The sequence below is a fragment of the Lissotriton helveticus genome, chromosome 2_2 (genome assembly GCF_964261635.1).
Source record: "Lissotriton helveticus chromosome 2_2, aLisHel1.1, whole genome shotgun sequence".
Taxonomy (NCBI): domain Eukaryota; kingdom Metazoa; phylum Chordata; class Amphibia; order Caudata; family Salamandridae; genus Lissotriton; species Lissotriton helveticus.
The window spans coordinates 39,143,967-39,216,055 of record NC_136060.1 but is presented as its reverse complement, the minus strand read 5'-3'; positions in this window follow the sequence as shown (position 1 = coordinate 39,216,055).

Sequence of the window (72,089 nt, the reverse complement as noted above, 5' to 3'; positions counted from 1 at the left end):
TACCTCTTCCACATTTTTATTGAAGTGATGTAGGGGTTGTCACTCGTGAGGACATGCTCTTGCTCAAAGTGGTGTACGTAGAGATTTGCCAAGCTGGGGGCAAAAATGCTCCCCATGCTCGTGCCCGACGTTTGCAGATAAACCGTGTCTTCAAACTTGAAGAAGTTTTTCTTCATGGCTAAGGTGGCGCAAGCCATGATAAAGCTGACTGGTGTGATGCTGTCCAGATCACGAGCCATCAAGAGGGAAGAGATAACTTCTAAGGTTTCGTCTTGAGGAATCGACGTATAGAGTGTTCTACGTCAAAAGAGACAAGATGATCTTTCTCTGTGTCAAATTCCATGTCGGGAAGAAGACGTAAGACATCTGTTGTATCTTTAAGGTATGTAGGCATTTCTTGTACCATTGGGCGCAGGAAATGATCGACGAAGGTGGACAGTGGTTCCAAAATAGAACCAATGCCCGAAATTATCGGGCGGCCTGGTGGTGGCCTTTGGGCTTTGTGCACCTTCGGAAGACAGTAAAAGTAAGGCATTACTGGATGTTCTGTACATAGGAAAGCAGCTTCTTGACGTGTGACTAGGCTGTGGGGTTTTAGGTTTAAACCTATAATAACTGATAAAACCCCACTGAAAGAAAAATTGCCCTCACCGGTGAAAACATATAAACACTGAAAAAACACCTGCACAACCACAAACTAAATGCCATTGAAAGAAAGGAAAAAGAAAGTGAAAGAGTCATTTTGTTCTTACTGAAGGGGTCAATAAAATGTAACTTTGTTATACAAGCTAGAAGTAAGAAAGATTGGCTAACATTATTCTGCTTGAGTTTTGTTCTTTAGGGATGCCACTAAAATATTGTTTCTTCTTCCTTTTACTTTTTACAGTTTATGGCCTTTGGTCTAAAGATGCAGGGTTTAGTTTCACGTTTTAGGTTTAGTTTAATTATTTTATAAACTGTAGAGAATCAGGACATATCAAACTCACATTTGATATTTTGGCTGCATTTGATTCTTTCACTGATTGGTAAAATGGCTAGTTTCTTTAAAAAAATTCCTAATATGTGTCATCACATTTACCCACAGAGAATGGGTAAAAACCCTTAATACATCAGACCATAGTTTCTAGTGGGTCAGTATTGATAGTAGGTAAATTGCCAACACCTCAGGCTTTAAACATTAAATGCAAGGTATAGTGACAAGTATATATATCACCAAGCATCTGGGATAGTGGTGAAAACGTGACACCAGACTTTTGGAAAACATGGAACACAGTGTCACTTGTTATGCTCTGCAAAAAAGGTTCTTTCCAAGTTCAACAAAGATTGGAGTGATATTGTTTGTATTTGTAGTGATTCAGATACGTATATAAAAAATTTGTGTGGTAACCTGTCAAAATTGATACCCGAGCTGAAGTGTTTCCCTGTAGGAGATCCTTGCCACTTGTTAGATGGTATGCTGAAAGCATCTTTACAACCTTCAGAGTTAATGAGGGATGTTATTGACTTTTTAGTCCATTCTGGTGCACTGTTTTCTTATGCCCAGGAACTAAAACGCAAATATTTATCATTTTGTGCTTTATGTGGCATCAAAGAAGGAGTCATCCCAACTGTGTCCCTACTGTGGAAAATGACAATGTATATGTACATAAGCGGCGTTCATTTGTGTTCACCCTCGCCACTGTTGAAGGTAAAGCGAAACAGTGGCCCCGCCATCTTGTCCCCTTTTAGGCCCCATCACGAACATAGATAGTAGCCATTTTTGTGTCATGACCTCTCTGCCCACTGCCAATAGCCTGCGTCTCTCTCTCGCTCTCCCACTCCCCAGCCTCGCGAGTATTCCCCCGCGCCCTGACAGCCCCCGGTTTCTCCTGCGCGGGCCATAAACGCACCTCTAAACACGACCCTGCCTCCGTGCTGAACCCCTGCCCCCTCGCTCTTTCATCCCACCCATAGAACAGATCCTTTCGGTAACCTCTTCCTCCCTGCCCGATTGCCCGGCCTGATCCCAGGCCATCACCTAGCCCAACAGATGCAGTTTATTGCTTCCTACAGTAGGACCTCGCCTCACATCAGAGGAGCGGTGATTAATGAAGGCCTTCACACCCCTAGATCTGACCGACACCCCTGCATTCCTCCCAGGAACACCCTTCCTCTCTTCTGATGACCCCCCCCCCCGGCTACATCTGTCCTCTCGACCCAGTCCCAAGTCATAAAACTAGGTCTCGTGGATATACCCCCCCCGGCCCCGCATAGCAAAACGTGATCTTATCGCCTGCCCAACCTTAGATCAGACTACCCCCTCCTGCCCTCGTGTCCTGTTGGAATGTCCGGCTGCAGATTGCAATCACATGTTACATTTGGGAGGGGAAAACAACATCAGAGCGGCCGGTATGGGAATGGGCCTGGAGCTGGGATCCCAAACATGCCCTTTTTGTACTTCAAAGTGTCTCTATTGCAATAAGGAATGTTTGTGCATCATAAACCTGTGTATAAAAGACGGAGCCGTAGAGAAACTTGTTAGAGCACCTCGAGAAGATACCCTGTTGTCTGATTTGACGTGTTCTGATCCGTCGGAAATAAACTCCTGTTTCCTGCCTTCCAGTCTCCAGCGCCTGCCTCTTTATTTGGTAATCATGAGTTGGGTGAGAAGCGGCTAACGCCGGGAAAATATGGAAAAAGGGGTAATCGACCTGACCTGCCTGAACCCTTTGTTTAACAATTGGCGCCCAATGTGGGGCCCATCAGCGACACGTGGATCCAGTGGGAGAGGTCCCAACGACAGAGTGAACGACTGCAACGATCGGGAAGAGCTCCTGCCTGATAGACCTTTGTCTGGCAGCCGATCATCCGAACTTCACTGGTTCCGAGCAGACCTCTCTCGAGTGATCTACGGTCCTGACTGGGAACCATCAGGAGTGCCACAGCAATTACGGAGAATAGAGGACGATCGGGTGCTGGAAACGGAAGACGAGAAACTGTCCATGCGGTCCGGGTAAGGTCGTGTAACACGACAAATTGCGAATTGATTGTTTGATTGTCATTGGAAAATACTAGTATTACGCATTTGATTGTTGTGTTCTGAGAGATTCCCTGTCTGCAAACGGGGAAGGATAGGAGTATTCTCCCTTTGCAGATAGTGAAGGGTGGGTAGCGCAGGCTTTTGCCCCCGTTGTAACCCGTCGGTTCTACTTCCCTCTCCATTCGATTGATTGTTACCCAAGCATTTATTGTTTTGGAATTGGTTCTCTTTAGATCATTCTCTATTTGCAAACAAGCACGGAGTCGCCATACTCTGTTTAGTCTTTGCAGATAGTGAAGGGTAGGTAACGCAGGCTTTTGCCCCCGTTGTAATCCGTCGTGCCTATTTTTATCCCCCACTGATTGATTGTTTGACCGGACATTAATCGTTCGGAATTGGTTCTCTGAAAGGATCTTCTCTGCCTACAAACAGGGAGGAACAGGAAGACCTCTCTCTTTGCAGATAGTGAAGGGTAGGTAGCGCAGGCTTTTGCCCCCGTTGTAACCCGTCGCGCCTATTTTTATTCCTCATTTGATTGATTGATTGTTTGTCCGAACACTGATTGTTTGGAATTGGTTCTCTCTTTGGGTATTCCCTATTTGCGAATACTGTTGAATAGAAATATTCTATCTAGTCTCCGCAAAGTAGTGAAGGATAGGTAGTGCAGTCTTTTGTCCCCGTTGTAACCCGTCATGCCTATCTTCTCCCCATTGTTCAGTAGTTGGTTCAGCCCGGACCATTTATTAGAGGTAGACCATCTGGCTCCACCGGAGGACACCCCTAATAAAAAGGACATATTTAAAGAAAAATGCGGATTAGCCGCTGTATCATGCTAGCAAATTAAAGAACATAAAAATCGTTAGGAAAAGCAAAAGGAATCGAGAAACATCAGTAGGCCACTGATGAGATCTCTTTTCGACCTCGCTGAAATGGAAACATTAGGAACAACCCCTCAGGAAATATGAAACTAGTGAGAAGAGCCGAACTCGACGCTATGACTGCAAGACAGCTCGGCTCCACCGCCCACCCCGCCCAAATAACGACAAACCCTAGGCAAATATTAGAAATATACAACACTCCAGCAAGGGAACATGTTAAAACGTTTTATTTTACAACTATATATTAAACAACTATTTACATGGCAAACGGCTGCAACACCAAACCCACAATGCAATTCGCCGCCTGCTTGACGCCGTTCCTGTCCCTCCTTGCTACTTTGGGCTACTTTTTAGTAGGTTTTTGGGCGTTAGAAAGTCTACAAAGCCATCAGCTGGCGAGGTAGCGGCCTGGGGTGGAGGACCATTGCGCAAATAGCCCGGAGGCAACACCACGCGCCGAGGCCTGCCCCTAGGATGTATCAGCATTCCGCTCCACGAGCCCCGCGGTTGGCTGACCGGGGGACCCGCTCCTGTGGCCGTGGTAAAGAGCGGCTGGCCGCCATCGGCCGGAGAAGTCGTGGGGTGAATGGCCCGGCCCGGAATGTACTGGTCCTCCCATTCCCTTCTTCTCCCGGCGCCTTGCAGGCCACGGGGGGGGGATGTCTTGCATATGCCTCCGACCCCCCCCTCTTTCATCGCCTGGTCCAGCCATAACGAATGTCAGCGAGACGGCGTGGGGTGCACTGGGAGGGAGAGGCAGCGCAGACGAGCCTCTCCCACCTCCCCAGGTGGAGGCTCCTCAGCTGCACCCCCAACGCTCCACGCACCCGGCAAAGGGTTTGTCCACTCTTGCGGTGCAGCGACGCTCCACTCACCCAGCAGGGTCTCGTCCACTGCGGCGGTGCAACGACGCCTCGCCCGGCAGGCTGGAATCCGTCTGCTCTTTCGACCCAGTGACTGCCGGTAGCTGCAGAACTCCTAAAAATGGCGGTCGACTCTGCAGGAATGAGCCTGGCGTGCAAGGATGGCCTGGTCACTGGCCAGCTAGAAAACGAGTCCCCCGTCCAGAAGCGTTCTCCTCAGCTTTGAAGATTCTACGAGAACTGCAGGGGCCCCAGGCCCCCGATGGGGAACGACTGCCATGATTGCCCGCAGAACGACCAAGACGTAGCCACGAGACGTTGGCGCCCTCATGCTGGCGCCAGCCTCAGTTTTGAATGACCAAAAATACTGCAGACTACCGATTTGATCAGTTCCGGTGGAACATCAGTATGACCCGGTAGGAAAGATTGTTGCCCCCTCCCTTTTCTTTGATTGATGGTTCATGTCACCAGTCCCTTCTGTTGCCCCTTAACGAAACTTCTGGACTGCCGAAAGAGGTTCTGGTCCGACCACGAGTTGGTGGAGACATTTTGACTATACTTGGACCCACCTGACCCCACCCAAAATGGCGCCAGTATAAACGAAACCCGCAACTCCCTGTTGTGTTCCGGATGCTCAGATTTGATATCATGAGATATGTATGCAGTTTTTTTGAAGCACATGGCGGGAGGGGATGAGTATTGATCGAACATTCGGACAATGATTTGATATTAAGTTCTGACGTGTCATTGATTACAGTATTATTGAAAGTTCGAATTTTCAACACTTATGGTACTTGCCCACAATGAATTTTCGATATAATTTTATTGCACTTATCGTACCTTGATGAAATAAAACGACCACCGACTCAGTTACGTTTTCCTCAAATAAATATGCCCTCAGGTACAGTTCCAGTCTGCTCCGTGGCCGGCCCATGTGGTTGTAGGCCTGCATTTGTACGTCAGCATTTTTTTAAATAAAAGTTTTGTGAAAAGCAAAAATAGTCGTAGCTCTTGGATTGGTAAGTTCGAATACATGACCATTGTTTCCGATATACGTAAAATACCGGCAAAATAAGGCAATTCGATCACTTAAAGGTTAAAAAGCAAAGTACCCAGAAATATTGCAAATATGAATGGTCCAAGTTCGTTGCGTGTGTTGTTTTTTTTATTTTATTTTACTTTTGTGCAACATAAAGCAATCGACAAAGGTCCCGATGTTTTGTTTTTCTTTATATGCCACATATCTCAGGGAAATTGTTTCAGATGCCCATAAGCCAGACCCGGTACCACTGTAGACCACCCCTCTGAGGTTCCGTGACAATTTTAAGTGATGTTTTCGACTCGCACGAATATGGTCGAGTCTGGTATCTAAGAACCGCAAATGACGAGTTTAGTAAGTGTGCGCAGTTTCGCTGTGCTAACTTAAACCGTTCGTTTGATATGTGGGTTTTTCATCTGTACCCACGGGTTCCATCTTAGATACGGCATCCATTTTGTCTCTTGCCCTCAAGTAGCCAGCGAACGGACACTGTCCGCTTCGTCACCCTGGGACTCTCAGGATATTTGTGGAAGACACATGTACTTTGTAAATATCTTTTACGATGAGGGGGATGATACTGTAAGGCAGATGGCCCCGCTCGAGGCTCATCTTGCCGTCCGGTTTATTGTCTCAGCCGTGCATCTCATTAGGCACGTCCCTTTGATGCCTGTATCTCGTGTTTCCCGATACCTCCCCTTTTACACCCTTTTCGATTTCCCCACTGTCTCCATCTCCCTCTGCACCTGTCTTTGTCCCTATTTCGATCTGTTTTACTGCCGATTGGAATTCACTAATGTTGGGAAGATGGGTTTTTACAGTTGGGAACCGCCAAATGTTTCCGCACTTATGTTCCGGACCTTATGTGTACCAAAGTGACCAAAGCGACCCCTCTGAGGGATAATTATGGGAACCAGGTTGTAAACTTTTGTGTACCATGTTGTCCTATGAGTTAATTTTGTATAAAAGGAGCGATCCACAGAACCAATTTGAAGCAGTCTCCCCAAGTTGCACGTGTTGTACTTGTTGTGACTTCTGTGTTCCCTGCAGTAAATAAACCTTGAATCTTTGACGCCGAAGGAAGTGTCCCGTGTCTCTGTAGTTTGTGCGCCGAAACAGGTATCCCATGAAGGTTATAGGTGTTGTTCCCTGGCACCGCTGGTACTGTTAAAAAGTCCAGTCCTTCAGTTGGCGCCCAACGTGGGGCGACTTCAGCGGTACCGGTCCGGTCCAAAGCCTGATGATCGTGAGGAACTTCGTGTGAAATCTCCGAGGGAAGGTGCACCCCGCTTCATCGATCCTGTTGTCGAAATAAGTGGCCCGAAGTTTTTCCCTGCGAAGATTCCCGCCTCCTGACGGCTGCAACGGACCGATGCCCTGACTGTCGACCTGTCTTCGACGCCCGGCGTAGACCTTATGTACAAGCGAGACGATAGACGGGCCTTCCTGGTGACGCCATTGAAGTTCTGAGTTAAGTATTTGTGGGTCGCTCCCAGTCCTTAGTGGTTGTTCTAGCTTTTGAAAGCTTTGTGGTTAGCCTTTAAGGCTTTGTGGTAATAGCTCACTGAGCTTTGTAATAGCCTCCTCAGGCTTTGTGGTTAGCTCTCCGAGCTTTGTGATAGCCTTAAGGCTTTGTTGTGTTGCATGGTTCCATTGCATTTGTGGTTCTTAGTATTGGTCCTTAGTATTATTTGACAGTTGCAATTGCCAAAAACCGAGGGTTTTGACTTACACGAGGTTTTATTGCTTCGGTAATCCTTGAAGTTTGATACTAGGTTAGTGTGCACGATGCCTAGCCATAGTGATTTGTTTCGTATTTTCAAATGTTGCGCAATGGATTCCCGGTTGGAGGACTCATGTCCGATACCTCCAGTTTAAACTCCGATACATGATCTTTATAGTCGACATGGGGTGGGTCCTATAATATATAATGATTACTGGATCCGCTATACAAAGAAAGACGGTGACCTTAGATGGCCACCACACGGAACTTTTGAACTTTCGATTTTAGATAATCTTGAGGCTAAATTATTTTTAAAGAAAGCTAGGCCAGCTATGTTTGATTCCTTTCGGATATGGCGTAAAGAGGCCAAACAGAAAGAAATCAAACAACTTAAAAAAGATAAAAAGCAAGAGTTCGTTCCTGTAATGCAAGCTATAAAAGAATGTAGACAAGACAAAGAAGAAAAAGATATGGAAATCGCTACTAGATTGCATCACATGAAAATAGATAAATGTTACCCAGTTTTACCGAATAATCTAGAAAAGAAAGAAGAAGATTTGAAGGAGGATTCCTTGTTATCATACTTGATGAAATCACCACCTCCTTATGTACAGGGTGCTACTGCTCCTGTAGTTCCTCCTATAGCTCCTCCTGTTGTTCCTCTTGTTGCTCCAGCGGCTGCGGGCCAGCCCGCTGTTAACCCTACGTTTGTTCCACCACCTGTCCTCGTTCCTACTGCTCCCGTACCTGTACCTTTGCAGACTGTTGTTTCTGCTACTCCAACTACCTTGTCCGTTCCTACTATGCCTTCCTTCACCTCTAGTGTTGTTGCCCCTGTTTTTCTTTCTCCTTCTGTTCGTAAGCGTGTTCCTAACTCTGTTGCTACCCTTTATTCACCTCTTTCTGGTCCGTTATTTTCGTCTGATTCATCTGACACTCCTCAGAGACGGAGTCAGATCCCTAGTGGTAGGGAGAAAGAGACGTTAGTAACAATGGCACATAGGTGGATGAGACATCCTGCTAATTACACTCCGCGGGTAGTCTTTGATACATTTTCTCAGTTTAATGAGCCTACACAGAGATTCGTATTTGAGGAAATGTGTAACTTTTTGAGGGAAGAATGGTACAATAATGATGTAGATGATGTACCGTCCGACATAATTGAACTTCAAAGTCACTTATCGAACGGTATGATTATAGGAGACGATGTACGACGTGCAGTGGAACGCTTATTAGCATTCAGATCCACAGCACATTCTCGGGTGACATTAGATGATACCACTGAGAACTGGAAAGCGGTTCCTGGTCAGTATCCCATGAGAGAAGTCCCGCCACTGTGGGTGCCTGGAGATCCGCAAGCTAACCCTGCGGTTTTACCACATTTTCGAAGGGTGTGGATACATCTTCCATGGAAACGATCGGAAGTTTTGCAAGTGAAGCAATCCTTACCCGATCCGCGTAAAAATCCGGCTGGTTATTATAAGGAGTTATCACAACTGATAGAAGCTTCTATTATGAATATTGCCGACATCGACATGTTGTTTGGCAATGTTGTACCGCAACCAGTTTGGGCTAAAATTCGTCAAGCCGATCACGCAGTTGAATTAGGGGGTGATTGGGCTGCACTGCTAGCAGCTGATGCATTACAAGTTGGTGGGGCCAAACCTGAACAGTTGATCTTGGATTTACCTCAGAAAATCATTACGCTCATGAAAACTCTCATGCCAGCGATGAAGGTGAACTGGGATAAGTTATCAGCTTGTAAGCAAAAGAAAGACGAGAGTGTCTCGGATTTCTTTACAAGGTTTGAGGAAGCATTTGTCGACCACAGCGGCCAGGACATGGGCGCTGAGGGAGGTCAGCGGTTATTCGTTGACAAATTTGTGTCAAATTTGCTGCCTGAGCTATGCAACAAATTAAAGAATTCAGAAAGTGCGTGGGCAGTTTCAACCCCTGCGCAAATACTAGCAACGGCTCAGTATTATGAGAATAGGGAAAAGGAAGAAAGTGATCGTGTAGAAAAGAAAACGAAAGAACTAAAAACGAAGGTTTTGTTGCAGCAAGCATACCCTCCACGATCAAACCAAAATGATTCACAACAGCAGTATCGACCGCGAGCACAGCCCGATAGGACACAGCCGCGCTCTGACAACTTTGATTCCAGATCTTCACTTGGGTATAATCAGTGCGCATATTGTAGGAAAGAGGGACACCTAAAATATGATTGTCTTGCCTTACGGGACTGCCTGAATGGTGTGTCGACACGTGGAAACCGTGGTGGTGGTCCTCAACAGGCACCACGTGGTAGAGGTCGTGGTTCATCCCACAATCAGAGTGATCGTTATCAAAATCAATCAGATGCAAATAATTACTTTGACCAGCGAAATGCGGGGTCAGTTCGATCTGCACAGTATAATGTGGATGATTATTACGTAGAGCACGAGACTGTTGTAAATGACCATTACTAGGACAGCCAACGACAAAGAGAGGGAGTAGTGTCAGTTCCGGTCGATCAGAGTGGGCCTTACGTTGCAGTGGCTACATCGGGTGTAGTTGAGCCTTTTCTGTTAGACACTGGTGCGACGAAAAGTTCCATCATGCATTCAAAACTCCCTGGCGCACCTTTGTCTGGCTTAACGAATGTTTCCGTTGGATTCTCTGGCGCCCCTGTTAGTAACCCAGTCTCTAATCCTTTGCCTCTTATGATTGGACCTTGTGAGCTAACCGCTCCACTGATTCTATCTACAGGTTGTGGTGAAAATCTTTTGGGTCTGGATTTGTTGAAACGATTATATGCAACATTGTATTGTTCCCCCGAAGGAGTGGAACTTACATTGGGACGGAGAGTGATCTCTCCCATGTATTTATCGGTTGATAAATTCCCATCGGAATTGAGTTCCCTCCCTGCGTCTCTATGGGCCACAGGTCCCAATGACGTGGGCCTGTTAGACATTCCACCCTATGTGATTCAATTGAAACAAAATGCGCGATTACCGCGTTTACCTCAATATCGTATTTCTCTTGAGGGCGAACGAGCGCTGTTAGCAATCGTTCATGATCTCATTGGAAAAGGTGTTGTTGAAGAAACGCGTGGAAACGTGTGCAATAGCCCTGTATTACCAATTCTGAAACGAACTGACCCAACTAAACCTCCTGTGTATCGTTTTGTAATAGATTTGAGAGAGGTAAACAAAATAGTGGTTCCGCAATTTCCTGTGGTCCCTGACATTACAGCCTTATTAACAATGATTCCGGCATCTGCCTCCTGGTTCACAGTGATCGATCTAAAGAATGCTTTCTTTAGCATCCCGATTGCAGAGGAAAGCAGAGACCTGTTCGGATTCTCATTAGGAGGTCGCAGTTTTAGGCTAAAACGCGCTCCACAGGGCTACTGTGAGAGTCCGTCAATCTACAGCCAAGCACTTAAAGGTCAGCTTGATGCCTTTGTATTGCCTAAAGGTGCAGCTTTGATTCAATACGTTGACGATCTTTTAGTGGCAGCTGATACGGAGGCCATTTGCAAAACGGCTACAGTATCATTATTGCACTATCTACATGACTTGCACCACAAAGTATCGCCTTCAAAGCTACAGTATTGTTGTCAAGAAGTTACCTATCTAGGTCACTTATTGTCAAAAGAAGGGAGAAGGTTGACCCCAGAGAGAATTGCAGCGATTTCCCGAATGACTGTGCCAAAAACCCAGAGAGATGTTCGTGCCTTTTTAGGTATTACGTCCTACTGCAGACAATGGATTCCAAATTTTTCATTGTTGGCAAAACCATTGATAGCCCTTACGTGCAAGGACGTTTCATCCCCAGTACCTTGGTCTGAAGAATGTCAGAAAAGTTTTTCTGAATTGCGTGATGCGCTGTGTTCGGCTCCTGTGTTGGGTACCCCTGACTACAGTAAGCCGTTTACACTATACGTTCACGAGAGGGATGGTTGCGCGTTGAGTGTTTTGACACAGTCTTTTGGTGGTAAGCAACGCCCATGTGCCTACTTTTCTTCGACTTTAGACCCAGTAGCAAGAGCTTTGCCAAGTTGCTTAAGAGCAACAGCGGCAGCTGCGGCGTCCATTCGACAGTCCGCAGGTCTAGTCATGGATAATATGCTCACGGTAATGGTTCCGCATGCAGTCGACACTCTATTGAACCGAACGAAAACTCAACATCTGACAAGTGCAAGATTGTCTGGATATGAGTTGACGTTGCTGGCCAGTCATATACGGATAAAACGATGTAATGTGTTGAATCCAGCAACATTGCTGCCGATCGACGCAGAATCAAGTGGTGAAGCAGTACATGACTGCTATCTCAAAACTGAAGAGGAAACTAAGGGTCGCATTGACCTAAAAGATACTCCATTGACAGATCCCGATGGTACTTTGTATGTGGATGGTTCTTGTTTCAAGTTGCCGAACGGTGATGTGACGACTGCGTATGCTGTAGTTACATTGAGAACGATTGTGGAAAGTGCAAGATTAAATCAAAATTCGGCTCAGGCTGCTGAGTTAATTGCTTTGACGAGAGCGTGTGTGTTGTCTAAGGATAAACGGGTGAATGTGTTTACAGATAGCCAGTATGCGTTTGGTGTGGCACATAGTTTTGGACGACTGTGGAGAGAGAGAGGATTCCTTACGTCACATGGTACGAAGATTCAACATGGACAGCTTGTAAATTATCTTTTGGATGCACTTACGTTGCCTAAGCAAGTGGCAATTGTTAAATGTAGTGCGCATCGTAAGGTGACGGATGATGTTGGTCGTGGTAATGCGTTTGCGGATGAGACTGCTAAGGAGACTGCCCGGAACCTTAGCACTCGAATGTATGTGACGAGTTCGGTTAGGTGGCCTGCAGAATCAAGTATGTGTGAGAACACTATCGAGAGTGTGAAAGCAATTCAGAATGAGGCCACCGAGAATGAAAAGGCGAAGTGGAAAGAAAGTACGGGAAAGTTGGATGCGAATGGTTGTTGGACTGACTTATCGGAACAGAAAAGATGGATGTTGCCTGATGCATATGTGCTGGCTGTTGTGACTATGACACATGGGTTAGCACATATTAGCGCGAAAGGTATCTGTAAATTGCTGTTTCCTGTGTGGAAGAATGATGGTATTACGAAATGTGCTGAACGCTTGGTTAAGAATTGTATGGTGTGTTTGATGCACAATCCTGGTAAGGGCACTCCCACTCCACCTGGCCATTTTGCCCCTCCTGCGTACCCTTTCGAAGTTATCCAGTTGGACTTTATCCACATGGAGAGATGTAATAATTTGAAGTATGTGCTGGTTGTGGTGTGTGCATTTTCTAGGTGGATTGAGGCCTACCCCCTTAAGGATAATACGGCTTTATCCACGGCAAAAATTTTACTCAAAGAGTATTTTTCCCGCTACGGAATGCCTCGGGTTGTGTGGTCAGACAACGGAAGTGAGTTTGTTGGGAGCGTGATAAAGAGTGTGTGTCGCGGGTTAGGGATTGTACAGAAATTTCATAGTGCCAATCATCCTCAGTCAGCCGGTTTGGTTGAAGGGTACAATGGCACCCTTAAACTAAAACTAGCAAAGATTCAGGCTACGACAGGTCTTTCGTGGCCTGACGCTTTACCCTTAGCATTACTGTCAACAAGGGCAACTGTACACTCCCGAGTAGGGCTCAGTCCCTATGAAATAGTGTTCGGTCGTCCTGCCAATGTTTGGGGGGTCCCTAGACCGGGTGCCTTTTGTGATCTTGAGTATCCAATGTTGATCGATTATCTTCATGACTTGACTGCTAAACTGAGGTTAATTCACCAACAGGTTCACGAAGCATTGCCGACACAGACGGAGGGTCCAGGCCACCAGCTCCAGCCCGGAGATTGGGTGGTAACGCGGAATTTTTCACGCAAGAACAATTTGGATCCCAGGTTCACTGGACCCTATCAGGTCCTCCTTGCCACGAGAACTGCAGTTCGTCTTGAGGGGCGGAAAAATTGGGTGCATGCCACCCATACCAAGAAAGTCCCCATTCCGTTGCCAGCAGACTCGTGGGTAAGGAAAGGCATTGCATCAACTGAAACCGAAGGATTGCCGGCGTTTGTACCTTTCAGCGACGCACAACCTGTCGGAGAATCCTCAGTGCAGCAAAAAGGCATTATTGAACACTTGTCATCAGAAGACTCAAGACCAGAACATTCAGCTGATCAACAGGGCGTTGTCCCTTCAACGGATCTTTTGTTTAACGAACAGACACGTCCTGGGAAAACCCGATATTTTTTGAGATCCAGCACTAAAGACTAATAAAAAACCCCGTTCTGTCCCTTGACAAATGCATTATCCCGTTTTCCATGATCAGTTTGAACACTCATTCTATTGTAATTATTTCGTACATATTCATTAAGCTTTGTTCCTTACATTTTTGTTTCCACAGCTGAGAGACATTGTTTTCATATATATATATATGTGAAATAAAGGCCGTAGGGCCGCGCGTGTACTTCCTCCTGGTTAGTAGGTCTTGACGCTAGGTTAAAGACCGTCGGTTCCTGGGAACTCCTAGGAATTGACTATTGCTACACAGAACGAAGTGCGTCAAGAAACGTTGCGGACGGTCATAGGAAATGGCATTTTCAAAGCTGATGGACTTGGAAAGAGCTCAAGCACAAAGATTCAAGCTGCAGCAACTCAGTCGTACCAAATGTTGTGTGTTCCAAATATTCGTACTGTTTGTGACTGTTTCTGCGTTATTGGCTGGTGGAGTGTATTACACAATGTCTTACTTCTTGCCCTCTATCATACCTACTCCTACCCCTGACTTTAAACTCACCTCCACTGTTTCTCCTCATTCTTTTCACATCTTACCTGAACACGAGCAGGCTAGACGTGCAGAATTCCGCAACAATTCCTTTATTCAGCTCCTTCATCAGCATCAGTTAGTGGTTAACACTACTAATTGTTGGGTGTGTGGGTTGATGCCACATACTACGGATAAGGGAATTCCATATCTGGTGTTACCGTATAGCTCCCAAGGGTCTGCTCGAGCATTTCAAACAATGTTTCGAAGCGCACTGGGTTTCCACCCCATTCGAGAACCACGTTCCCCCTACTCTGGTCCTACCTCGTACCAAAAATCTTTGTCTATAGCAATAGAGGATTTAGATAGCGATATCTATGATCCTTCGCTTATCCCTGAAGAAGAGGTACAAGCCTATAGGGTCCTAAGTAGAGGCGAATATAGTGTGTTCACTGGTGAAAAACAGCTTAAAAGCTCGCCTCCGATATGGGTCGTACCCCACACTGGCAATTTTTGTTTAATAGGTCGCGGCCGTAGATCGAAAGCCCGACTTGGAGAGAGTGCTTGCACTGAAAATTATATTTTGCCAATGGTCTCGTCCCCTGTGTTTTTGGCTGCCAAGGGTACATACTTTATTTGTCATGATCGTGCGTATGCATGGTTGCCCTCTGACTTCATGGGCTCATGTTTTATCGCAAACTTGTTGCCTCCGACATTTACTGTAGATGCAGATTATCACAAAACTAGAGTTGTGAGAGGCGTAATTAGCGAAGAGGATACTGCCGGTCAAGAGGCAGGAGACTTTTTCAAGGGTTTCCTCCCATTTTGGGGACCTATGGTTAATAGTAGGAACCTGAGACAGTTGACTCGAGTGGTAGAATCGACAGCTAATATTACTGCCAGTGCCCTTGGTAATATCACCACAGAACTTCAGGCGGATAGACTTATGACGTTACAAAACCGTATGGTTTTAGATGTGATCTTAGCAGATCGAGGTGGGGTATGTAAGGTGATCCATTCGAGCTGCTGTATTTTCATTCCTGATAACGCTCTGACTGTCTATCAAGCCATCTCGAAGTTGCATAAGATCTCCGAATCCATACACGTGGATGTAGGGGATTGGACGCTACTTGGATGGTTTCGGGGCCTGATGTCGACTTGGGGTTGGAAAATTCTGACGATCATTGGAGTCGTTGTAGTGTTCCTGTTCACGTGTTGCCTTTGCGTGCAGTGCGGTCCTGCCTTATGTGGCCTCTGTGCTACAACGTGTATGAGACAGCCACCTGTTACCAAAGGGTCTCGGTTGGACAGAGCTATGCTACAGCAACATCTCGAGGGTCTGATGAATATTGAATATGATTCCGACTAGTGCTTGCCTACATGAGGGCAAAAGGAGCGTCTGAGGTTCCGTGACAATTTTAAGTGATGTTTTCGACTCGCACGAATATGGTCGAGTCTGGTATCTAAGAACCGCAAATGACGAGTTTAGTAAGTGTGCGCAGTTTCGCTGTGCTAACTTAAACCGTTCGTTTGATATGTGGGTTTTTCATCTGTACCCACGGGTTCCATCTTAGATACGGCATCCATTTTGTCTCTTGCCCTCAAGTAGCCAGCGAACGGACACTGTCCGCTTCGTCACCCTGGGACTCTCAGGATATTTGTGGAAGACACATGTACTTTGTAAATATCTTTTACGATGAGGGGGATGATACTGTAAGGCAGATGGCCCCGCTCGAGGCTCATCTTGCCGTCCGGTTTATTGTCTCAGCCGTGCATCTCATTAGGCACGTCCCATTGATGCCTGTATCTCGTGTTTCCCGATACCTCCCCTTTTACACCCTTTTCGATTTCCCCACTGTCTCCATCTCCCTCTGCACCTGTCTTTGTCCCTATTTCGATCTGTTTTACTGCCGATTGGAATTCACTAATGTTGGGAAGATGGGTTTTTACAGTTGGGAACCGCCAAATGTTTCCGCACTTATGTTCCGGACCTTATGTGTACCAAAGTGACCAAAGCGACCCCTCTGAGGGATAATTATGGGAACCAGGTTGTAAACTTTTGTGTACCATGTTGTCCTATGAGTTAATTTTGTATAAAAGGAGCGATCCACAGAACCAATTTGAAGCAGTCTCCCCAAGTTGCACGTGTTGTACTTGTTGTGACTTCTGTGTTCCCTGCAGTAAATAAACCTTGAATCTTTGACGCCGAAGGAAGTGTCCCGTGTCTCTGTAGTTTGTGCGCCGAAACAGGTATCCCATGAAGGTTATAGGTGTTGTTCCCTGGCACCGCTGGTACTGTTAAAAAGTCCAGTCCTTCACCTCCTCCTCGAAGGAAGAACACGAGTTCACAACCACTTTACACTGACTGCCCTTTTGTTTCGACCCCCCCACACACAAGATCCGCAATACCACACGTGGGCTATCTATGCAATATACAGTCCATCAATGATTATGCCTCCCGCACCACCAGTCCCTCTGGGCTTAAAACGCCGAGATGGAAGGGACTGCACCCCGCGGAGATAGGTCGAATACGTGGTAAGCAAAAGCCTTTTGGGTTTATGCGCGCGGATGTGTTTTAAACGCTGCTCCCACCCCTTCTTCTTCCCCTTCTTTCTGCAGGTCGCATCGGAACATCGACTAAAGTGTGGAGAAGACCTAAGCAACGCGAATTTGGGTGGTATGAATGCACGCGTGTATGACCGGATGTGTGTAACTCGACTGGTTATACGTTGCACGCGTTGACCTGATAAGAGAGATGTTTTTGTACGACTTGAGTGATGAGTGAACGGCCGATGGAATGGGGAAAAAGGGGTGGCCTGAAGCAGAAACTTGGCGAGTTATTGCAGTATGACAAAAATATGACTCCAACCGTCCCCCGAATAATGCAACCAAGAATGACGTGCACCTACGAGTAGATTCTTACGACATGAAACTCGAAGCTGCCCATTGTTCCCCCAACTGACACCCTCCGTTGCCTCAGCCTGGATACCCATTCGCTAAAAACGATTCAAAGATCCCACCGTAAGTACTAGCCCGACCAGGTTAGCTCCCGAACAATTGACGAAAGTGTAAGTATTTGCAACAGAGACCAACAGCAAAAGACAGCCAGGCGAATTAAATAGGAAACTAAGGATGCGCAGCATGCAGGAGGAAATATCTTTGGCCAAGTACTGTTCTATGTTTTGTCTTGAGTTCTGTATGTAAATACATGTACCCCCCCCGCCTGAATTCATGTGTACGTAGTATATGGATTTACGTTGTCCCTCAGTCTGTGTTTCTATATAACATGACCCCTACTGTTTTGTGTTGTGTGCGCACTAAAATGGCCTATTATTGTACACGTTTCTCTCTCTCTTTCTTTCTCTCCATGTCGTACGTGTACCGAATAGTTCATTTAAAATGCGGACGACTCTCTCTCCGAGGGTCCCCCTGTTCCCTCTTCCTTTGTGTGCTAATGTTGTGCCCCCGCCGGCACGAGCCTAATTGGTTTTTCGAACACAAAGGTGTTCGACAAATTGCCGGAAACTAAAACAATTGTAATTTGCCATATTACTACCTCTCCTTTCTGTAAAAATGATAGAACTTGAATTGGCTATGAAGGAAAGGACAGGTAAGACAACTGATGTCCCCTAATCTGGCCCTTTTTATAGGAGGATTATACGTCAGTGGCCTTCTGTTCTCAGCTCGTTAGAAACACAATCTCCTATGCCCAGATTGCCCCACCCGTCCGCACCCAAGTACGGATGTCCAAAACGTCCCCGTTCCTCCCGCTTGACCCCAGCTCCGTAAACTCGAAGTATAACTGATGACCCTGATTAACTGTTGTTCCCCGAGAAAAGAGTGTTTAGCCTCTACCTCTCTCTCTCTCATGATGATAGAAGACTGCCAGGGCTTGGGGTAGAAAAACGAGTCTCTACCGAAGGGTCCGATTTCGAGTCTGATGAAGTACACAGTCAATAAGAGTCGGATCTCTCCCTGTACGTCATGAATGAACGCCAAATAGGCTTAGCACATACTCAGTAGACATGCCTGTATACATGCTCCACAGTGATAACTTCTGACCGTGACGGATGAACGAACCCCCAACTACTTAGATTTGGGACGGAATTGAAATGTATAAATATCTTCTCTTGTCAGTTCTCTAAAACCTGTTTTGTACCCATTCAAGGACACACAGTCACCGGAAGAGAGGGGCTGGACGTGACGCACAGCCTGGCCACAGATCATGAGGCACGTGTGACCTCGACCTAAGATGGAGCCGCAGAGCAACGGGACGCGGGACGATGCACCACTCTCAAACGCAGAAAATGAAGGAATGGAGGGCTGCCTTGAAGCCCTCTACTTGTTGACCAACGCGTGCCAGAAGTCCCCGCCCCTTTGAGCCCGATTGATGGACCTGCCTGCGCATCACCCTTTGCTCCCTTGGTTTGTCTCAAAGATCTGGTCCCACTCCGCCCTCTCTTCCCTCGATTATCCGACAAAACCCCCCTCTTTCCCTTTCACATGGATTTTTGACTCAGAGAAAAAGAACAGCATTTAGGTAGAATAGGGTTTGCCACGGAAGGAGAAAAGAAATGCGGGTGCCCAGCATGAGGCGCCCTTAAAAAGATTAGTTAGGAAACAGGACTGCGATCTAACAGCAGAAGACAGATCGCACCCTGCGACGTGTAAAGAAGGATCCGAGCTGGACCTATAGCTCCACCACCGGTGCTCAAAAGCGCCAACGGAAGAAAACGAACTACCAGAGCCTACCAGTGATGGCTCGCTACTAAAAAGGACACTGTGGCGAAGACCCCCCCCCCTTTTTTTCGGAACTTTCTACACCCCTTGACTAATTGCTTGTATTGGACTAAATTCCTCCCTCAACCACTTTTTGCCTGTAAAATGTTTCATCGGTCACTTTTTAAATACGACAAATGTAAATTTATATGTATTCCACCTCGTATGTCGCATCAATTGCACACGGTTATATGCAAGTCCACCAGTATTGACAAACGCTATTTCATTGACAACACACGACTATATGTACAATCCGTCAGTTATGATAAACACGGAAATGACCTAACTTATGTTAAAAAGCGGCGACTGTGGAAAATGACAATGTATATGTACATAAGCGGCGTTCATTTGTGTTCACCCTCGCCACTGTTGAAGGTAAAGCGAAAGTCACGAAACAGTGGCCCCGCCATCTTGTCCCCTTTTAGGCCCCATCACGAACATAGATAGTAGCCATTTTTGTGTCATGACCTCTCTGCCCACTGCCAATAGCCTGCGTCTCTCTCTCTCTCTCCCACTCCCCAGCCTCGCGAGTATTCCCCCGCGCCCTGACAGCCCCCGGTTTCTCCTGCGCGGGCCATAAACGCACCTCTAAACACGACCCTGCCTCCGTGCTGAACCCCTGCCCCCTCGCTCTTTCATCCCACCCATAGAACAGACCCTTTCGGTAACCTCTTCCTCCCTGCCCGATTGCCCGGCCTGATCCCAGGCCATCACCTAGCCCAACAGATGCAGTTTATTGCTTCCTACAGTAGGACCTCGCCTCACATCAGAGGAGCGGTGATTAATGAAGGCCTTCACACCTCTAGATCTGACCGACACCCCTGCATTCCTCCCAGGAACACCCTTCCTCTCTTCTGATGACCCATCTGGCCTCTCGACCCAGTCCCAAGTCATAAAACTAGGTCTCGTGGATATACCCCCCCCCCGGGCCCGCATAGCAAAACGTGATCTTATCGCCTGCCCAACCTTAGATCAGACTACCCCCTCCTGCCCTCGTGTCCTGTTGGAATGTCCGGCTGCAGATTGCAATCACATGTTACATTTGGGAGGGGAAAACAACATCAGAGCGGCCGGTATGGGAATGGGCCTGGAGCTGGGATCCCAAACATGCCCTTTTTGTACTTCAAAGTGTCTTTATTGCAATAAGGAATGTTTGTGCATCATAAACCTGTGTATAAAAGACGGAGCCGTAGAGAAACTTGTTAGAGCACCTCGAGAAGATACCCTGTTGTCTGATTTGACGTGTTCTGTTCCGTCGGAAATAAACTCCTGTTTCCTGCCTTCCAGTCTCCAGCGCCTGCCTCTTTATTTGGTAATCATGAGTTGGGTGAGAAGCGGCTAACGCCGGGCAAATATGGAAAAAGGGGTAATCGACCTGACCTGCCTGAACCCTTTGTTTAACACTTAGCTGACGGTTCTCAGCCCAAGGGGCTATAAATGCTGAGAGAGCCTTTTCACAGAAGTTTACATGGGAAGGAAAGAACGAGCGCACATTACCAAAGACTCACTGAAGAAGTATTGTATGGTGTACTAAAATAAGATTAATTTGTAAAAATCTCTTTGGACCTCATATACACTATACGTACATTGTCTATATACCATGTTCTTTCAGTGCAGAAAGCAAGCAATGATAAAAGCAAAACGTTCCATAAACACCGGAAAAACACTTTTCTGTTGTTTTTAGTGGCGTGAAAGTGTGTAACCACTGATAACAACTGTGTTTTAAGACATTGAAAACACTGAAAAAACCCAACCAGAATTTACCAAAAATAGAAACTGAAAACAGGAAAGCCTACGTGTGACCCATCCCTCTGATAGTGCTTCCTCTACCATCTCGTGGATCATCTTACGCATATCTGCTGTAGGGTCTTGAGCTAAAGGGCAGTATGCTTGTCTGTTGTTAAGTTTTCGTAAGCATTCAGTGCGATAATCCCTAGTGTCCATAAGGACAATCGCACCCCCTTTTTCTGCTGGTTTAATGGTCAGTTCGGTGTTAGAAGCTAGAGATTTCAAAGCCTCTTGTTCGGCCTTTGAGAAGTTGCAAAAGGTGTCTTGTTCTTTTGAAAACAAAGTTGCAATATCCTTCTCTATCGCTTGTTCAAATGCAAGCACTTGCACCGGAACCATGTGGGATCCAGGGTTAAACGTTGATTTTTTCTTTAGACCAGTATTCATGTTTACTGGGTCTGGTTCTTTCTGGTTGGATTTGGAAAAATAGAACTGAAGGCGAACTTTTCGGAAGAACTTGGCCATCTCAATATTGGTTTCGAATTGATCATTCCTAAAAGTGGGCACAAAACCTAAGCCTCTGTTGAGTGCTTTATCCTCCATCGGGGTAATGGTATGTGAGCTCAAGTTGATGACGAGCCCGCCTCCGTGTTCACTTGAGCTGGTCCCGCTGTCTTGTTCTTCGTCGTAGTACTCCTCAAATTCCTCCCTGAGGTGGACGGGGGGCTGAAGTGGCCTTGTGGCTGTGGGCCTCTTCTCCGTCCTCGTGATCTGCCCCGGCCAAACCCTAAAAAAGGCGGCTGACCTCCAAAATTCCCTCCGAATGGGGATGGTGGAAAAGGCCCCATTTGTTGCGGATAAGGCCCCATTTGTTGTGGAAATATGGGGCCTCCAAACTGCCAAGGAGCAGGTTGCCACCATGACTGGTTTTGGTTCTGGTTACCTCTCCAGTTTTTCTGGTATCGTTTCCCCCGAGCTCTTTGTTGTGGATTATTCTGATTCGAGGAGTCTGAATCACTAGAGTTATCTTCAGAGGTCAATGACCCATACGGTGACCCGATCCTATGGCCCTTGTTGTTAAACTCTGGGGGTACGTAGGAATCACTTGTATAGGGATACACCTTTTCCAAGCTGAATTTTTCGAGATCCTTCTTGAATTTTTCCATCTTTGTAAACAGAGTAAAGTCCTTAAAGTCTTGATTGCTTTTGTTTGTTTCATCTTGATTCTGTTTAAAGAGTTTGGTTGTTAAAGTTGTTTTTATTTGAGATTCAAGAACCTGTATCTCGACTAGGATTGCATCAGCCGCTCGTTGTGAAGTCTGTATGATTAAAATCAACCAGTCTCTGGTGCACCTCCAGGCAATGAGGGACCGTTTTTTCAAAAATTCCTTATCCTTTAGGAATAATCTTGGGGCATTGGTCACAATTAGACCAGAGGGATTGAGCCATCATCGCTATCCCGCCGCCCCTGGTGTGTCTGTTTAGGGTGTACATCGTGTAACCCTTGGGGGTAGCTAGGTTGACAACTGAATCCATTTCATCCTTCAGCCACGTTTCTGGACGTTATATACCTGCAATAAAAAGAATGATGGCATCACATATGCAAAGTTCAGGATAATTATGGAGTATGCGAAGAGGAAGATCCTGAGGAATCCATATGATCCGTGTTGTGCGAGTTGATGAAGCTTTGCAGTTGTATTAGATCTTAGTATGTTGTTGTTCTGTTGTTGCATGGAACCCTAAAACGACAAGAGTGGAATAGACCATACCTTGCTCCCAATGAGGGAAGATCCGAGCTCATACTTAGAAAGGGTTTGTGTCTGGTTGCAGTGGCCTTGGAATAAACTTGTGCAAAGAACAATGTCGAACCAGACCAGGAAATCCGTTGAATAGCTTTAGCGGCTGCCAAAACTTTTAACAGATCTGTGTACTCTAGAAAATAAAGGACGACTCCTCTTGGTTGCTGCGATGGTGAACCATTGGGGAGTATGCGACCCAGCCTATGGGTGCGTTGTATGTTGAGCACAGTGTCTTCTGGCATATGAAGAATTTTGGGGAGAAAGGATTTAAAGAATGCAAGATCGGCCCCTTCCACCAAATCGTAAATATGAATGTTGTTTCTCCTGTTGCGATTTTCAAGGTCTTCAACCTGCTTTTGAAGTGTTGATATTGAGAATAAAGGAGGGTAACACTCTTAGTGGTATCCTTAAAGGAGGAGACATTTTGTTCAACTGCTATGAGTCTTGTATTGAGTTGAGACCAGCTGTCTGAAAGGGCCTGTAATTTGGAATTGGTTTCCTCAACAAATGGTCTAAGAGTCCTCATTTCCTGTAGTAACAATTCCATAGAAACTGATGAGGTTGGTTTAGTCGGCGAAGGGGGGTCTTTTTCAGGCGTTTCACATTGGACTTTCCTGATGGTACCTGAGTGGGTTCCATTATTATGTTATAGCCCTCTGGCGCAAGCAATCCTGAATCTTCCAGTCTAGAAAGTTCTGAGAAGAGCTTTGAGTTTTTGATAAAAGAGCGTTTTGGCTTGGACGTAATGGAGAGGGATCCTTTCGTTCTTCCCATCAATCTGAAGCTAGGTAGAAGGGAGAGTCTTGATAAGAGAATTGCAGGCAGCAAAGTGAGAAGCAAACACAAACCAAAGAGAAAAACAATTTGAGCAAGACTGTACAGCCTAGGTGAGTTTTGAGAACCTGTGTTTCCACGGTAGCGTTAATAAAATATAAAGTCTTTAGTGCGCCTTTTGCTTCATATTCATATAATGCTGAGAAACCAATATGGAGAAGTATGGGAGGAAAAAATGAAGATGTTCCTCCTTGTTGAGATGATATGCGGTGAAAGAGTGCATGAAAACATGTATATTTTATATAAGCCCAGCTGCTCATTGCATCTAGCTGAAAAAACATTCTGCAAAATGGCGGTCGCAACCACATCCCTTCAGAACTTTGTACGATGATGAGGAGAAACTGGGTTGTTTGACTTCTTTATGTTTCTGAAAAGAGGTAATGCTGGGTTTATAATTTGTAGGAAAGGCTGGTAGTCGCATAAAACAGAGTCATTATCGCCGCTGTTGAGGGAAAGCGTTTGCAACTTGGATCAAGAAACAAAATGGCGGCCGCAATATCGCCGCGTCGTCTAGAGAGGTTTACCTGAAAATTAAATCGCTCTGGTGCACTAAAAAAGTGTGAGCGAGTTCACATCCAAGACTGCAACTCTTTAGAAGGACATTCCTTTGGGCAGCTTTGCATGGGTTTGGCTCGAAGCGCGATACCGCCGCACCGGTCCGGAGAGCCTCACTGAGACGCCCCCATGCTCGTCGGGCGCCTAGCCATGCCCACTAATAATTCTATCTTGATGAAGCCAGGAGTATACATCTTACTTAATATTCATAATATTTATAAAGACATAAAGGAACCCCCTTTGCAGCTTATTCTGTATGGAGCCATGTGTCTTTCTGAACCACTTTCAATGAATATTCATTTGTTTTTTAAGTCACTGGCTAGAAACTTGCCATCATATGTTCAAAACATACATGCCAGGCTTGCCCTGCGACCTAAGTATAGTTGACTGTGCGGACACTCTGGACACTTAAAAAAAAGGGAAATGGTGGTATATTATGTTGCATTTCTCTTGTGAAAAATAAAAATGAATTAAAAGAGTTATTTAAAAAACATACATGCCAACATTTGGGAACAGATAAAAGAACTTCAGAAAAAAGCAAAGAAATGTAACTTTCCTGTGAACTTGCATTGAAGTGTAAGAAACATTAGGCGGGAGGAATGTAAATCAATGTAATTGTTGGGTTCACAAGTTGTGCATCTTCAGCCACATTTAGGATTGTTGGTATGTAAGATAAAAATACTAAAGGGATGATTTTCAACGCGGAGTTCATGAATTTGTATTCCAACACACCCTGGTTAGCCACCGTTTCAATGAATTATGCTGCACAAACTTTCCTTAGGCAACTGACCTAAATGTACTGAAAATGGCTTCTCTAATAAGGAGGGTATAAGAAAATGGTTTTGGCTGAGGGGGGGTGGAAGCTCCACTCAGACAACAACCACAATCCTGTCAGGGTGAACCACAAAAGTCACTAAATTAACCTGTGATTAACCCTTTGGTAGCTTGGCACAAAAGCAGTTGTCAGGTTTAATTTAGAGGAAATGTTTAAAGTGTTTATGCAGCACACAAACAATAATACATTTTAAACGCACCACAAGAAAATTCTCAAACCAATCTAGAAAAATAGAGTGAATTTTAATAGATTCAATGATATCAGCACAACAAAAGTCCAATCAGTAGAACCGGAGATAGCCAAAGTGAAAAAATTAAGTGAAAGTAGTCCCTAAAAGCACAAATAGCCAATCACGGTCATCTGGTCGCTCTAGACTGGGGGAAAGTCACAAGTTCAGGCGGACTGCAATGGAGGGTGGTTTAGAGACAAGGATTAGGTTAATAATCCCACTGAAGATGTACCTTCAAAGTCCGACCCAAAGAGTTCAGTTTGCGGTAGATTAGGGCACAAGGAGCAGGTAGAGCCCCGCAGATGGTCGTCGCTGTAGCACAAAGAGCAGGACAAGCATCGCGGGTTGTAAATTGCATTTGAATTACAATGCACCCTGCTGTACGAGCCTTTAAGGTCTACCTTAGAGGTGACTTAGAAGTATTGAAAAGGAAGGTTGAGGCCTGGCAAAAGGTCTACTTTTCTTACTTCCGAAGAGCTGGAAATTTTTAGTCCAGTTGCTTTCTCCCAGAAACAAACACTTACTCATATAAGGGCAACTGAACCCTGAAAGAGAGCAAAACAGGCCAAACCTCTATTATCTACCGGGGTATCCAAAGAGATTGGAGTAGACGCCTCACTCACTTATCATGACATGCTTCATCATCGGCGCCTATCCACACCCTGGTAGGGTAATACCACCAGGGCTGACTCCACCCAAAAAAGTCTCTGGGAGTTCTTAGATAAAATGAAACTGGATAGTGCAGGAATTTAGAAGATAATGGTGGGTAGTGAGTTTAAAAATACCTCACAGTATACCCAAAGACAAATCCTTTATTAGCAGGATACTGGTAGTATGGTTAAAAATATATATAAAGGACAAGGTTACAGTTGAGATTTATTACTCAATTAACCTTGATTTCTGAGAATGCCAACATGTTTCAGCCCTCACACGAGTGATCTGGGGCCCTCTTCAGAGTTAAACATGTATCCCTGTGTAAAAAAGACTACACATCCATTCTATGTGTGTGTAAGAGGCCAATATCTCTCACCTGGGTTTATAATACATCTGTGAATCATACCTTCATTTGGATTTATTCTGGGATCATGCGTATCTAGTGCCTGGGGCCATCCTGTAGTAACACTTGCAAGGTACTAGCACCACTCATATGAATACTGGTTCCCGCTGCTCAGATAGCCACTGATCTGAGCAGGTGTAACCTGTAGGTATATAGGCGGTGGGTCCAGAATAACTCAAAATTAGGGCAGTAGATGGTTGTCATAGTAGCATGGAGGGCAGGCTGGGTGGCGCAGGCTGTTGTCACTGTAGCACGAAGGTAGAAAATTGTGGACTGTCGTTGCTGGCTCTTCATGTTGTTGGTCATCGCGGGCTATTGCTGTAGCACAAAGCGCAGATCACGCTTTGTTGATCATCACAGGCAGTTGCTGTACCGCAAAGTCAGGGTCATGGGGGCTTTGCATTTGTGGTTGTGACGGGCAGTAGTGTTGAAGATACCAAAAACGCTGATTTTCACCTTTCGTCACCTTCTTATGCCAGCCAAAGGTCACCGGTTTGGGGGCCACTTCTTGGGCATCAGAAACTCACTCCAGCATAAGACAGCAGGGCTCAGGCAGGTCCAGTTGCTGGTCTAGTGCGGCAGGGCAGCTGGCCAGTAGCAGAGAAGCCTCTGGAGCTTGTTGAGTCCCTGTAGCTCAGACAGGAAGTCAGCAATCTGACCTTTGAAGTCATTCAGGTTAGCCTGAGATGAGGTGAGCAGGTCCAGTCATTTTCTGAGAGCACAGCAGTCCTCAAGCAGCAGGGCAGTTCTCTGGTAGCAACAGGACACTTCTCAGGGTCAAGGCAGTCCTTCGTCTGTAATATCCACAGCTCCAGGAACGTACTAATGAGTGGCTCTGGAGCTACGATCTTTAGAGCTGGTTCCAGCCTTTGAAATGGGAGGGGGGTTGTCGTTACTACCCCACTCCTGTCAAGGCTCCAGGAAGTCTGGGGTGACAAAAAACATCTGCTGGAGACAAGCCCTTTCAAGCATAAGGGAGAGGAGTTGGCCTAACGGCTAGGGCGGTCGACCTTGAATCTGGGGAACCAGGTTCAAGTCTCTGCAATGATGCTGAAGATCCTGTGATTCTGGGCAGATCACTTAATCTCCCCGTGCCTAATACAAAATGAATGCACCCTCATGTAATGCAACTGGTGCTATTTAAAGCGCTCTGATAACCGATACCGGGTCAAGTTTGCGTTATATAAAACTCCATTAAAAAAAGCATAAGAGGGGCAGGTAACAACTCTGACCCCTGGGAGGATCGCCCTCCCTGGCCACAGCTAGTCCCCTTTGCGTCACTGTCTGGGAGAAATACACAAACACCAACAGCAGAGTGATTCACCGTCATGTGATCCTGACCGAAGGTATAAATGGTTAAGACAAGAAAATGCCAATATTCGAAAAGTGGTATTTTCAGAACTGTGACTTAAAATCCGAACTCACCTTTAAAGAGGATTTTAAATTGCAATTTATTTGAGTGAAAACCCTATATTTCAATCTGATCACAATCCAAAGTAAAGTTATCACATATTAAATGTAATAATGTAACCCAGTGTTAGTCAAAGGGAGAGATAGGCCTTACAACAGTGAAAAACAGCTATAGGAGTTTTTCACTGCCAAAACATGTAAAACTTAAGTACAAATGTCCTACATTTTAAATACAATGCACCTTGTCCAAAGAGCATTTAGGGTCTCCCTTAGGAGTGACTTACAAGTATTAAAAAGGAAGATTCAGGCCTGACAAAAGGCTTATTTTGCCGGGTGGAAATAGCACTTTAAAACTGTTATTTTCTGTGTCTTGAAAAGAAGACTCGCTTTAAGATCAGCTTTGCATCATTTATTGGAAAGATCAAGAAACCAGCAAAGCCAGCTGAAGGACGCTGCTGCTTGCTGCTATAAGCCATCTTCAAATCAATACCATCAACTATCATTCAACACAATCCCTGTGTGACAAACTACCACACCTGTAACAAAAAATAGATGTTTTGTTCTTCCAAAGTTTCTTTTTCTGATCAATATTATTTTGTGTAGTGTTGACAGGTAACACACCTTGACTATTTACTTTATTATCCGAAACAGTCATTTGATTAATAAAAGATGTGGTACTTTTAGTACTAGGTACAATTTCTATAGCCTCATCCAAAATCAAATTTTGTATAGTCAGTTAAGTTTTTTAAATGGTGTCCAATCCTCATCGCCAGTGGAAAGAAGGCTCGGTTCAGGATGAGGTTCATATGATGTATTGGTATATTTAAGGAACCAACAGCACCAGCTGACAGAAGCTGCTGCTTGCTGATTCCAGTCACTTTCAAATCAAAACCATCAACTGCCACTCAACACATTACACATTCCAGTGCCATGGAACATCAATAAACTGTCCATTTCACGGAAACAGATGATAGGTTGGGACACATGATAGGTTTTGATAGAGAAGAACCAGCATGTTTGTAGTGAAAGGTTTAGTCTATGTCATTCTAGATGTATTATTCGGCTTGTGGGCCAGTGAGTGTAGTTACCATTCTCCTTAGTTTCCTTCAGTGGTTTGTCACACAACCACCATAACAGCTGGGATCTGAACAACGTCTAGGATCCTACCTTGGGTATATTTGGGTTAGTTACTGACTTCCAAACCCTTCTCCATGTAGACAAGGGTATGGGAATTAGAATATTGCATTGTGCTGACAGAGGTGAGCTGATGCTCCCAGAGTCTGGTTGTGTGTAGGTTTGTGTGTGCGGTTCTTCACTTTTATGAGTTCTGGTCTCTGCAGCTGAGACCACCGTTTTCCCCACTTGGTTGTGTGTGCGTTTTTGCAAGGACAGCTTTTGCTGAGTCAAATATTAATGCTTGGTTTTGGTGCTTAGTAATGAATAATAGAAAACAAATAATAGAAAAAAATATGTTCAAAACGTTTCATTAACTGCAGACCTCACGACACGGTGCATCTTTCTCCGATAAAGAGTCTAAATCCCATTGACACCCAGGATCGGCGTTCAGATCATTAGGTTAGATTAGTTAATTGCAAGTTTCAACATAAATTGTTATACTACACATACTAATTGAGTTCATTCACACAATTGTGATTAGCTTCTGACATTAGGATGCATGAAACTAAATAAATTATGCACCACAACCTATAAAACATAATGAAGTCATGCAATTATACATTAGATCGCTTGATAATTATGTGGGCTCTAATTAATTTGAATGCAGCATGTTAAAATGTTTGGATTCAAGCAATTTGAAATTAGCTTAGGCAGAAGGGAAATTGAGGTAAAGATGTAATGTAAACTATTCATATTCGTCAGCGGGGACTACGCACAGCTACAGCCACTCACATCTTGGCCCAAAGATGTTTGGCAGTCGCATGGGGATTACCTCCTCACCCTTGAACCCTCTGTCCCAGATTGATCTCTGGCCCCAGCCTAATCACTTTACCGCCCTCTCCCTTCCGCCCTTCGTCTAATGCCCTTACCTGCCATGTGGTGATGTTCCTTTATTTCCATCTACACAATGTATATGCCGTTGTTGTCATACTTCTGACTATGTCGTGTTAAGGATGGTCCAGGCCGCACCTTGCTACATCCCCTGCTGTACATCAGTGTGATGTGCTTAATTGATGTTATGTGGTTGTTGACATGGCCCCTCATGTATGAAAACCCAATAAATACATTAAAAAAAAATCATATTTTTACAGTTTTAGTAAAAATGGAAAGCGAATTGCAACTGTTCTACTAGACGTCCAAGCACACACACACTCCAACCCACCCACCCACACACACCCACACACACACACACACACACGCGCACACACATATTATTTAATAATAAACATGTGCTCTTCTATGTACTTATAGATTATTGTGAATGCACGTATGCGTGTAGTGCTCCTGGGAAGTGAATCTGTATTACTTAATAGTAATATTGATAAGCTGTCCTTCACACAGGCACTGCTGTGGAAGGCGTTGTTTGGCGCAGACGAAATACTTGATCTGATTTTCAAAATGTTTGGGATAATATACCACTTTTCTCAAATTTAGCTAGCAAGAGAAACCAGCTTCCTATTTATACATGCACGCACGAATTTGTGCTTGACAAATGTAAATGGGGGCGAGCGCAAGGTAAGTGGTTTTATTTTTTTAAATTTAATATTAGCTATCCTGTTGTCTGTCGAATTCCAACCAACCACCCTGCCCCCGCCTCACCGCTCTTACCAGCCACTGTAGCGAGTGCTCCTATCAAGCACTCCAATGCCTTTCGGCTGAGTTTGTGCTTTGGAAAAGTGTTAAAAAAATACATTTAATTATTGTTATACTATATGTGTCCCTTTTTAAAACCTACATCGATTATTGTTTTAGTGATCAAATTGCCAAAAGTTGGAAACACTGTACTTGTGTTACATTAAGTTTCAGGCGTGAGCTTTGGCAGTTCTCTTCAGGCATTGTTGCGCTGCTGCAAGCATTATTTTTGAGGGGTCACTGCACGCTTTATAGGGTGAACTCTTCATGAAGGTTGGAAGTCTCTTTTTATACGTGCACAGGTCTACTCTGTGTCCCCTCTTGCTGTACTGCATTGGACCGCAGCTAGTGACATTGCAAGGGTGCCATGTACCTTCATACAGATACCTTATATGGGCCCCTATGATTTGGCGATACAAAACATCCATATTTGGATGAAATGATCGCCTCACACTCAGACGTCAGTCACAGCACCAGATGCACCTATAATGGTTCTGTCCTAGACGCAGCTTTTCCCTCAATGTAGATTTCTCAATGCTAATGTGCCACAGAGCACCTGGATACCCACACAGGTGACAAGTAGTGCTATACAAATTTACTGATCGATTGACTAATTGTTTAGAGCAAGTCTGTTTCAGTCAGCTTCCACCACATAAATGACTACTGAGGCTTATTGTCAGGTTGTTGCATCGCACAGACATTGTAGACAATCTTGGCGATGGACCACTAGGTCTGGACCATAGTTTAACCTTGGTCTTTCTTAGGCCTTTCTTACCTCGCAAGATATTTAGGGAGAAAATCTAAAGACTAAATACATCTTGTGATAAGCACTCTCTTCAACTCCACCAATACCTTACTTACTGCAATTCCCTTTCAGTATTCATATCCTCTCCATTCTTAAGTTAATTAATAATCTTTGGCACTGAAGGAAATAAAATGTTTACTCAGTACATGTCTTGACTACATACAGCAAAAATAGACCCCTCACCGCAATACGAAAATTTAGCTGCAGCACTAATGCCTAACTGAAGCATTTTGTATTCAGCACTATGCGATTGTGCATATAGAAGGAGATTTTCTTTTCATGTTCTCTCATCCTGTGTGTCAAATGATGGACAAAGGTTACAGATAACAGTCAGAGTGTATTTAGTTCCAATTAGTATTGCTCAGGATGTACAGCATTACCAAACTAGAGGACTGTCAACAAATGACAACTGTAGGAAAGTCCCTTTTTTGTATGGTCAACCCCACAATTCGTTTTACAATGCTGCAGGTTTTGACTCTGAAAGTGTGGCAAGGTCACATCACCATTCTGTAATATATGCCAGTCATCCCTAAGGTAGGCCTTCTGAGCCCGGGAGGCAGGGTGGATTATATTAAAGATGGGTTAATATAAGTGCAAGCTTCTATGACCCTGTAGTAGACTCCTTCTAGTAAGGGCTGCTATAAGTGTTCAGTGGGGCTACGGGATAGCAAGAGCTAGCACATGGGCAATCCAAGGTTGATAACTCCATTATGATCCCATTGAAAAGTGTCATGTTTGGTATCATACAACTTGTCTCATCAAACCTGACTTTTTCCCAACGTTGGATTCAAGCATACAGATGGCTACCTTAGATGTTTCCCACCTGTTTGCCCCACTCTTTCCTGTGCCCTGGCTGACAACCTGCAGCTGCTGCCCACAAGACAGGAGTCTGGCCACCTGCTAGGAGGTGTGAATGTTCACAGAAGTCAGAAACAAAGGCCTGCCTGGGCGGGTGGTGTCACCTCCCTCTCTGACAGTATCGCTAGAGAAGTGGCATATTAGAGCGGTGAGTCGGGAAACTATCAACTCCTCTGATAAGCAAGTAGGCTTCCTCCCAGAAGAGGAAAAGTCATCATTGTGCCCTATGCATGTTTGCAACCTTGGCAGGTTGGAAAATTAGATAGTCAGGAGGTGTACACCCCCAGAAGGCTCACCACACTCCTAACGTGGTCTTCCAGGTCTGTACAGCCAAAGAAGAGTTCTGACATTTTAAGAGTAGCAGAATAGAGGACTCTGGGGAGAAAAGGTGACACACTCCCCTGGATGCGGTCACCTCAGGGACAGATTAGCTGCTGAGGCTAACAGCTCATTGGATACTAGCTCCCATTCCCATAACACCGCTTAATCTAAGATTTAAGGGGCACCACTGGCACCAGGACCTCAGATCTGACTGACGTGCAACCACGGATAAAGAAGACTCCCAAGTCTGCAACTTCAGGACCTGTACAGAAAGACTGTGGCTCGTCTGGGACCAGAGACTGGTTCTAATGTAAAGAAGAACCCCTTTGCAAGCCAAAGGCTACTCCAAAACTCCCTTGGACTAGAGGTTCTAGTACCCTGCAGTGTGCAGGCAAGAACCTCACTCCCAGATCCAAAGAATCACTTGGCCATCAGGCCCACTGAGGGATTCGCCCAAAAGTAAATGGTCTAGTACATTGTGCAAAATGTAGTCGTGACCTCCAGATAGTTTCAGGTCACTACCACTTTCCCCCGGATTCCAGGAACGTCGAACGACGAAAGGCTGAACTTGCTATTACCAAGGCTTGTTGATGGCCAACTGGACTACCACTACCTGTATCACCCGCCTTGCATCGAACAAATTCTGCAGCATCTTCAACTCAATGCCCTTGGTGCCCTGTTGTCAAGCGCTTGCATACCCTTCCTGACCAGCAACATCAAAGAATGAACCCCTCAGGAGGAGCTTGGCGGGCATCCGTGATGGCCGCGTAAGCACAGCGCTCTCCGGACCCCCGCCACTCCCGACATGATATCCTGAACATATCCTGATTTCTTACAAGGGTTAATGAAGAGGAACCTGGGCTGATCCTAATATTGTTTTTGGATTTCGAATTGGACCAGGGGCACCGAAGCTACGTCGACTCGAACTTTCGGGGCCCACCTTGGTGGCGTGCCCGGGTCTTGGTGAGGCTCTGTGGCCGTGTCTGAGTTGAACAACAGCGGCAGGGAGACTTGACCCTTGGACCCCCCTCTTAACTTTCGGTTTCGTTTCTGACTCAGACTACGTCTTCCGGCGGAGGTGTCTGGCCGGTGCTGAGTACGGCGGCGTGAGGCTACAGCGGTACCTTCTGCCTGCGCAGTATCCTTCTGGGACGGTTCACACCTCGACTTGCCCTCGCTGCTGACTTTTTTGGCTCTGGCGCCCTGTCTCCCTGCGGCCATTTTCACCAGGTCGTGTGGGTCCCTCGGGGACGCGGTCTCCACTATGACGGGCAGAGGGGACCAGGAGAGGCGAAAGGCCAAGACGCCCCTTCGCGGAGGCCCGGTCCAGTCGAACAGCATGGACCGATACACGCAATCGAAGGTGTCCCCCAGTGCCTCCTTTCCTGGCCCGAGTGCAGTGGGGTCCCCTTTGGAGGCTTCGGCGGAGCCGTCCCTGCAAGACATCATGGGCGCCATCTCTGGCATGAGAGAAACCATTGGCCAACAGTATGAAGCTCTGGCCCACAAAATCGATACTGTGGCTATCGATGTGAACCTTATTCGGGCCGACTTATCTAAAACCAATGAGAAGGTGAAGTCATTGGACCTCAAGTCATCTAGCCTCATGGCCGACGTCTCGGAGATGCAGACGGAAATCGGCAACCTTAGAAAGGTAAACGATTTCATGACTCAGCGCCTGGAGGATTTTGAAAACAGGGCACGGCGTTGTAACGTGCGTGTGATCGGTGTTCCGGAAAATCCTGATCCGCATTCTGTTGATCTCCTGGTTGAGGACTTGATACAAAACTACCTTTCTCCATCCGGATTGAGCAAATTCTTTGCGGTGGAATGTGCCCATCGTGTTCCGGGTGGCCAGGGTAAGACGGGCGCCCCGCTGAGGCCCATTGTTGCTAAACTTTTTCATTATAGGGACCGAGACGCTATCCTGCAGGCCTCGAGAGTTAAGGGCCCGGTGGCCTTCGAAAATGCCACGGTGAACTTTTATCCGGACTTCTCACAGCTTGTGCAGAGACAGCGAATGGGTTTCCGTGGAGTTAAGAAGCGTCTTCGGGACCTGGGTCTGAGATACTCTATGCTTTTTCCTACCAGGCTACGAGTGGAGTAAGCATGGGCAGATCTAGCGGATCTCGCGTACGCGAAATTTTGGATTTACGGATTCGCAATCCGCGAAGATACGCGAACTCTTGCGGATTTGCGGATTTTCCCGTTTTTTGTGTTGGCGAGCGTTCGCGCCGATTTTGGGACAATTTCGCAATTGCGAACTTACTTTTCGGCACGCAACGGCCGCGACTATGTTGTTTCTACGTCTGGTTTATCTCACAGGTTCACAGCACCCTCTGTTTCACCACTGCCACCCTCTGGGACACCCATGCCACCCTCTGGTACATCCTCACTGCCACCCATTAGGTTTGTTTATCACTGTAGTTTATGGGGGGTGAAAAAAGCAAGCACACCTCCCCTACTTCAACTGCCATGAATTAATTTGGGGTTGATTAATGTGTCAGTTATTTAGCAAGTTCCAGTCTGGCTGGCACCTGCTTCCTTCCTTATCTCTAAATTGCTTTCTGTTGCAGTGAATTTTTTTTTCACAGGACCTTTATGGTCTACTTGTAGCTATTCTATGAGCCTGCTGTTTGGGTCATAGCAGGGTCATAGAATAGTTGCAAACTCTGGAGGGGCCCCTCAGGAAGCACTACAGTGAATGTTACAAATGTTAAGTTTGAACTTTTGCACCTGCTCATTGCTTTCAGTTTAGCAAAAATCGTTTTTTCTGCAATTTCGCGCGTTTTTTGGGGCGCGAATCCGTGCGAGATCGATTTCGGAAGCCGCGAATGCTTGCGAATACACAATTTTTTTTTTGCGACGTGTATGTTCGCGTGCTTTTGCGCGTGTTCGCGAGGCGCTTGTAGCTATACATTTGCCAAGTTACCCTAGCGGTCGTACACGGGCGCGGCCATCTTGTTTGCGTGACGTAATTCCGTTTCCGGCCGCTATGTGTAATCTCGCAAACTGTGCTGCTCGCTAGTACAATTTCGCGCGTGCTCGCGAGGAAAATCTCGCGCGAACTTACCCACGCGGTCGTGAACGGGCGCGGCCATCTTGTTTCTCATTCATTGCTATGGTTCTGGGCATGCTTTCTGTATCCTCTCTGAATCTCTGCCATCCTTTGCTTGTTTGAAGTTTATTTAATCTATTTTACTTATTATCTATCCCTCTATTTTTCTAGCTGTATATTTTTGTGTTTTCTGCTACTTTTAGTTACTTTTAAACTACTTTTTTAAACTCTTTTCTTTTCTTCTTCACTATTCTATTTCTTCTTTCTCATTTAAGTTTATTTCTGCCCAGACCATGGTAAAGGGAGCCGGGAAGCACCCTGAGAAGGGGAAGGGTCCCGCACCCCGTGCCCGGCTCCCGTGCGGGCGTTTGAGGGGGGAGCAAGTGGTGCCACGGGAGATCTTCAGCGCGGAGGAGGTGGCCGCGCTCATCTTCCACGTCCAGCGCCGCCTCCCCAAGACGATCCTGGGAGGCGGCAAGATCGCAACTGGCTATGGCATCCGGGAGCGCCGGAAGCGGTGGGAGAAGGTGTGCCGGGCCATGTATAAGCTCTCTGGGGTCCGGCGCACATATAACCAGGCCACCCACCGCTGGACCGATGTCATGGACGGGGAACGGGACTTGCTGGACGCGCTCGGCGTAGAGGTCCCCGGGCTTGGTGAGTAGTAGTAGCTATTCATCACTACTCTGTTTTATCCGGCTCTGTTATTTGCAAATCTTTGTTCTTTACCAAGAGCAATAATGCTGCCGATTACATTGTAGGTAAATTATATTTCAAAATCTTCTATGCATTTCAGGTGCACTGCTCTCCTTCTCAGTAGCCTTGCTTGCTACTATGCTTATTTGTTTTGTAAATTGTGTTCATTTCATTGGCCTGAGAAATTATGTATGAGTGTAGTGTAAAGATAAGAACTGCGTAATGCTAGACACTAAGGGTCATATTTTCAATTACCGGCGCATCCCTGCAAAGTAGCAGGGATGCGGCAGTAATTGTGTGCCATGCCACCACCACCCATTGGCCCAAAACGTCACAGAAGCCTTGCGCATCTGTGCCGTAAAGGCGGCGCATTGCTGGAGTTGCGTGCCAACGATGGCGCAGCTCCAGCAATGCTCTGGGGTACCCTATCTCCCCAATGCTGCATCAAGCCGTACGTCGGCTTCAAGCGCGCAGGGTTTGACTCATGCATCATTGTCTTAAAAGTGACTGATTGACATCTTGTAGATTTCCCTCAGCCACTTTTAGGATTCGTCCCTGCGCAGGTACGCCCTCCCTTGCGCCGGAACGCCCCCTGATGGCGCAGGGCTTTACAACGTGATGCATCGCCCATATTTTTTTTTTTAATATATACGCCGCACCAACACCATGGCGAGTCTTTTGTTCTGCCGCTGCGTCACAAAAGTCACGCAACAATGGAGGAAAATGAGCCGCAAGGGACTTCTAAATCAGCCCCAACAGACTGAAGTCCAGTCCTTCCTTTAGACACATGGCTATAAGAAGAAATAGTGGTGGTGGTGGGTGGATTGATAGTTTGAGTATTCACTGATCTGCAAGCAGGATGGACTTTGTCTGTCACTTCGCGTGCTGCGGACTGCTGCCTGCAGTGCCAGGCCTAGGCAAACCTCTTTAGTAGTCTGTTTATTGAGTTACATAGGAACTTTCTAAGTCAACGGTCCGCAAATCAGGCAATACGAATAACGTAGTATACCACATGAGATAGATCCCGTGGAATAGTTGTCTATCTATTTGCTATTTCTCCAAAAAATGTTGTTATTGTTCTTTTGAAATGGTTGATTTGGTTGACAAATCTCATCCATGTTTTCTGGTCTTTCTTTCTTTCATGTTGTACATCAGCTCCCCCCAAGGGCAAGAGGACACAGGAGGAGGAGGGTGCTGTTCAGGATGCAGGCCAGGATCGGGCAGGCGAGGGCTCCTTTGCTGGCCCCAGTAAGTTTTAATTGTAATAAAGAGTACCTATTTTTTCCTAGCGTTCCTCATTCGATTTTTTCTAAATCGTCTTTGATCTTCTTGTAGACTGGATATAACTTCTTATCCTGGCTCGAATATGACTCCCTGTGGTATTAGTAGATTATTCTTATTAGTCTGTCTGTGTAGCTAACTAAGATTGGACATTTGGCAATTCCATTGGACTCCCATTCTATTCAGCAATAGCTCTATGCACTGTCTCCTTACTGACTAGATAGTGTGGCAGAGTCATTCAGCTCCCGAGTCCCGAAGTCACCGATGATTGATCCCCAATGATCTCTAGATTATCGTACGCAGGACAAGAGAGTACGGAGTCACAGCACAGTCAAGAAGTGTCAGAGGCACTCATGCTTGCAAAAATTCCAAAACCTTTAGCTCATCCACTCTAGTCTGGAGGACCAAAAACCACAGAGTCTATTTAAGTTTAAAAGCTTTATTAAAAGTAAACACATTTATTAAAATCTACTTTGTCATAAAACTATTTAACTGAAAACGGAAAAGTGCTTAGTGCTGACGATTAATTGGACACATTTCTTGTGGTCGAGCCGAGCTCTCACCTGGTTTGAACTTGATCCTGGTCGTGTTCTTAGGAGTCAAGCTTCTGTCTGTTAGGAGAAAAAGTGGTGCGTGTTAAAAATAAAAAGCAAGCATTCATCAGTTGTGCATAAAAGTGCAGCAAGACAACAGCCTTCCCTGGAAAAAGGGACATTTTTACTTTAGAGTAGACAGTCACAAATTATTACATTGTATTCTGTTTTTTTAACATTTCTCCTAGACCAAATATTATATAGTAGTGAGTGGTGTATTCTAACATTCTTAAATGTACTTTGTAGGTGTAACATCTGGTGACGGGGCCAGCGCGGAGGTGGCGGTGTTGGGCGAGGACTCGGAGGACTCTGGGGAGGAGGCGGTGCAAGAGCCGGCGGACGGTCCTGTGGGGGTTCGCACGGTGGTGGCGGGAACAGGTAAGCTATATATTCCTTACTTATTGAGATTGAAGACTGCATAGTGTGCTTTCTGCACGGGTGTATTACAAATCAACCAGGTAGTAGCCTCCTCGAAATGTACTTCGACTTAGCTGTGAAGTTTTTGGTGAGAAGAATCCCAATAAGTTCTTAGACGAACGTGATGGATGGGATGAACGAAAAGCGAAAGAAGGGTGTAAGTAAGTGGGACGCGAAATTGTATGATGGCTGGCAAAGAAGAACGATATGTGTTTGCTTGGCCCCCGAGGTGGCTGGGAAGGAAAGAATATGGTATGGTGCATGGCTGGGTCAATGATGAAGCAAGGATGGGTGGAAGGACATCAGCCTGGGTGGGTGAAACAGAAACTGTATGTGTGCGTATACTTTGAATGAATGGATGCCTGGAGCATGGTATTCTCTGACTCTTAGATAGCACATGTGTATCTATAGAGAGTAGATGGTCGCTGGATGAACTAAGTGTTACCTTGAAGAGCATGTACCACCGCACCCGCACGTCCGTTCCAGTGTAGGGAAGGCAAGGAAAAGAAATTGTAAATGTGTCCAATACTACCATGAATAGTAGCAGTACGTTGTATTGCAACTGCAAGCACAGCATATATCTGGTTATTACGGTGGACACTCCGTACCTCTCTTAATAACTTTAGTTTAGTTGTAGTGCGTCATTCATGTGTGGGTGTATCACTGTTCACTCAATATTAAGCAAAGCACCTAAAGTCATCCCATATGTCATCAAATACGTCCCATGTGAAGTGATAGATAATCAAATTATTTAGCTTCTTCATTTTCCTTTTCTAGTACTCATTTGCACTGTAGGGTGAAAGGTAAATTAATTAAGCAGTAGCCCTTGTAACAGAGTATTCTCAGTGCCACCCGTAATAGAAAAGTAATAGCTTCACCACCCGCATGTACTGGACGGGTACAGTAACGCAAGTCTGTCTCACTCATCATGGTGTGCAACTGTTTTTCTCGGGTGCAAGTTCACTGTGCTGCCATTCTGCCGGCTTGCATAAGATAATGTACCAATTTTCCTAAACAAGAGAGAAGAAGAAGAATAAGACTGGTGTACTGTCATAGTCGACTGTAATGGAAGTCCATAGTGGTCGTAGAATTTGTTCATTAAACTACCACTAATGTTAGAGCAAGGATGCAGAAGTGGGAGGTTACATAGATACTGTCCTCAATAGTTATGTACTGTGCTTTCAATTTGCTACTTGTACTGTGACCCAACTTTCGGCTCAATCACTTTGTGTTATTAATGCTAAGGAGCATTGGTTACAGACTATGTCTTTCTTTCTTCATATAGTTGCTCCTTCCAAATCAACATCATGGAGGGAGCAGGCGCGAATAGCCCGGCAATGGAGGCTGGATGCCACTGTCGCCGAATATCGGCGGCTGGTGGCCCTGGAGGAGGAGGAGGACACGCAGTCGACCGGTGCAACAACAACATCCTCGACTGGGACCGCTGCATCCTCCTCCGTGACCCCACGGGACGCCAGCATGCGCAGTGCTCCAGCGGGACCGAGCCGGGCTAACAAAGACAACCGCCACCACCAAGCAACAGAAAGACCAGCTGCCCCCCACAGGAGCTGCAAGGCACGCCAACGCCGCCTAGGAGTCCGAATGTCCTACCTGGAGCAGGAGGTCCAGAACTATAAGAACTTGGTAGAGGGCCTCCGCTTCGAGCTTGCCACCCTCCGCAAGGAGTATGATGCCCTTTTGGAGGACAAGATTCATGTTGATAAAGACATCCCTCTGACCTGCGTAACAACATATAGCACCTTATCCAACTTAATGAAGAAATCAATCAATAAGAACTGGAGAATTCTTACAAGCACAAACAAAACCTGGGAAAGGCCTTTGTTTTCTTTCAAAAAAAGTAGAAGCGTCAAAGACGCCCTGGTCCACACACGACCAAAACCAACAATTATAGAAACTCCTAGGTCAGTAACTGATGTCTGGGGACTCCCGAAAGTGGTGGGACATTACCCATGTTCCAACTGTAGTGTCTGCCACCTGACTACCCACACAAACACGTTGGAACTTGAACCAGGTAGAACTTGGATTCAACGAGAACACACGAACTGTAATACAACTAATGTGGTCTACCTCATCACGTGCCCCTGTGACTTGCGGTACGTGGGCATGACGGGGAGGAAGGTGAAACAGAGAATCTGTGAGCATCGCTCGAACATTCGATGTAAAAAAACCACCACCAAAATGAGTAGACATTTCTTGGACATGAATCACACTACCAATGATTTACAATGGACAATAATCGAGCACATTGACAGTGGTAATAACATAAACCGCAGACTGTTCGAAAAAGAACAAAGATGGGTCTATAGACTTGGGACCAACCTCCGGGGGTTGAATGATGATATCCCATGGAACTCTGTCCTGAATTAAACCTGGATAATGGCTCAGTATGATAGATCGTGCCTGGAGTGTAACTGTCAATATCTCACCCCTCTAACCAACCTTAGTCTTGCAATGGCCAACACGCCTCTAGTATTTGGGAACAAAGAACTGTGACCGATATCGTCTCATGAAATTCCCTCGAAGGCACCGATACCAACCTTCACTTTCATTACATTACCCCAATCTTGTAATAATCGCCATGGCTGCATGTTAAATAATTGCGGACCTCCGCAATAACCACACAGCCTCACTCGCGTGTTGCCATTGACAACGACGCCGTCTATACCGATTGGCGGAATACACATGACGCTGGGACACACGGATTGGTCCTCCGTCACGCGCTCCGTCACGCGCTGACGCAGACCGGCCGCCCCCACCCGGAAGCAGGACTCCATGGTGTTTACTTAACTGCCTCGCTGCCCTGAGTGGACATCTTCAGGGTCCAGCGGAGGGTCGCTGTAGGTAATCCACGGGTGCCGAGCGTCGAGGGCGTGAGTACTTCAAGCAGAAACTGTTCCGCACTTCCTTTGAGCTAAGTACCGATCTGAGTCGCACAATTGCCTGTTCTTACTTCATTTTCATTTTTTGACAAACTGCAGGGTGTGCCAATTACGCCTCCACCCCCCTCCTGTGACCCATGGTGTGAAATTTACACACTATCAAAGTGAGAAATTACCCTTGTTTTAACTGTCAGCATGATTGTTTATCGCGCCGACATTTTAGGTTGATAGCGTTTTTACTCACAACTCCTTGTAAATAGCACGCGTTGTACATAGCACGTATAGCACTTAGCACAAGTTACTTATAACGATCTTTTCGCTGGGGACCTAGGTGGTGTTAACTATACCGTTATCTAACCACAGGATGTCTCCGATACCACCAACTGGAGCACACTGGACTGCTATAAGGCAACCATCAATACAACTGATTGTTTGTTCTGTCTTTATGTTTGTCCTTGTCTTTTCATTTTCCAACAGGTGCAGAAACCAAAATTGGAAGCCTCCTAAACCAGGAGTTATTAGAAAGACAGCTTTTCTTTCTAATTTTTTGCACTTTTTTCACGATTAATTTTCACTCTCACGTCCCTAGGTAAGGGTGGACCTTAGCGAGTCCATACCGCCAGGGTTTATTTACACCAAGTCCTGAAGAATGCCAGGTAAATTTACACCGTTTCGTGGCTGAAACATGTCGACTGACTTAGGAAACTACCACTAAATTAATTGTGGACGTATTTCCTACACATCATTTTTATCTCTAAGTCCTTAGTGATCCTAATAAATTAATTTTGATACACTACAGACTTTATTTTTAACTTCACAACACTCACTTATGATTCTTTGCACAGCACTGTCCTTACCCACCAACCCGCTCCGCAGTAGATCTGGCGTCGCAGCACACAGAGGGGATGCTAGATCCCCTCTGTGGGGCCCGATGATGAAGCATGTCATCACTAGGTGGTGAGTGAGGGCTTTCTTTCAAAATATAACGCCTTAAGTGAAGTCGTTGATCTGCTCCCTATTGATGGTCTCTATCATTGCCATAGAATACTCTTGTTTTGTTTATTTCATTGATACTGGGGTGTAAGAGTATCCTACTACCCTACCTCTCCCTTTGTTTTGATATAACAAAGACAACCGCCACCGCCAAGCAACAGAAAGACCAGCTGCCCCCCACAGGAGCTGCAAGGCACGCCAACGCCGCCTAGGAGTCCGAATGTCCTACCTGGAGCAGGAGGTCCAGAACTATAAGAACTTGGTAGAGGGCCTCCGCTTCGAGCTTGCCACCCTCCGCAAGGAGTATGATGCCCATGCCGCAAAATGCACCAGGTCCAGCACCCTCCAGTAGTGGAGTGTCCCTTGCCCTTTTTTTATAGACTTTTGGGGGGTGGGATTTGGGAGTTGGGATCGTTTTGGGACTTTTCAAAGACAATCGTTGGGGTTAGGGTGGGTCTTGAGGGAGATTATTTTGTTAGGGCTATATAAATATACATTTTTAAACTTTATCTGACCATACCTGTTTTTTACTGCTTTTCAGTCTGGTGGGTGGGGGACGGGGGTGTAACAGTAAGTTTGTTTTCCTGAACAGTCGTAGGACTTTAGTAGTACTACCGTCAATCTCTCGTCTAGTCCGAAATAATACTCCATTATACTACCTCCCACCAAACGCTTATCTTACCTGTAATTTGTGTTAGAAATTAGGGCTAGGCCTAGGGCTGGCTCCACGTGAAATGGGGATTAACGTTGGCAATCCTGGGCGGGTGAAATTTCCTCATTGCGGTGGTACTAGTGGTGTGACACAGTGGCAGTTGCATGCCTATGGAAAAAAAGAAAACGAAACCTGGTTTGTCCTTACTGTAGCATTACAACGGTTACGGTACCATCGAGAATATAGCAGGTGACAGTACACTAGAACAGTGCCATAATGTAGCCTAACAAATGGTAAAGTATTTGCTTGCAAGTATAACTAGTACTTGCGTTGAATTTATTTGACATTGGCTCCTACTACTAGAAGATATAGTACTGACGCTGAGTAAGTCTAGAAGATATCCTCGTATTCCTTCACCAGCCTGTTGCTATGACCGTATCCTCCCCAGCAAGTGTGTGGAATTATTGATGTCATTTTAGTCAGACATCAAGCAAAACAACACAGCCCGGGGGAAGAGGGTTAGGGTTTGGAAAATGGATGGGAATGGGGGTTTCTTTTTGGGTAGGTTTTGTTGAGAGAAGAAAAAAAAAGCACAGCATGGACAAACAATAATTGAAGATAAAGAGAATCTTTGGGTACAAACTAAAGCTAAGCACATGCAGTCACACTCATAGAATAAAACAATGGATACTGTATCTGTATTGCGTATGTTGTTGGAGTTGTCCTGTTGAATTTGGTAAGTAAGTTGCATGCAGCAAACAATTCCTCTTATTGGCGGCACTCCTCCATTCCAGCTGACGCTTCGTCCATCAATGTTGGTGACCACTGACAGAAGACACCCTGTCCACTGCCTGCCTGGCGGATGTTGACTGAAACCCGGCCTGTAATTATTGAACGGAAAACAGGAAGTGCTATTACAATACCACTGATAAATAAATGAAAGGTATGTACGCTGTGTGGTGCAAAAAGTGACACTTTGATTTCCCTAATAGACAGTACAATATTTTTGAAATTGCGTGCTCTGTCTGAGTCCCCTTTTTAAGGATAAATAAGTATGGCCAAAATATTATAGCGGATCTTTCCCCTCAAGGTAGGTGTACTGTAAACTGTGTTTTAGAACAAAATTTGACCTTCCCAGCAATGCTCCCACCAAGACCCTTACTAAAGCCAGTTGCAAAAATGTAGAAGACCCCCAATCAGATCTCCAAAAACGATGCCGAGCAGAAAAATGGTGACAAAACGTACTTTGAAAGTAACAGTAGGCCCAAATACAGACCGTGGATTGTATTCAAACCACTTGCAAGCAAGCAAAAGTATCCATAGCCAGCATCGCTCCAACAGTGCTCTAAAACCCCAGAACTGCGTTGCAATAGAACCCCCCGAAACACATGCAATCCTGCTGCTAGGGCGAACCCTAACGAACCCTAACTTACAAAAAGTGCCAAAACTGGTGTTTCCTTATGGATTTTGTCCAAAACACTTCTATCCGGTATTAGGCCTTCCCAGGAATGCCCCAGGCAAGACCCGCCAACCCACCTGCAAAAAACCACCCGACAACACCCCCAAACAGCGAAAAAGCTAAATCTCATACTTACAATATCTCTCGGCCTTCGGTCCAAACGCGGCGCTGTGCAGCTAGGTCATCATCAATCATCATAACTCCTGTTTTCCACCACGGATTTCCTGAAAAGCAAATGCAATCAAGATTAGACTGTCGCAGCAGTGCTTCGACAGAGACCCCGGCCGCAACCCACCCACGAACAGCAGGAAGCCCCCCAAAACGCTACATTGAACAAGATGTCAGAAGAAATAGCAAAAAAAAGGCTGTTCCTTAAGGATTTTGTCCAAAACACTTCTATCCGGTATTAGGCCTTCCCAGGAATGCCCCAGGCAAGACCCGCCAACCCACCTGCAAAAAACCACCCGACAACACCCCCAAACAGCGAAAAAGCTAAATCTCATACTTACAATATCTCTCGGCCTTCGGTCCAAACGCGGCGCTGTGCAGCTAGGTCATCATCAATCATCATAACTCCTGTTTTCCACCACGGATTTCCTGAAAAGCAAATGCAATCAAGATTAGACTGTCGCAGCAGTGCTTCGACAGAGACCCCGGCCGCAACCCACCCACGAACAGCAGGAAGCCCCCCAAAACGCTACATTGAACAAGATGTCAGAAGAAATAGCAAAAAAAAGGCTGTTCCTTAAGGATTTTGTCCAAAACACTTCTATCCGGTATTAGGCCTTCCCAGGAATGCCCCAGGCAAGACCCGCCAACCCACCTGCAAAAAACCACCCGACAACACCCCCAAACAGCGAAAAAGCTAAATCTCATACTTACAATATCTCTCGGCCTTCGGTCCAAACGCGGCGCTGTGCAGCTAGGTCATCATCAATCATCATAACTCCTGTTTTCCACCACGGATTTCCTGAAAAGCAAATGCAATCAAGATTAGACTGTCGCAGCAGTGCTCCCAGACACCAAAAATCACCCACAAACACCCGGAACCCCGCCAAACAGCACCTGAAAGGCAAGCAAGTCAGCAAAAACGGCAAGAAATTTCCACCTCATATTTGGTCCAAAACACTTTTGTCCATTATTAGAGCTTCACAGCAATGGGCCCAAATCCGTCAACTCACCCGCAAAGAAGTACAACACCCCCACAAGTGCTGAGTCTTTCTTCATTGGGCGTAATCCAGCACTCTGCTTTGAGGGAAATCGCAGTCTGGAGGAGGAGGATAGAGGAGCATGTTCTTCAGAACTTGTGAACCTGAGGAATGTAGACTGCGGCACCTTCAAATCAATAAGCAAACAAGTGAAGACAGTTCTGCTGATGGTCTTGTTTTTGGGATTAGGTGATTAAAGTTTGAATTAAATTAACTGTGCAAAACAAAGAAAGAGAGACACACAGGAATAAAAGTGAATAAGGACGAAAAAGAAAGTTCTTTATTCATTGTCTCATTTTCAGGGCTCTGTGTCAGGGAATAAGAAGAAGATTTCGTCATCATACTCTGCGAATTCAGGCAGGATGAGGTCAGTGCCACCGAACAGAGAACAAATCCCCTCATCTACGTTGCCGTCCTCCTCGTCTTCATGCGGCGTGCTTTCTCGTACTTTGTAATCTGGTGGTATGAGGTGCTGATTCATCTTGATCATTGTCAGCCGCTCCACATTTTGGCGGCTCCGTTTGGGAGTTACAATGCCACCAGCAGCACTGAAAACACGTTCAGAAGACACACTTGCGAGTGGGCAAGACAAATAGTTTATAGCCAGGTTGGAGAGCTCTGGCCACAATTGTTTTTTCCCATGCCAATACTGCAATGGCTCATCATTAAGAAAGACCTCTGTTGAGTCATTCAGATAGTCCTGCACCATCGACTCAAGGTCATCAACTGTTCCTCCACTTTGCTTACTTTTTGCTGTGCCTGTGACATTTTTTCGAGAACCATACCCCATCAAACTTAGCCAATCCTCCTCCGCAGCCACTGTTAGTGTTGTCATTGTGTGTGGTGCAGATGATCCACTTGCCGGTGTCTTTAACGGCTGAGAGGTCACTTGTGCCCCAGCCACAGGTGCAGAAGTGGATTCTTGTGACTGGGGATGGCCTGCTGATGCTGATGTACTGTCTTCTCCTTCAATAACCTGCCGTTCTTTTTCAAACCTCTTGGCTGACCAGGCTAACCAATGTTTGTACTTTTGAACATCTGCATCAGCAAAAGGAAAGAATGCTTCGCCTGCCAGCGCCTTTTTGTAGCGTGGATCCAGAATAGTAGCACAAATGTAATGCTGTTCTGACTTGATCTTTTGAAGACGTTCATCACCACGTAGGCGCTCTAATAATTTCTCAGACAAAATAAAATGGTCTTTTTTTTTCATCTTTTTCAAACTCAGAAGACACCGCCATCAGTTGGTGCTCCAGCATGCACAACAATGGGATAGCTTTTCCCAAATTACAGTCCTCCTGGCTGACTGCACGCGTGAAGAACTCAAAAGGACGAAGCATGTCTGTCAGGCTTTTAACTATGTCCCATTGCGCCGCACCCATCCGCATGTCCTCCTTCCGAGATGTACCCTCTGTGAAGAAATAGTGATCGAGTACCGTATACTGCTCATACAGACGCTCAAGCATGTAGAAGGTTGAGTTCCAACGTGTTGCCACCTCCTGGATGAGTGCTTTCACTGGTATTCGACTTTGAAGTAGCAGCCTCCTCAGATGCTTCCGGGCCTTAAAAGAATGGCTGAAATGGTTGCACATTTTGCGGCAGGTGGCCATTACCGCGAACGCTGCACTGTCTCTATCACTCAAGAATTTTTGAACTACCAGGTTGATACAGTGCGCCAAACACGGCACTCTAAAATAGCGACCCAGCGCCATGGCCTTAACTACATTGGCGCCATTATCCATGGAAACATAACCAATCTGGCGTTTTTTTGGGGATAGCATTTTCAAGACCTTTTTGTCAAACTCGTCCAAAATGTTTTGGGATGTGTGACATTTCTCCAAGCCAAACATGGCTAGTGTTGCATGTTTCCGAGCAGCTTTCAAAACTTTGTCCGGGTCAACACCTGCGTTTAGCTTTGCTTTAACACCTGAAAAAGAGACCCAGTGTGCAGTGATGCACATGTAATCAGCGCCTGCGCCACTGGTCCACATGTCTGTTGTCAGATGTATTGTGTGAACAGCACTCTTCTGCAAAGCTGCCCCAATCGCCTCCAGCACATCTTCATGTAGTGCTGGAACCGCAACTCTGGCAAAATAGAACCGGCTAGGAACCTTCCATTTAGGGCAGAGCGTTGCCACTAATTCTAGAAAACCTACCGCTTCTACAAAAGAAAAAGGGAGAAGGTCCACAGCTAGCATTTTAGCCAGCTTAGTGTTATACAGACGCGTCAGTGGGTGGTTGCGTTCATATGGCACGTCTGAAGTAAGCATTGTTCTAATGTTGCCCTGGACCAAGCATTTACGGGCTGATAATGACTTTGTTGACCCAATTTTGCTCGCTGGTGAACTTTTGTGCGTTGGTGTCTCACTCGCTCCAACACTCTTAGTGTGCCTCACATTGGGTGTGCTGCTGACAGGGGTACTGGGTGTAAGGGAAGTGTTTGACACGTCTTCTTCCTCCTCGTCATCATCAGATGCAACATCAACGTTTCCTTGAATTCGGCCTTTCTTGATCGCATCTAGGTGCGCAAACCATTGGACAGTGTGCTGTCTCCTAAGATGACCTCTCTGGCCTCCGGTACCATAGTTGGTACCTGGCTTACCACGACTAACTGCAACCTTACAAAGGGTACAAATGGCAAACTTTGGATTTTTTTGACAAACAGTAAAGAAGTCCCAAACTGGGGACTTGAAGTGTCTGTGGGACCTGGAGGAGGCGGCGATACTGGTGGTGGTGGTCATGAAGCTAATGCCAGATGAAGTGGAGGATCTGGATTGCCCAACTTTTGTACGTTGTGCACTTTCACCGCCACTAATTAAGGTCGAGGTGGATGGAGGTCTCTTCTTGCCAGAAAGAAATATGGAAGCGGGACGAGTTGGTGTACTACTTAACTCCAATGATTGTGGTGTTTCCACTGCCTCCTCATCGACAACATCATCATCATCACGCTCAGCAGCTCTTCGGGCTAGGGTCAAAATGTCTGTTTGCTGCATGCCCGCTGGGGCTGCAGTGACCTTTATGATGACTGGGTCGTCGTTGGCAGAGTCTTCATCAGCAGCAGTATCCGCTCCTTCTTGTTGAGCCTCATCACACTCCATAACTCTGAGACTTTGGACGAGCTTCCTTTTACGCTTAACTACCTTTGTCGGATCATGGTGTGCCTCACTCTCAGACGGCAGTGCTGCTGGTTCCCAAGTTTGATCCGTATCATCAGAAGGAGGTGTGCTTGAAGAAGATGTAGACACCACCCTTGATCTCTTCCTTGCTAGGGGTGTGGAAGACAATGAAGGATCATCAGGAGGAGTGGCTTCCTCAAATGATACCTCGCCTTGATTGTCGATTTCCTGATGTGCCCCTACTTCGGGAGGGACAACTATTGTGGGCACTTGTGACCCTCCATGCACCTCTGCTTGCGCATCTCCTTGCGCTGCCTCTCCTTCCACATGTACTTGGGCTTGTACTTGCACATGTGATTGTTGTTGCGGCTGTGGTTGTTCAACACTCGTCAGATGAGCTACAACAACCTGTGTTGATTGAGGGACATTGCTGCTGCTTTCTTGCGATGAGCCAACATCACTGGTCGATGGTGATTGAACAAGTAGATTGGCTGCCTCTGCAGCACTCAAGGGCTTGGACTTAAGTTGGCGTGGTGGTGGTGGTGGCACTGAGCCCAATGGAGCGGGGGTGCTGCTGCCAGCTTGGTCCCCAGCAGATCCTGCTGCTGCTGCAGGCATACTTTTTTTTTTACTCCCAAAAAAAGGGGCGGGCGGCACACCAGTCTCCTTGGTAACTTGCTTCTTCTGCTCCTTACTGGCACCTTTCTTGCTAGAGGAGCTACGGGTAACTTTTTTTGGGGCCATCTTCTTCAGAGCAGGTCAGAACAGCAGGCAGCAGTTGCACGAGTTGCAGAGTTGTCTGTGTCCAGACGTGACGTCGCGTGACGTTATGCTGCACACACACACCGCTGCAGGACTTCTTCCTGGCACTGGTGGTTCTCTTGAGTCTTGTGCACCTAAAAGCAATGGAAGACAGAGGAACATCAGTTCAGTTATACACCCCAAAAAATCGACAAAACACAGAAAAATCAGCACAATCCCATGCCATCCATGATGTTTACATTGAAGACACCCCACAGAAAGACTAGGGCCATGCAAGTATGCAACACTCACTACCCCTGGGCATAATGGATGAAAAGTAGGCAAAATAAGTGCAGGCCTCAGACACTGCCTCTCTTCAAAATGGCCCCTTACACCCGAAGCCAGTCCACATCAACAGTACATCCCAAAAAAAACAGAAAAACAGCCAAAAATCACCACAATCCAATGCCATCCAGGATGTTTACATTAAAGAGAGTGAGACCACACTACATGCACACTCAGTCCATGCACCACTACCCCTGGGCAAAAGGCCCCACCAGCAGCCCCAAAAAAATGACAAAAAACAATAAACTCAGCACAATCCCAGCCCATCCATGGCCTCAATGGTGTTTAAATTCAAGAAGACACCCCTCAGAAACACTAGGCCCATGCAACACTCACTACCCCTGGGCATAATGGATGAAAAGTAGGCAAAATAAGTGCAGGCCTCAGACACTGCCTCTCTTCAAAATGGCCCCTTACACCCCAAGCACATGTTGCCTGTACCAGCCAGCACTCAAGATGGCCACCACCACCACCCACATGGCCAGTCCACATCAACAGTACACCCCCAAAAAACAGAAAACCAGCCAGAAATCACCACAATCCAATGCCATCCATGATGTTTACATTAAAGAGAGTGAGACCACACCACAGGCACACTCAGTACATGCACCACTACCCCTTGGCAAAAGGCCCCACTAGCAGCCCCAAAAAAACAACAAAAACACAACATTCAGCACAATCCCAGCCCATCCATGGCCTCAATGGTGTTTAAATTCAAGAAGACACCCCTCAGAAAGACTAGGCCCATGCAACACTCACTACCCCTGGGCATAATGGATGAAAAGTAGGCAAAATAAGTGCAGGCCTCAGACACTGCCTCTCTTCAAAATGGCCCCTTACACCCCAAGCCAGTCCACATCAACAGTACACCCCAAAAAAACAGAAAAACAGCCAAAAATCACCACAATCCAATGCCATCCAGGATGTTTACATTAAAGAGAGTGAGACCACACTACATGCACACTCAGTCCATGCACCACTACCCCTGGGCAAAAGGCCACACCAGCAGCCTCAAAAAAATGACAAAAAACAATAAAATCAGCACAATCCCAGCCCATCCATGGCCTCAATGGTGTTTAAATTCAAGAAGACACCCCTCAGAAACACTAGGCCCATGCAACACTCACTACCCCTGGGCATAATGGATGAAAAGTAGGCAAAATAAGTGCAGGCCTCAGACACTGCCTCTCTTCAAAATGGCCCCTTACACCCCAAGCCAGTCCACATCAACAGTACACCCCAAAAAAACAGAAAAACAGCCAAAAATCACCACAATCCAAATGCCATCCAGGATGTTTACATTAAAGAGAGTGAGACCACACTACAGGCACACTCAGTCCATGTACCACTACCCCTGGCCAAAAGGCCACACCAGCAGCCCCCAAAAAACGACAAAAACAACAAAAAACAGCACAATCCCAGCCCATCCATGGCCTCAATGGTGTTTAAATTGAAGAGGACACCCCACAGAAAGACTAGGCCCATGCAAGTCACCACCCCTGGGCAAAGGGCCCCACCAGCAGCCCCAAAAAAACGACAAAAAACAATAAAATCAGCACAATCCCAGCCCATCCATGGCCTCAATGGTGTTTAAATTCAAGAAGACACCCCTCAGAAACACTAGGCCCATGCAACACTCACTACCCCTGGGCATAATGGATGAAAAGTAGGCAAAATAAGTGCAGGCCTCAGACACTGCCTCTCTTCAAAATGGCCCCTTACACCCCAAGCACATGTTGCCTGTACCAGCCAGCACTCAAGATGGCCACCACCACCACCCACATGGCCAGTCCACATCAACAGTACACCCCCCAAAAAAAGAAAACCAGCCAGAAATCCCCACAATCCAATGCCATCCATGATGTTTACATTAAAGAGAGTGAGACCACACCACAGGCACACTCAGTCCATGCACCACCACCCCTGGGCAAAAGGCCACACCAGCAGCCCCAAAAAAACGACAAAAAACAATAAAATCAGCACAATCCCAGCCCATCCATGGCCTCAATGATGTTTAAATTCAAGAAGACACCCCACAGAAAGACTAGGCCCATGCAACACTCACCACCCCTGGGCAAAGGGCCACACCAGCAGGCCCCAAAAAACGACAAAAATCAGCACAATCCCAGCCCATCCATGGCCTCAATGGTGTTTAAATTCAACAAAACAGTTGTATCATGCACCCCTAACCAACCCTGGTCCTACTGGATACTGTGGCTACCCACAATATAATTTATTTAATGCTCTGAAAAAGTTCCAAAATTGTACTTGCAGCAACTGTAATGCCCCAAACAAACTTACTTGTGAAAGTTGATTTCTAATGCAAAAGTGATCCAAAGACAGTCAAAAAGGCCTCAAATCCAAATATCCAGCAGCACCCACAAAAAGTAATCCTTCCAGCTCCAGATCCAAATGAAAGTGACCAGGAGATGGACAAAGCACTGGGAGGAGCCTGCTGGACAGGAACAGGAAGTTGGAGACTGTGGGGCACTTCCTTCCTCCCCCCGCCCCCAAAAATGGACTCCTTGCAAAAAAAAGGCCATGCAAATGTCAACCTGAGGAGTGATTCTGATAAAAACCATAATTTTCTGAAGGTTTATCCTGTTTGCTGGTGATTTTCTTGTGCAGAATTGCAAAATCTCTATTTCGCGAGTGCGAGATTGTTCCTTTCCGCCGCAACTACGTGTTCGCAATTGCGAACTCTCGCGAGGTGTGCTGTGCAAGGTGGCAAGCCGCGATTACGTATTCGCGGGCGCCAAACTCCCGCGGGATCACGCAGCAAGATCTAAAATGGCGCGGCACTAGAAAAATATGATCGAGAAAAACAACTCGGCAAACGCTTAATGACGGAAAGTGAACGCCGTGCACCACGCCGCGCGCCGCAACCAAGCAAAAAATCCGCCGCGAGCGGATTCGCGGATTTTCGACAAATTCGCGAGAGTTCGCGGATTGCGAATTTGCCGAAAATCCGAAAAATCCGCGAGCGGAGCGGATTTTACGCCCATGCTTAGAGTGGAGTACAATGAACGGACCCTTTTCTTTGATCGACCTGATTCGGTAAATGACTGGCTGGACTCTCTGCCGGACCGGCTTAATTTGGCTGATCCCACCGAACACCCGGGTGGTGCCGAGGGTGGCGTGGAGAGCTGAAGTTGATATCTGTGCCCCTGATTCCGTATCATGTAATCTCTTCCTGGGTTCTGTACTTGAGCGCGTCTTTTTCACGGTGTTCTCCTCTCCCCTTCTTTCTGTCGGGGTGGCGGGTGGGACAGAGCCTTTTCCTCCTCCGGGGTCTTTTTGTAGATTGGGTTTTTTTGGGCGACAGGCACACTGCATGTTGGGGTGGCTTCTTTGTCTACTGCAGGGGTGCAGGGTGGGGGGTGTTTCCTTGGGTGTTGGGGGGTGGGTTGTGTGGGGGTTTGTAGTTTGTGTTTTGTTTTTTCAAGGCGATTCTATTTTGATGATTGTATTTTCGGTGTCATGCTCATTGGGGGAGGGTTCCTGCATTACTTCGTGGGATGGGGGGTAGCGGGTTGAGGTTTATTTCATGGAATGTCAATGGTCTAGGGGATCGTATAAAGCGGGGGGTGGTGTTGCGATGCTTACGACGTTTGTCTCCTGATATTGTCTTTCTGCAGGAGACGCACCTAGTGGGCAATACTTGTCGAGCGATGAATAGGTGGGGCTATCGTCTTGTTGCGCACTCAGGGTTTACAACGGGTTCCAGGGGGGTGGGCATCCTAGTGCGGGCTTCCCTTCCCCTTGTGATAGATGATGTGATCCTTGATGATCGGGGGCGCTATGCCGTCCTCGTAGGTCGATATGAGGGTAACCCCCTTTCCCTGTTTACCGTCTATGTGCCCCCCGGCTTGCAGACCTCTACCTTCTTCGATTTGGGCCGAGTTCTGTTGGGCCTCCCTGAGGGTGCTCTCTTTATGGCTGGTGACTTTAATTCTGTTCTCTCTGGTCTCAGTGATCGTTACCCCCCTAGGGATACTCCTTCGACCCAATTATGGCTGGGTGGCTTTTTGGATACTTTTGGTTTGGTTGACTGCTGGAGACTTACGCACCCCACTCAACTTCAATATACTTTCCACTCCGGGGCCCATGGGAGCTTGTCTAGACTAGATTACTTCCTCATGCCTGCTGACCAGTCATCTGCTGTCCGCGAGATTAGACACCTCCCCCGGGGCATCTCGGACCACTCTCCGCTCTGGCTCTGGTTTGATGTGGGGGTGGAGGCGGCGGGCCGGGTGGCTCCTATCAACCCTTGGTACCTGTCCTCCCCTGAGACCCGTGGTCATTTGATTGCGTCCTTGGACAACTACTTTCTGGAGAACGAGGGGTCTGTCTCTTCTGCAGTGTCCCTATGGGAGGCTTTTAAGACAGTGATTCGTGGGCAGGCCCTATCTCTCATTGCTGAAACCAAAAAGGCAAGGAATCGGGAGGTGGTGGAGCTTGAGAGGGAAATACTTGAGATGGAGGCTGACCTGGAATTGAGTGTCACTCGTGACAAACTCCATGCCCTGGGTCTGAAGCAATTGGCCTATAAGTCTCTGGTCACAGACGCGGCCAAAATGATGTTTAGAGAACAACAGGGTCGTCTGTATGATGTCAGAGACAAAGCGGGGAAATTGCTTGCCTGGTTGGATAAGAAGGAGAGGGCGAATCGAGTGGTGCCTGTGATTCAGACTTTGAATGGTGTGAGGGTGACGGACCCAGTTGAAATAGTGGAATGTTTTGCGGATTATTTTCGTGCGGTTTACTCCCCAGTGTCGGAAAGGGATGAAGACGACTCTCGCCTCTTGCTGCGCGATATTGCTTTGCCCTGCCTCTCCGATTTGGAGCGGTCCTTTATGGAGGCCCCGTTCTCTACGGACGAAATCGCGACTGCAATCCGCTCTCTCCGTTCGGGCAAGGCTTTGGGCCCGAACGGTTTGCCGATCGAGTTGTACAAACTGCGTCCTGATAAGATTGCGCCCTATCTTCGGACAATGTTTTCGGAGTCCCGGGAGCGGGGCGTTCTCCCTTATGACCAGCACCTGGCTACGATTGTGGTAATTCCTAAAGATGGTAAGCCCCGGGATCTTTGTTCGTCTTATAGACCCATCTCCCTGTTAAATGTCGAGCCTAAGGTTCTTGCCAAACTTTTGGCTACTCGCCTCCTCACGGTTGTCAGTGACCTGATTCATCCGGACCAATCCGGATTTATCCCGCACCGTAACACAGCCCTTAATCTACGTCGCCTTCATGGAGCCATCGCGAGGGCGGGGCTTCTGACGGAGCCGGCCATTTTGGCCTCGCTGGACGCCTCGATGGCCTTCGACACGATAGAGTGGCCCTACCTTTGGGCGGCTCTTGAGAAGTTTGGTTTTGGCCCGGGATTCATTGGATGGGTGAAGCTCCTGTATACCGACCCCCTTGCACAGGTCGTGGTTAATGGTCGAGTGTCGGCTCCCTTTCCCCTTGGTAGGGGGACCAGACAGGGGTGCCCCTTGTCTCCGCTACTTTTTGCTCTTGCATTAGAGCCGCTAGCTGCGTGGATTCGCTGGGAGCCTTCCCTCAAGGGTATACGTTGGTCCCCAGATTTTGAGGACCGTGTTTCGCTTTACGCGGACGACATTCTTCTTTATCTTACTTCCCCGCGTAAATCTTTGAATGTCTTATTTGAAGTTCTCGCCTCGTTTGGTAAGAATTCTGGATTGATTATAAACTGGGCTAAATCCTGTGTCTATGTTATTTCGGGTGACCTGCCCCCGTTGCCGAATAGATTTCCCATCCAGGTTGTTCAGTCCGGTTTCAAATATTTGTTTTTTTTTATTACATTGGATTCGTCGCTCCGGTTTGAACGTAATCTCCTTCCCCCGCTTCATAGATTGCGGCTGGACGTGGCTCGCTGGCGTAAATTACCCTTGTCGCCGCTGGGCAGGGCTGCCCTTTTCAAGATGATGTCCTTACCGCGATTCCTTTACGCACTCCAGAATTCCTATGATGATATCCCCGCTACTTACTTCCGAGAGGTCGAGAGTCTACAAAGGCAACTGATTTGGGACGGGCGCCCCCGTATCGCACTTGCGAAACTCACCATCCCTTGGTATGACGGGGGCATAGCACTTCCTGATATCAGGAGATATTATTGGGCTACGCAGCTGTCTGCCATTAACCACTCGATGTACTCCCCTGGTCCGGCTCCGGCCTTTGCGATGGACAGACTCCAACTGCCGGGTGGTAACTTTAATAGAGCGCTTTACTCTAGGTCGGCTGGGCTCCACCTTACGGGACCAACTAGGATTGCTGTTAGTGTGTGGTGCGCCGCGAATGTGAGCTTGGGGTGGGATGACCGCGTGACGCTGGCTACTCCGCTTTTTGCATCTGAGCGTCTGGGATGTCTTTGGACTACGAAAGGGTTTGACCGTTGGGACATGATTGGAATCTGTCGAGTGGGTGACGTGTGTGCGAATGGGGCGGTGAAGTCCTTCGATGCCCTTCGGAATGATTATGACCTGAGTGATAGGGAATTTTTTCGATATTTACAGGATCGTCATGCCCTCACTTCGGTTCTAGCCTCCGGTGTCGCCGTCCCTGAATCCTCCCCCCTTGAGGATCGTATCCTAGGTGGCTATCTCCCTGATAGCACCATTTCCTTGATTTATAAGAAGCTGATTCACAATCGCGCTGACTTGCTCGTTCGACTTAGAGAGGCGTGGGTCGGCGACGGGCTAGAATTAGATGATGAGGATTGGCAATCGGCGTTATCTTCTCCGAAAGAGGTTGCCATTCCTGCCCGTCTCCGTTTGGTTCAGCTCAAGATCCTCCACCGGGTGTATGTTACTGGTCCTCGTTTGGTTGCGATGGGTTTTTCCCCGGATGGCCTCTGCAAGCGTGGGTGTGGGATGAGTGCGACGTTCCTTCACATTATTTGGGAGTGTCCGAGGGTGGCTGCCTATTGGACTGTGGTGCTTGCGGTGATGGCTGACGTGACTGGGATTGCACTGGTGCCGGAGGCCCGGAGATGCTTGTTGAATGTGTGGGAACCTACCGACTGTTCGGTGGCCCAAGCCAGATGGGCGACCCTGGGGTATATGGCTGCGAAGCGAGACATAGCGCAACTTTGGGGCTCCCATAGGCCCCCCACTGTCTCTGTGTGGGAAGAAAACATGGACTGGTCTATGTTTCGCGAAAAGACCGTCTACACAGCTAGGGGCAGACCTGGGGCATGGACGAAGATCTGGTGTCAGTGGAACGCCTATCGTGGAGACATTTGTGCTCCTCCCCAGGTGGAGGCCCCTGATATTCTCTTATCACCCTAGGTCGATGTTCCTGAAATTTAACATACTGTCCTTTGGCTTGATTGACCTCCACGCTGTTCCCCCGCCTTAACTTGTCCTATTGATTGTACCTTCGTGTTCCTGATTAGTGGGTTTCATAAATTGGTGTCGGGGTTTCAACGAGTGGTGGCAATTACGTTTCTTCCAAGTTGGTGCTCTAAAATGGTTAATACATGTTCCTCTAGTAAAGCCTAACTGCTCTGTGCCACATTACCAGCACTGAGCTAGGGATTTATTGGTATGAATCCAAGGACCTATTTGGGTGACGCTGCCAAACGCCGCTATCTGGATTGCCCTTACCTGCCTGCCACTTCTTCCTGGCCCATGCCACTCGCAACCTGGTGCTTGCCTCTGTCCCACTCCTGCCGCCGCAACCGATATCTCCAGCGGCCGCAGAGCGGAGGGGAGCCCCGGACTACGTTTCCCGCACTGCATAGCGGCGGGAGACACAAGGAAACATCGCGCCAGGCAGCGCATAAAGAAGGCGTCACCCCGGAGGAGCGGGTGACGCTGCCAAACGCCGCTATCTGGATTGCCCTTACCTGCCTGCCACTTCTTCCTGGCCCACGCCTCTCGTAACCTGGTGCTTGCCTCTGTCCCCCTCCCGCCGCCACAACCAATATCTCCAGCGGCCACAGAGCGGAGCAGAGCCCCGGACTACGTTTCCCGCCCTGCATAGCGGCGGGAGACGCAAGGAAACATCGCGCCAGGCAGCGCATAAAGAAGGTGTCACCCCCGCGTCGCGGGAGCGCGCGGGAGTGCCCGGGGCTAAGCCCGGGCAAAGGGCGGGCCCTCTAAGGCCCTCACAGGTCCGAGGGGGACGGGACGGGCCACATCTCTTTCATCCAGCCACGCGAAACACGGCCTAAGGTGACTGTTAAACATAATAGTGGTCTTAGCCCTGTGGGATAACACTAGAACTGTATTATATACTTTTGATCCCAAGTAGAGGTTACGGCTTTATAGCTCACGGAAATCAGCTCCTAAAATAACAGCATGATGATAGCAAAAAAGACACCCATCGCTACAAGATCCTCCACTAGGAATAAAGTGGCCCCCACCACACCTCTCCCAAGCCTCCCTGCTGTCGATTTAATGCTACAGAAAACGATAGGTGTTGTGGCGGATGCAATTCAAAACACAAAGAGGCGTCTTTCTTTAACTCCAAATTTGTGTTTCCCAAACTTGTCATTACATAATACTGTTACCATCAACACTTCTGATATCACTATAAACTCACAGGAATCACTTTTAATGCAGTCCTTCTCAGGGTTGCCAAACACCCAAGGCAGGGAAAATACACTACCAGATTTAAGCATACTACCAGACTGTTACAATAGGGAAAGTAGCCCTTTGCTGATTTGTAGTACACAGAACAACCTGGGCCTTTTTTCCCCTATAGCCACGCATACAGCTTCGCCACGGGTAGATGATGAATACTCTGGGAGAACACCGTGAGTGTATTATCGTAAGTTTTAGAGACACCCGTGTGGCAAGTTACATTAGCAGTCGGAGGGATGGTCCCACAAATAGTCTGATTCGCACTATGGGTCTCAGCTATTTTTATCCTCCAAATTATCGGGGGCTAAATAACACGCATCAACATTTCTCGCTGGAACAGGAGACTTTTAACGCTTATGTTACCGAACATCCAACCTGGGACACTACAGGGAACTATGGGCATTATACCCCAAATGACTCATTACATCCAAATCGGGCCATACCCAGGGACTATAGAACTATAAATCCCTTTGCCACGAAACCAGAGAGGCGGGAAGGCCCACATCAATTATATCAATATGAGTATCCATACTCAATTCATCTCAATAACCAGTACAGTGTCCCTATTTCAAATAGGTTTGATGCCCTCTACGGACAGGGAGGCTTGGAGGGGGTTGATTGACTACCTGTAACATCAATTTTGCCTGATTATACCGCCCATATACATCAAGATATAGGCCTAGGAAATGAGGTTAACACAAATGCGTCGCACAAATCCATTCCTGCTGAAAAACCTAAACTAAACATCCTCATAGATCAAGAAAAGGGATCCCCACTAGAGGTCGTACCATCATTAGTCCGGCTAAACCCAACCACTGACTTATTAATTGACTATAGTCCTGTTCCCACTCATATAGATCAAACTTATAACATCATGGAAGAGCAGGTAGTCATATGAACAGAGCCACCTTACGTAAACCTAGCCGATAAGGTAAACACAGACATAGACACCGAAATACTGTGCTCATTAATACCCTGTAGTGCAAGCTTAGTCTCTTGGAATACTGCAGGGCTGGCTGATAAAGCTTGCGACCCCACCTGGTTGTCTTTTGTCAAGTAACACGCTGTGATATGCCTCCAAGAAACATGGCTGGTAGAAAAAAATCTTTACATTGAGGGGTATCAAAGTTTTTTCACACCAGTCGAACCATCGAGTAGTGGAAGAGCAAAGGGGGGCCTGGCAACCTATGTTAACTTGGCACTCACTTGTCAAACAGTCAAGCGTTATTCTGGCAACAGAAATATCCAAGTTCTAGAGCTAAAGAGGGGCAAAAACACCCTGACTCTGATTAACTTTTATAACGCAGTAAATCAGAACGGAGAGTGCAATTTATTGCCCTTGTGTGACTTCGTGAGAGATAATGCGGGAAATCTGCCGTGCCAAATACTGATCGCAGGTGATTTCAATACCCATCCTTGTGGGAACCCAGGAGTGACTGTTATCGGACAATTGGGATGTAATAGCCTGAAAGGCTTTAACTTCGATCATTCTCGTCGTGGAACGCAACTAAACACCCTGATGAACGAAAATAATTTAATTACAGCCATGACTGTGGTGGCGGAGCACACCCTTCACCCCGTCCCCACGTATAAAGGCCACACAAATGGGTCATACATAGATCATATCTTATTATCCCCTGATCTTGCTAATTTCATCTCAGACTTCTCCATCCAAATGAACATTCATAGTGACCTGTCAGGATTTCTTTAGTTAGAGTTCAGAAAAGGAAACATCGACCTCGACGCAAGGGTTTACCCTCCTCAGGGTGGAAGAAAAGGCACCGGATGTCCACCCTGATGTGCAACCAGTGTTTGAGAGTTATACAGAATTCAGCAGGAAACCCAACATGGCGGAGCAGAACGGATGCAGCATTACAGGTCAGCAGTCTAGTGTCTGCTCAGCGCGTGGGCATCAAAGCAAACAAGGTGCGCGTTCGTAATTCGAACTGCGCACTTCAACTGTGTTCCGGCGGACAGAGCACGTCAGCCTTGAGCTCCGTGCCGGAATAGGAAATAAAAGTTTGAGAATCTTTCCACAGACCTTCCGAACATTGTCACAGTGTTTTTCGAAGCAACCAAGTATCGCATGCGCAACGAGGGATGCCATTTCAGCTGATTGAGGAGAAGCAGTATTCAGTCAGGCTTGTTGTTTATTTCTTCTTTTAAGTGGAATTATCCAAGAGAACTTAGTTGAGATTTTCAGTGACATTTTTTCTTGAAAAAGAGTTTTGAAGTCAAAGAAACCTGGGATTCAGGTTTTGGTATTCATCGCAGTCTTATTTAAAATTGCCAGTCAAGAAATCCGCAGAAGCGCAGTTGAACTATAAGCCCCTTCACGCTACAATCAGGTAATGAGTGGTAGCAATTTTAAGAGGGTTTAGAAGCTCACACACTGTTATCTGGGAGGGTAAAATGTCATGTAAATCTGTTTTCTCCTTGCAGCACTGAAGTAGCCAGAGGGAATTAACACAGCCATAAATACGAGAGAGAAGCAAGGGCCTAAAGCACTAGGGGTAATTGTGGTCTTAAAGTATGAGCATAAAGTTTTCAGTCTAAGTTATATTTTAGGAAAGTGTGTTCTATAAAACATTTGTTTCCTTCAGGTACAGTCAAGAAGACACCCCAACCCACGACAGAGGGATTGTCACCCAATTCCATTGAGGCCGTCTCTCTTTTTGTCTTTCCACTTCCCCTTTCCCCCCCGTTTCGAGCATTACCTGGAATTATAAACATTCGGGTGGTGTGTGAGGCGGAAGGGCGTTGGGTACATCGTCGGCTCCTGTGGATGTTCCAGGCACCCTGACAGATTGAAGTGCCAACGCATATCCACCCGAGTCGAGATGGCAGAGGGGTTAGATTTAAAAACCTTAGCAGGCATATTAGAGGGGTTACAGAGTCAGTTATCTCGGTCCGCTGAGGAGAACAGAAGCCTTAGGGAGGAAGTTAAAAGATCCCAACAGGAAACTCATCAAATTAAATTAAAAATGGATGAACTCTTGGCCGGTACTACTCCATTGCCAGGACTGGATCCTAGCCGTAGAACTGCCGCTGAGGTAGCTACCCAGGTGATACATTCAGTGGCCCCAATTGTTCCATTGGCTAACCCCGAAAGGTTCACAGGGGACCCCCACAAGGCTCAAATATTCCTGACCCAGTGCTCCTAACATTTCCTATGTAGGTCAGTGGTTTTTAAAGAAGATCAGGCCAAAGTTGCGTTCATGCTGTCTTACTTGAGCGGTGACGCAGCCGCATGGTCAATGCCATTGGTATCTCGAAACGACCCGGCTTTGTACGATTTTGAACGGTTTAAGAAGGAGTTCTTGCGAATTTTTGACAGAAGGACGGCGAATCAAGCAATGGACAACGAGTTATTAGACCTCAAGCAAGGGAGTCGTGATCTGGATGCTTACATTGCACAATTTAACAAACTGATTGTGGAAACCGACTGGCCAGAGGCTAAACGGTCTGCTATTTTTTATCGAGGTCTAAAAGATGAGTTGAAAGATGCCTTAGCGCAGATACCAAAACGACCCCAGGAAATCTCCGAGCTAATTGATTTGGTCCTACAGATTGAACATCGATTGTCTGAAAGACGTTCTGAAAAGAAAAAAGACTTCCGAGTTTTTGTTCCCAGGTTAGACCGCATCAAATCTGAAAGCGTTAAATCGGATCAAACCACAGGAGAAGAACCGATGCAGATTGGCTCCATCAGAGGCCCTCCTACTAAAGAGGAAAGAGAGAAGAGGAGGTCCCAGAATTTGTGCATGTATTGCGGAGGTTCGGGTCACTTTGTGAAAGAGTGTCCAAAAAGATCCAAAATCAGTGTTGGGTTAAAAGACAGGTCCCACCAGTGAATGGGGTTGCCCTGGTGGGAGGTACTGAGGAACTTACGCAAGAGCCTCAACAATTAGTCAACACCCTACAATCAGCCGCACCACATCTAACAGTTTCATGTACCATACGATTTGGAGCTCGAGAAAACCAAGAAGCATTGGTCATGATAGATTCGGGCGCCACCGGAAATTTTTGTGACATAAAATACGCACAAGAAATTGGTATAAAGGCCTTGAGGAAGAAACAGTGTGAGGCGGTTAAAGCGGTGGATGGTACTAACCTCACCTCTGGTCCGATAACTGAAGAAACCGAGACGCTTGAATTGATTGGGTTACAGGGCCATCGTGAGTACATACGATTTAACCTTATAGACGCACCACAGTTTCAATTAATCCTGGGCCTTCCGTGGTTGTCCGAACACAATCCGACTATAGATTGGGAAAGAAGAACTATCACCATGAATTCGGAATATTGCCAGAAATATTGTCTCCAAGCAACAAGTCAAAAATCGGAGGGGTCACCAGCCAAAGAACTCGCACAAATCACGAACAACATTTGTGTGTTGGAAACTCGAGAAATTCCAAAAGAATATGACGATTTAGCCAGCGTGTTTGATAAGAAAAATGCAGAGAAACTTCCTGAGCATCGAGAATACGACTGTAAAATCGAATTGGAGCCCGGAGCAAAACTTCCATGCAGTCGCATATACGCCTTAACAGAGTCAGAGAATGTTCACCTGAAAGAGCACTTGGATGAATATCTGAAGATTGGGTTCATCAGGCCTTCCCAATCTCCGGTGTCATCGCCTCTGTTTTTTCGATCAAAAAAGGATGGCACCTTGCGCCCCTGCATAGACTACAGAGCCTTGAATCAAGTGACTGTGAAGAACAGATATCCTCTGCCCCTTATATCATAGCTTCTGGATCAGGTTAAAGGAGCGAGGATTTACACTAAGCTCGACTTAAGAGGGGCATATCATTTGGTGAGGGTTGCCGAAGGCGACGAATGGAAAACCGCCTACAGAACCAAATATGGGGGCCGATTAGGATGGCGGACGGACTTGCGTCCGTCCGCCACCCCTGAGTAGGAGGGACCGTCCGCATGGACAGCGGCGGTCCCTCCATGGCAATTAGGATGTGACCGCCAGGGTGGCGGTCACATCCTCTATTATTAACATTGCGGCGGGTGCAGCTTCAAGCTGCACCCGCTGCAATGTTAAAAATGCATGTGTTGCATTTACATGCACAAAGCGGCAGGCACCGCACGGTGCCTGCTGCTTTGTGTACGCAAATGCTGGGGGGTACCATAGGTACCCCCCATGTGCACCCCCCACCCCCCATTCACCCAGGGGGCCCGCAACGGGCCCCCAAAGTGAATGTTCGTATGCTTTTCCATGGCGGAAAAGCCGCCGTGGAAAAGCATATTTACACAAACATCATAATATGGCGGACGGTGTCTCATAGACACCGCCTGCCATGTTATAGCTTTTCCGCCGCGGTCGGAAGCCGACCGCGGCGGAAAAGCGGCGGACGGAATTCCAGACCCACCAGCCATCCTAATTTGGCGGTGGGTCTTTGGAGTCTCCGCAGCGGTTTTTCCGCATCCTCCAGGCCGGCGGACACTTCCGCCGGCCCGGAGGATGCGGAAAAACCGCCATCCTAATCGGCCCCATGGTCTGTACGAATATCAAGTGATGCCATATGGTCTATGCAACGCTCCAGCAGCGTTCCAACATCTAGTCAATGATGTGCTGAGTGAATTCCTTGATCGTGTTGCCGTTGTCTACATAGATGACATCCTAATCTTTTCTGACTGTATGGAAGATCATGTGAAACATGTCAGAGCCATTTTAAAAAAACTATTGGACAATAATTTGTTCGTCAAACTAGAAAAGTGTGTGTTCCATTCAGATCAGGTGGAATTCTTAGGATTTGTATTGTCCGCAGAAGGAGTCGCAATGGATCCTACCAAGGTGCAAGTCATTCAGGATTGGCCGTCACCACGAAATGTAAAGGAGATACATCTTTCTCGGATTTGCAAATTTCTACCGGAGGTTCATACCAAACTTCTCCACCTTGGCCTCTCCTATCACTCAGTTGTTAAGGAAGGGCAGAAGATTTGAATGGTCACCCGAGGCAGAAGAGGCATTCCAGTGTTTAAAGAAAACTTTTGTGACGGCCCCAATTTTGGTACATCCAGATCCAGAGCAGGCTTTCTACGTCGAAACTGACGCTTCCGATTTCGCCACAGGAAGAATTTTATCACAGAGGAGTAAACTGACAGGGCAACTACACCCAGTGGCATATCGGTCTCGGAAATTGACAGAAGCCGAAATCAATTACTCCATAGCTGACAAAGAACTGCTGGCAGTTAAAGAAGCGTTCCAGGATTGGAGACACTATTTGTTGGGAGCCAGGCATTGTGTGACCGTCTACACAGACCATCGTAACTTACAGTTTTTAAAGTCAGCAAAGACACTAACTCCCAGACAGTTGAGATGGTCATTATATTTCTCGGAATTTGACTTTGTCATCACATACAAACCAGGAGTGAAGAATGGAAAAGCCGACGCCTTGTCTCGAATTGGGTCTGCAGAAACTGTGAAAGTGACTACAGAGGAGCCCATAATTCCGCAAAATAAAATTATTGGAGCCATTCATTCAGGTGAATTTGCCACCGAAATTTTGAAAACTCAGTCTGACGATCAGTTAAGCGATTGGGTAAGAGATGATGGTAGAAGGAAACTAGTGGATGGTCTTCCGTATCATGAAGGGAAGTTGTACCTTCAAACCAAAGAAATGCAAGAGAAAGCTATGAAGAATTGTCACGATGATCGTCTGGCAGGACACAAAGGACCCACGAAAACCTTAGACTTGGTCAAGAGATACTTTTGGTGGCCAAAAATGTCGGCTCAAGTGAGACAGTATGTGGCAACGTGTGAGTCATGTATAAAAGGGAAACCCAATCGGCAAGCCCCACAAGGGTTGTTGCAACCTTTGCCTAATGCACCCTACCCCTGGCATACGGTCTCATTAGATCTGATTGTAGACCTCCCTAGCAGTCAGGGTCACACCGCTATATTGGGTCACTTTGTTCCGTTAAAAGCTGTGCCCACTGCTTCTCAGCTAGTTCAAGAATTTAACCAACATGTGGTCCGAGCTCATGGAATTCCTCAAGTAGTTATCTCTGACAGGGGAACACAATTTGTGTCAAAATTCTGGAAGAAATTCATGCAAAATTTAGGAATTGACTCTCGCTATTCTACCAGTTACCACCCGGAAACAGATGGTCAGACAGAGAGAGTCAATCAAGAACTGGAACAATACCTGAGACTCTACTTGATGGAACAGGAGGGTAATTGGTCGGATTTGTTGTGGACTGCAGAGTTTGCTTACAATAATGCAGTACACAGCTCCACGGGTTACACCCCCTTTTTCTTAAACTCTGGAAGACATCCTAGTTTAGTGTTAGGGTCAAAAGATGACTCAGTCCCTGCCATTTCCAATTTAATGCTCGAGTTAGAAAACACTTACAGGAAGGCTCTAGAGAATCTGTCAAAAGCAAAAGTGTCCTACAAAAATCAAGCCGATAAGAAGAGAAGAGAGGGAACCAAATTTGAAGTGGGAAATCAAGTATGGCTTTCCACTAAGCACTTGAAATTGAAAGGAAATAGGAAATTCCAACCCAGATTTATTGGTCCTTTTAAGGTTCAAAAGATCATAAACCCAGTAGCAGTAAAGTTGCAGCTCCCTAGCTCACTAAAAATTCATCCCACCTTTCATGTGTCACTGCTAAAGAAAAACCCACCCAATGTTAGATTTAAGAGAAAACCGTTAGCCATCACTATAGAGTCAGAAGAAGAGTTCGAAGTGAGTAGAATTTTAGATTCCAAAATCTCTAGAAATCAGTTATATTATTTAGTTGACTGGAAGGGTTATGGGCCAGAAGAAAGATCATGGGAGCCCTCTTCCAATGTACATGCACCCAGATTGGTAAAGCAATTCTATTTGGCAAATCCTACAAAACCCACATTGGGAGGGCCCCCTTTGGAGGGAGGTACTGTCAGGATTTCTTTAGTTAGAGTTCAGAAAAGGAAACATCGACCTCGACGCAAGGGTTTACCCTCCTCAGGGTGGAAGAAAAGGCACCGGATGTCCACCCTGATGTGCAACCAGTGTTTGAGAGTTATACAGAATTCAGCAGGAAACCCAACATGGCGGAGCAGAACGGATGCAGCATTACAGGTCAGCAGTCTAGTGTCTGCTCAGCGCGTGGGCATCAAAGCAAACAAGGTGCGCGTTCGTAATTCGAACTGCGCACTTCAACTGTGTTCCGGCGGACAGAGCACGTCAGCCTTGAGCTCCGTGCCGGAATAGGAAATAAAAGTTCGAGAATCTTTCCACAGACCTTCCGAACATTGTCACAGTGTTTTCCGAAGCAACCAAGTATCACATGCGCAACGAGGGATGCCATTTCAGCTGATTGAGGAGAAGCAGTATTCAGTCAGGCTTGTTGTTTATTTCTTCTTTTAAGTGGAATTATCCAAGAGAACTTAGTTGAGATTTTCAGTGACATTTTTTCTTGAAAAAGAGTTTTGAAGTCAAAGAAACCTGGGATTCAGGTTTTGGTATTCATCGCAGTCTTATTTAAAATTGCCAGTCAAGAAATCCGCAGAAGCGCAGTTGAACTATAAGCCCCTTCACGCTACAATCAGGTAATGAGTGGTAGCAATTTTAAGAGGGTTTAGAAGCTCACACACTGTTATCTGGGAGGGTAAAATGTCATGTAAATCTGTTTTCTCCTTGCAGCACTGAAGTAGCCAGAGGGAATTAACACAGCCATAAATACGAGTGAGAAGCAAGGGCCTAAAGCACTAGGGGTAATTGTGGTCTTAAAGTATGAGCATAAAGTTTTCAGTCTAAGTTATATTTTAGGAAAGTGTGTTCTATAAAACATTTGTTTCCTTCAGGTACAGTCAAGAAGACACCCCAACCCACGACAGAGGGATTGTCACCCAATTCCATTGAGGCCGTCTCTCTTTTTGTCTTTCCACTTCCCCTTTCCCCCCCGTTTCGAGCATTACCTGGAATTATAAGCATTCGGGTGGTGTCTGAGGCGGAGAGGCGTTGGGTACATCGTCGGCTCCTGTGGATGTTCCAGGCACCCTGACATGACCACAACCCTATCTGCATCAAATTGGGTGGGGGAATTTTCGAACAGCGTAAGTCACGTTAAGCTCGTGGGACTCTAAAGTGTATAAATGGAAAGCGTCGCCTAAAATGGACAATGGTGAACTGTGAAAAGTTGTACACCTCAATTAATAACCTGTGCAGTTCCGAACATTCTCTCTATGTGTCACCTGCAACATCATCACAACAAACCTTGGCTGCATTTGAGGGCGTTGTATTAACAGTAGGGTCATTGTTAATGGTGCCAGTTAAAGGGAATGCCGGCAGTAACCCGAAATGGTTTGACAATTCCTGCTCTAAGGCCAGCCGAGACCTTAAGACGGCCCTGAAAACAAAACCTAGAGACCCGGTCCGTATTAAGGCCATGCGCACCAGGTATAACAAGTCCCTTGCTATACGAAAGAAAGAGGTAAAGACAAGTGTTTGGGAGACCCTCTGAGATCCTAAAATCTTGGGAAACAGTTCTGGGAAATTATAAATAAACCCCTGTTTGACCAACCAAGTAATTCTGCCCTTGGCACAAACATCCCAGAGGAGGAGTGGGTCAACCATTTTAGTTCGATTTTTAAAAGTAATGAGTCTCAAGCAGAATATAGTGTTGTCGCTCCTAAGGAGAACTTTCTGCCCTTTTCAATTAATGAGGTTGAAAAAGGAATTCAAGGGCTAACAAGTAACAAGGCCCCAGGACCAGATGGCCTCCCTCCGGACCTTTTTAAATCTTGCACATCGCTATGGGCTCCTGTCCTTACCGCTGTACTTAATGCAGCAGCGGTCTCTGGCTGCCCAAAGTCGTGGGGGGTCTCCACCATAGTACCCGTGTTTAAGAAACGAGACCGCAATAGCCCCCTCTGCTACAGACCAATATCTTTAATTAACTCTGTGGTCAAAGTAGTGGGGGGAGTAATCTTAAACAGGTTAGTAGCATGGGCAGATGAAAATAAAGTAATATCCCCAATCCAATATGGCTTCAGGCCCGGTCACTCTACGGTCACCCAGTGTTTGAACCTGTATATGATCATAGGGAAATACACCATGGCCCGGCAAGGTACAATTCACATGGCGTTCATTGACCTATCGTCGGCTTTCGACTGTGTAAATCGTGGTAGGCTCTGGGACGCCATGGCCAAAATGGGTGTAGAGCAGAACCTAATTAACCTGTTAGCAGATATGCATTCCGACACAAGAGCAAATGTCCGGTACACACAAGATCTAAAAGTAACGAGAGACTTTGGAGTGCATCCACTGAGGGAATCGCCCAAAAGTAAATGGTCTAGTACATTGTGCAAAATGTAGTCCTGACCTCCAGATAGTTTCAGGTCACTACCACTTTCCCCCGGATTCCAGGAACATCGAACGACCAAAGGCTGAACTTGCTATTACCAAGGCTTGTTGATGGCCAACTGGACTACCACTACCTGTATCACCCGCCTTGCATCGAACAAATTCTGCAGCATCTTCAACTCAATGCCCTTGGTGGCCTGTTGTCAAGCGCTTGCATACCCTTCCTGACCAGCAACATCAAAGAATGAACCCCAACTCCCATCTTCAGCACCAAGGACAGCCAGGACTACTCTGGATCTGGGCCGTACAAGCCAGCTAAAATTCAACTGACTGTCCGAGCTTGGTTCTGGGACCTGCCTCACCTTCACCCCCTGGTGGTTTCCACAGTACTCGAACTGCAAGTGACCTCTTGTGACTAGTCCATTTCACCATTGACTGTGAGGTTAATGGTTTGCAGGAGTGAAATACACAGATTTATTTTTCCTTTAAAAAACTATAATTCCAGTTATAGTCATCTGTTTGTATTAATTTTTGTGTCTACCTTTATATTGAAATCTGATTTATTTTCATAAATTGGTGTCGGGGTTTCAACGAGTGGTGCCAATTACGTTTCTTCCAAGTTGGTGCTCTGAAATGGTTAATACATGTTCCTCTAGTAAAGCCTGACTGCTCTGTGCCACATTACCAGCACTGAGCTAGGGATTTATTGGTGTGAATCCAAGGACCTATTTGGGTAACATGAGATTGTTGCATAGTGAAGTCTAACCAGCCTCATGGCATAATAATCCACTTTACTACAGCAAGTACTTTTTTATGTTAGCTCAAGGTTGTTTCGAGGGTAAGTGAAGTGAAGGAGGAAGATTGAGGAAGATTAGAAACCTAGGTAAGTACATTCGTTGTATTACAACAGTTCATGGCCCTTTCTAGGCCTTCCATTGCACAAAAAAGGATAATGCCTAAATTAACCTAATTGCATGGCCAAACCTACTGTAACTTGTAAAAAAGTGTCACTCAAAGTGTGCCACATAAGGCAATGAAACGTCACACATAAGCACATTCCAACAATGGAAATGACACACATAAGCAAACAGGAAATTTGGCAGCTATGGAAAGAGCCTTCAAGCAGAAAGGCTGTTCTCTGATCCATATGGCCCAGGGTTATTTGAACAATATCCTCCAGCAGCCAGTCTCTTCTCAAGACATGCGCCTAAATGACCACTTGGACTCTCAAACAGAAAGAATAAGAATTATGCTATTTGCTATATAGAGAAGATTGGTGGAGGCAAAAGTTCACGATAGATCCAAAGATAGCTATTTTTAATACTGTGGGAGGCAGCAGTAATTCTTTATCACAGGAAACATTGTAGTCTTCAGTTCTCCTTCAATTCCAAGCAGGATTTCTCTCTTTGTAGTGACTGGTGTACAGTTTTTATTTTTAAATGGAAAACTTTGCTTTCATTGCTGTTCCTTTAACCAAACCAAATACAACTCCCAAACTTCTCTCTTCTGCACTGGGACAGTGCTAAGCATAGGCAGTGATTTGAGGCCAAAAGATTGCCTCATAGTTTTGTACACCTAAAATTCAGATGGTAACACTTTGCCTTAATTGTGCAGATCTCCCCTACAACTCCTATCTCCACCCAATAGTCTCCCAGTTCAGTCCCCCTGAACTACCAAGGAAAAGGAAATAGTGAATCTTATTGTTTAGTATTTAATCTTATTCTGAATGTCTGTTTCTCAGTGCAGTGTCCACAATTCCTGTTTCCTCATTCCATTCCATTCCATGTTCGTTATTCTGGATTCCTTTTTAGTGTTCTTTTCCTTCATTTTTCTTTGAACTGAGTTCTGATTCTATGTTACTTGGATTTATATGTGTCGGTGGTGGGCAGTAACTCGCTTACAGTTATCTTCCTGGAACACAAGTTTGCAGTGAAAGCAGAAGCCTACTGGAATTTGATTACGAAACCTAATATATCACCAATTCAGAGTGGGAACTCTACCGTTAAGATCTTTCACTGCAAAATGGAACGAGACCCTAGATACTAATTGCCCTTCGTGTCCATCTCAGTCGATAACCCACGTATTGTTTGGGTGCCCGGCCTATCAGAGCCCCCTTCCGCAAGTGGCTTAAGCCGCTGTGTTCCAACCTTGGTACTAGATCGGGTATGACAGCTCTGCCTATTTTGTTAACAAACACTCGAGCAGACATTGTCATTGCCACGACGACATTTCTTAGCTGGTCCTGGGCACTGCGAAGGAAAAATCTCCATGCTCTAGGATCTACTAATTGAGTACAGCATCGGTAAGCGGGTATCTCCCCTGTAGAATGTAAGATAATGACTTTTATGTAATCGTTTTTATAGCTATCCAATTTTATATAATTGTTAGGGACTTTCGATAATGCTGATATACCATTTTTGTAGCACTGTATGTTTTTAGGGTGGCACCCTTTTAATGACACTTTTATGGTTGTATTGTGTCTTTTATGATTGAAAAATTATCGAATAAAGACCAACTGAACTACGAAGTATGTGGCATCTCTACGAAAACAGTGTGTGGTCCAGTCAAATAAAGATTTCTCTCACCTGCATGTGGTGTTATAATTTGCCAATAGTAGGTTTCTATATACGATTGGTCTAATTAGAGAGGAGGGGTCTGGTCACACCATGTATAAGAAAGGGAACACTAGGAAGTTAGGTACTTTGACAGGAAATGCGCAAGTTGGAGTATTTATATGGAAAGAAAGACGAAGGTATGAGAGCACGAGGTCTAGAAGTGTAGTTTAGACCTCGAGCAGCAGAAGAGAAACATGGGTGGATACTAATGTGGGTGATAGTCTCTATATGGTGGGTTGCAAGAGGTAGGGTGAAATACTTACAGAACCACTCCTGAGGCGAAAAGCCGGGAGCTATATTTACGATTTTAGAACTGTTTTAATTGTACTAAAAACTTGCAGAATTTGTGTGTTTAACATCACTTACCCTCCTGGGCACTCTTACCTTGGCAATCAGACACCCTGCACAGCTGATTGAACGCTGCCGCAGGTGAGTGTCAGTTCATCTTGCCGCCATTCCTGGCACAGCAGGACACGCCCACTCGTGCCGGCCACGCCCCCTCTCCCTGATACTTAAAGCGCACTGAGATCAGAGCGTCGCTCTACAGAACCACTCCTGAGGCGATAAGCCGGGAGCTATATTTACGATTTTAGAACTGTTTTAATTGTACTAAAAACTTGCAGAATTTGTGTGTTTAACATCACTTACCCTCCTGGGCACTCTTACCTTGGCAATCAGACACCCTGCACAGCTGATTGAACGCTGCCGCAGGTGAGTGTCAGTTCATCTTGCCGCAATTCCTGGCACAGCAGGACACGCCCACTCGTGCCGGCCACGCCCCCTCTCCCTGATACTTAAAGCGC